This window comes from Oryza brachyantha, chromosome 8 (assembly GCF_000231095.2).
Source record: "Oryza brachyantha chromosome 8, ObraRS2, whole genome shotgun sequence".
NCBI classification, from domain to species: Eukaryota; Viridiplantae; Streptophyta; class Magnoliopsida; order Poales; family Poaceae; genus Oryza; species Oryza brachyantha.
Genome location: NC_023170.2, coordinates 7,490,079 through 7,561,896, shown reverse-complemented (window position 1 = coordinate 7,561,896; position 71,818 = coordinate 7,490,079). Strand labels below are relative to the sequence as shown.

Here is a 71,818-nt window from a genome sequence, read left to right as displayed (position 1 = left end):
ATGAGCACTGTCTGTACAACATCATCAGGATTCCAAGTCCTCGTGAGCATGTTTTCAAAAGTAATCCGAGCTTCTTTTCTTCTGTGTAATTGGCAAAAGGTACATATTAGTTCTTTATAACCATCAAGGCGGATTTCACAACCTTGAGCAGACATATGCTTAAATACACCCATTGCAAGGTCAACGTTCCGGGCTCTCAAAAGTGAACATACTAAGGAATTATATGCCTCCTGGTCTGGACATAAGCCCTGACTAATCATGCTTCCCAACAGCTCATTTGCCTCAAACCATCTACCAGCAGCACTAAATTTTGAAACCAGTGCATTGTGCAACTGAACAGATAAGTCAGAATCCAGTTCTGCTAACTTAGCAGACAAGACTGAAACAGCCTCTTGGTCTGTTGTTTGATAATCAAAACTGCAGGTTGGGACTACATCTGGCAATGCAGCAAGTTTCTGGTCAGCTAATAGGTACTCATTTTTCAAACCTTTAACCAAAACACCATATGTCCACATAGTTGGTTGGCACCCAGCCTTTATCATTTTCCCCAGAAAATCAAAGGCACGCTCAACTTTCCCTGACATGATATAAACTTCAATCATCTTAACATAGGCAATTTCATCTGGAATGAGCCCTTGCCCCTCCAGTTTTCCAAACAAATTCAAAGCTTCCTCTACCATGCCTTCTTGACCTAGAGCATGGATAAGAGAACTGTAGGTAAGAAGATTAGGCAAACAGCCCTGCTCAATCATCTTATTGAACATTTCAAGAGCCAAAGATGTGGAACCATTTTTGCAATGTCCGTCAATCATTGCAGTGTAAGTGACTACATTTGGAAATATTTCTTCTTTAATCATCACTTTACATAGTTCCTCTGCACCAGAAAAATTATTCTGCTTAGTTAGAGCATGAATAAGAACATTGTATGTCTGAACATTTGGTCTGCAACCACTTCTCTTCATCTGCTCCAACATCGTTGTTGCAGTGTCCAGTTTCTCATCCTTGCAGTATCCATCTATCAGTGCAGTATAGGTAACTTCATTTGGGCATAAGCCACGATCCACCATTTCATTGAACAATCCAAAAGCCAACTCCATTTTGCTTATCTTGCAAAAGCCACATATCAGTTCAGTGTAAGACCACTTGTCAGGTTCACACCCACTATCCCTCATAAGCTCTAGAATCCTAAGAGCACTTGTAGTATTTCCTGAGTCACAATATCCTTTGATGATGGTGTTGTATGTTACAACATTAGCTGAATGTCCTGCCTGCACCATACTGTTCAGCATCAACATTGCCTTCTCAGCATCACCGGTAATGCAATAGCCCTTGATCATTTCATTGTATGTCACGGTGTTTGGTGAACAACCATTTCTGTCCATCAAATTGAAAACAACAGATGCAAATTCGATTCTACTGTTCTCAACCAGAATATTTATCAAAGCATTATATGTCACTGTATTTGGGAGCACACCATCTCTAACCATCCTATGGAATAGTCCAATGGCCACCTTCAATATCCCTGACACACAAAGACCACTGATAAGTGCAGTGTATGTATACACATTTGGTTCACATCCCTTATTTTTCATATCAACGAACAGCCTCCAGGAATCTTCATAGCACCCCATGTCACATAATGCAGTAATAGGGCCAGTACAAGTGTGCGCTGTCGGATGAACACCACGCAATGTCATCTCCCTAATCAAATCAAATGCCTCATTAACCCTCCCACTCTCACATAACCCATTCACTAATGTTGAGTACGTTACTGTGTTTGGCTCACAACCCTCGTTAGCCATCTGATTGAAAACATGCAATGCTGAATCCAAATCATGTTTCCTACAATGACCTAGGATCATTGACGTGTAGGTGAATGCGTCAGGTCTCATCCCGGATTCGAACACCTTCTTCACGATTGCCTCTGCGTCTGCTACATTGCCATCCTTGCACAATGCATTGATTACAGCATTGTAGATAATTAAGTTTGGCTGTACAAGCTCGCCCAGCATCCGGTGGTACCTGTCTATGACGGCACCAGTCATCCCAAGCCTGCTCAGCTGGATCAACAGGGCGCTATACGCGAAGAGACCCATCCTGAGTCCGCTTTGGCTGAGCATATCCAAGAAACTCATCGTCCGCGTCATCGTCTCCTTGCTGCGGGACGACTTGATCAAGTGGATGCACGCACGCCCGGCGGCGGCATACCGGCGCGAGTCCACAAGGCGCCTGGCGAGCGCGGCGAACGTGCCCGGCCGGTACGTGTGCGAGCGCTCCCGCGACAGGAAGAGGAGGAGGTCGAGGCCCCGTGAGGGGACCGGGTGCGATTCCGCCACGGACGCGGCCTGCGCGGGCGTGAGGGAGGCGAGCGAGGCGCTCCGGCGCCAGTCCGGCCGCGCCAGCCCCAGGTGTGCGCTCCTGATCGGGGCTTCGTCACCCGGATCCAGCTTCCTCCGCCCGCTAACGCCCCCAGGGTCCCCGGGCGGTGGCGGCCGCTCAGATCCTCCCAGCCGTCGAGACGAAGAGGAGGAGAAGAAGGCGGAGACGAGGAGGGTGAGCGGCCTCAGGCGGGCGGCCCGCGGGAGGGGGCGGAGTCGAGGAGCCGGTGGCGGCGGGGGATGCGGCGCCATGGGGGAGTGGGTGGAGGGGGGGCGCCGGAGGGGAACGGCGGAGAATAGGCCGCGCGGCGCCGCCTCTATTAGGAAAGGTCGGTCGGAGAGACGGCGGCGCCGAGGCGCCCGGCTGGCGCGGATCCTCTCTGGCTTGCCACTTGCAGTCGGTCACGGGGCAGTATCGACGGTTCGTTGTCATCCAACGGTCACATTTCCATCGTTCTCCTCCCTCGCGTTTTCTCCCCTCCTCACCTCTCCTCGTTGACCAGAGAGCTCGGGTAGATTGATGGACATGAGGCTATAGCGAGTGCTTGGCACTAGGGAATCACAGGAAATTCGAACCTATATTAATGTGTAAATTGTTGGAATAAATTGATTAAGATTATTTTATGCTAAATAATTTCATTGACTCATTGTCAATGTTAAATTACTGTGAAAGTTCTGTTGATCGAGATGGAAAACAAATTCACACACTCTCACGTCCGAGAACCAAAGGAAGGGGTTCCGGTGACACGAGGTCCTAAGGACCCAAGGACTCGGAGACCCGGTGTGCCCTGAGGTCGAGGCCCGAGGACCCGAGGACCTAAGGACCCGGGGACCCGATGTGCCCTGAGGTCGAGACCTGAGGACCCCAAGGACCTAGGAAACCGAGGCCGGCTTTCCGAACCCGATCCGAGGTCAGGGTCTCAGGACCCGGGACCCGAGGTTGGAGCCTGGGAGTCGGATCGACTGAGAACCTGTTGGGTCCCTAAGGTCGCAGGGCCCAAGGTTTCGAGTTTGAGCCGTGCCCAGGAAATCCGAGGGCGTGTGTGCATTGTCTGGATAAAGTTGGAATTGATTCCACATAATGGCTGGGCATGTTAAGAACACATCCATATGGTCATTAAGGAATTAACGGTCAGTGAGTCAATGCCCACTAACTCCTCATAAAACTTCTCTCCCTCAATTACAAATAAATTAGAGCCCTCACAGGAGGATAGATTTGTTCTTGTGTTGCTTTTATTCTTCCCCGGTTCCACGAAAACTTGGGCGCACGAGTGAGTGGAACGACATACGTGCATGGATAGGCGGGCGATTGTGACGACCTGTGACGTCATTATAGAAAATGGCATCACTAGTCCGTGGATTACTCTTCGCCAAAGTCGTGCTTGGGTGAATACTAATCCAACATCATTAGAGATAGCAGCAAAAAATAGTTAAAGGTTCTACGTATAATACGATACCAAGTCATGATACCAAGTCATGCAAGGCTAAGGCCTTCAACATGGTTACAAGTTAATCCATTATTACAACTTACTAAGGGCGCGTTCGGCAGGCCCTCTAGTTAACTTATCTCCCTCGTTTTCTGCACACACGATTCCCAAACTGCTAAACGGTGTACTTTTTGCAAAAATTTTCTATAGGAAAGTTGTTTTTAAAAAATCATATTAATCTATTTTATATTTTTTTAATAATTAATAATTAATTAATCATATATTAATCTATTACTACGTTTTCCGTGCTAGGGCATAAGTTAACTTATACCCCACAGCCGAACGCGGCCTAAGCAGGCTAACAGTACTTGGATACATTACTTTATATTATAGCCAACCCAGCTTCACTAATAGAGATATTGGATTTTGGTGCTACTAAGCATACATCTACTCATCCCAATCCCCATACACCACATCATAATTATAGACATCTTCTTCTTGATTCTCATCATACTCAAAATCATGTTGGTGCTCCAACCCATCAATGTTATGCTCAGCTGAAATTGTCTCTATACCAGGGGATTAATAGCAAGGGTGAGTATAAGTACTCAGCACGCATTAATAGGAAAATGCAGTATGTGATATTTTCCTACCATTTAACATCATCATGCCTCAAAATATAACATTTTCATAGATATAATTATTGTGAAAAATGTTCATAATTGATTTATAAATCTACTATGCACTCATATAATGAGAAAGAACCTAAACAAAAAGGCTTCCGTAGTCTCTAATCCAAGAGACAGGCATGAATCATGATTTATTATAGCACCGCGCAGGCTTGTACCACTTTACCTATATTTACTCCAAATACTACAATTTATGTATTTGCAATACTTAGAGTAAGCACATTCTCTTATTTTTGTACATTGCACTCCATTCCACCACGCTACTATATGCGCATCAATGCACTCCATTGGCATTGTCTTGGGATTTGTTCATCGCCCAAGCTATTACTACATACCTATGTGGAGTGTAATGACTTGATAAGATACTAAGCTTCGCCCGCTTTTCAACGAGTATATGGTTGATATGATTATACGGCCCAATAACACGAGCGAGAGTTGTTTAAATCCTTATATTATAGCCATATGTAAAGGGTCCCGCTTCCAGTAAATCTCATCCATGAGCACCCTCTACTATCCCATAATTATTATTCAATCAGTTGCTCCATCAACTGATATATCCGATATGTATATCATCATCCATAATTAGTTGCTTATTTTATTTAGAGAACTTATTTTATGCAGGGTAGCAGAAGTGCAAAGGAATTTATAGTTTAGTCAAATAATTCAAATCATCATGATCAAGGGTTAGCTTGCCTAAAATCTCATAGTTGAGATCGAAACTAAGTGGCGTTCATGTGCGACTTGTCTCTGCCTCTATTTCCTTTCCTGTGTTTCGTCATATACGTGGTATAAGCATTTTAACTCTAAGAACTAGAATCAAGTTATAAAAATAAAATAAAATGTTCACAATTAAGTAATATTTTTATGACACTAAACTTGCATTTGCTAATTATTAGCAAATTAATCAATTGAGTTACAGAGTATTATGAGAAAGTGATTGTCTAACTAATGTGCCTACTAGTGTCTTGTGTAACTATTATGTGTGCACCAAGTAATTCATCCATACTAATTCCTCTCTCCTCTCTCGTACAGACAGTGGAGACACACACCACAACTAGCTATCTCTTTGTTCCACAATGCTTCCACTACTAATGGCTTTCTCCCCCAGTGATTTCTCCTCCAACTTTGAAGTCCTAGAGAAACAGCCTAGAGAGGGATGAATAGGTGTCCTGAAAAAATTCTTCAAAATGCAGCAGTCAGTAGGGCCGGACTGTCCGGACTCAGGGGCCGGACCATCTGGTCGGGGCTCTTAGGTTGGGCCGAGAGCTCTGGCCAGACCGCCCGGCTATGAACACCGGACCGTTCGGTCAGTGAAAGGAGAGACTTTTTAGGTCCTTCTTCTTTGTGAAGTTCTTGAAAACGTGTTGTGTATGTGTGCAAAAGATGAACACAGAAAGATCACATGAACAGCGAGAAACCGAGAAGCTCACAAAGATGAACACGAGATTTTATCCTGAAGTTTGGATCTTTCGATCCCACTCTCCGTTGAAGCGCTCCTCTGAGCGGGATCTTGATCCTTTCCCTCTCTTGGCTTCCTCCCACAAGATCAGCACGGGTCTCCGGATTCACACCTAGGCACTAGCAAGCCCTTGATCGACCACCAAGGTCAAGATCAAGGTGCCTTGATTATCCCTAGGTTGTAACCCGCTCTACCCGGCAACCTTCTACGAAGAAGCACAAGAATCCGCTAGAAAGCTTACCTATTTTCTTGCGAAGGTTAGGCATGAACCTTCACAAACTTAATCTCAGCTGATCCATAACACTTGGAGGCTCGTAGATGACGCTTATCCGTCTAGGAACATGAACTCCAATAGTAACAGGCCACTGCGTCTCCACATGCATCCATCCTTCGCTCAAGATCACTCACTCACAAATACTCAAGATCACTCACTAATCCCTAATCTCACAACCTAGGCTTGATCCTCGCGTTAATCACTCTAGGAGGTGTTTGGATTAGTGGGGGAGGCTTGGTAGGGGCTAGAACTGACCTAGAACCCTAGAGTTTGAATTGGAAGCCTCACCAATGGCTAGAATCCCGAGGTGGATTATATAGGGCTATCAAACGTCGGCTAGTCGTTGGATAAAGTTACTGGGGCCGGACTGTTCGACCAACATTTAGGTTCTAGCTACTGCTAGGGGCCAGACTTGCCGATCCTGATCGGACTGTCCAGTCTATGCTCTCTGGAATTTTTACTCAACAAAGCCTCACACTCTCATGACTCACTCAAGGATGCATGTAGCGACTTAGTGACCACTCTTAATAGTATGGATTGTTCTACGACTCAAAAACAAAAAAGAAAACGTCTTTGACCGTCTTGACTCTATTTGCTTTTCGCCTTTTAGATCACTCTTGCTTCAAACATTTTTGCGCACTCCATACATGAGTCAAATTCTCTACTTCTCTGCAGTCACAAATCATTAGCATACACATGTTTTGACTAGGATTGTTATTAATCATCCAAAACACGCTTTTAGGGGCTAGATGCACTTTCAAACTTCACCTCCCCTCCCTCTCAGTCCTTCAATGCTGCGGCACTGCCAACACCAGTGACCTCGGCACCAAGAACAATAGCAGTCCTGCTTCTCCCTAAGCAATTCCCCCCACTACAACTACAGTGATGAATCCTCATGGATAAGACTTAGTGCTCCCCATGGGTTTCTAGGCTACTACATGGATTTGGGCAGCTCCTAGGTGAGTTCTTCCTCTTCTTCCCCCTTCTAATTTCTCTGCTACTACTGTCCTTATTCTCTAGCAAGATCTGAAGGTGCCATGAAAATATTCCTAGAGGATGGCCTGATTTATGTGATTTATATGGTTGTGGTGGAAAGGGAAAATTACCTGCTCTCTTATTTTTGATGTATACTTGCTGAATCCAACTAGCTTGCAGTCCTAGGATTTTCCCCCTCTCTCCCACTTAGCCAAACTGATGGTGTCGCTCTACGTCACCATCTTGATGTGGATTTGCTACTGATTTTGGGAATGGTTGGGGTAAGATGAATGGAGATGGAGATGGCTGGTTTCTTCGATCTGCAATCGTGGTGGAGAGTACTATTGTATCTACCACACTCAAACAAACTCTCACTTTTATTTACTAGAGTTGTTGAGCATGGTGCCCATGCTTTTTCCTGTTAAACCTACTGTATAAATGAGTATGTGTCACAATATTTTTAGGTGAGAATTATTATCTACTTTTCATTATGCAATCCTTGACCCCTCTTGACCTCAACATGTCCACATGGTAGAGCTGTAGTGACCACATGAATTATATATTTTTGTTGCCTTGACTGACTAGTATTTTAAGACAGGTTAATAGCTGATTAATTAGTTGAATGATGCTACCCAATTATTAGCTCTAAAACCGATAAAATGTCCTAGATGGCATTCGTACATCTATGAGCTAGTGATTAAATCACAAGTATGGGTCTGACATTAATACCAGCTAGTATGAACTATATATGTATGTATGCATATTTTCCTTATACTAGCATATACACTCTAAACATGTATGATCTGCATTATGGTACGCTAAAAACTGATGGTTAGTAGGTGCATGCCAAAATAATTCTAAATAGTGCCACTGGCTAAGCTATGTGTTTATTCTAAACAAATTGGGTTGCTAAAATTATAGTTGTTTTTCCTACAATTAGGTGTATAATTTCAGACTTATGATTTAATAATTTTTCTAGGGTTGTTTCAGCGATCATGTTTTTGGGGAGCGTCGGTGCAACGCGACTACTCTTGACTCCAACTACGACGGCTGCCCCGATCCCGGTGACCGCTCCATCTTCGCTGCACCACCCGACAACGACTCCGACCCCAGCTGTGGTTTCAACCCCGGTGACAGATCCATCCTCACAACGCTCGACAAAGACTCTAGTATGTCATCCAACGGCGGCAACAACGAAGGAGTCAATGGAGGAGATGGCAACGACATTGAAAAAGACACAGTCAACAATAACACTTCATCAAGTTAGAGAATAGATACGTTCTCAGGGTATAAATGTTTCTTTTCCTCTATGCTAAATATGTTTATATTAGATACTCTCAAAGTAATTAGTATATTCATGTTTAGCATAATCACAAGGTCAATAGTTTTAGATGCCATGATTAGTATTTCATTTCTCTGGATTAAAATGTGCTGATTTGTGACCATATTTCCAACAATCCAAAAACATGATAGGTCTTTTTCGGTAGTTGGCTTTGCTGCAACTTTAGAACCACGTGTTTTGATGGTTCAAATTATAAGAGAAAGCACATGCACTGTTATGGTTGATAGTCATGCGATGCTTCTTTGTCTCACTGGCAAACCGTTCGAACGATCTCTCTCACCTGAAGAGGAGGCTAAATTTGAAGCAGCGGATTGACTATTCCGTGGAGCTTTGATCAGTGTATTGGTCGACACTATAGTGGACGTGTATATGCACATGCATTCAGGGAAGGATATGTGAGATGCTCTTGAGGCTAAATTCGGAGTTTTCGATGCCGATAGTGAAATGTATGTCATGTAGCAGTTCTATGACTACAAGATGGTCGATGACTGATCTGTAGTTGAACAAGCTCATGAAATTCAGGTGTTGGCAAAAGAACTTGAGAACAATAACTGCGAGTTGCCAGACAGGTTTGTGGCGGGTGACATTATTGCCAAACTACCATCTTCTTGGTTGAATTTTGTCACTTCTCTAAAATACAAGAGACAAAAGTTCAGTGTCACTGATCTCATAGGCTCGTTGGGTGTTGAAGAAAATGTGAGGGCAGAAGACAACTGCGGCAAAAAGTTCAATGGAGGTTCTAGCGCCAACTTGATGAAGAAGAAGAAACCTCATGCACCCCACAACAAGAAAGTCAAACTTGACGTCAAACCCAATGCAACAACCACCTTTAAGAAGAAAGACATGTGAAAGGCTAAAGGCGACTATGTGTGCGGTAAGCCTAGGCACTGGACCAAGAATTGTCTTGATTGCAAGGACAAAAAGGCAGCAAACATGATTATGAGCAATGATGGGGAACATCGGGGTACGTTAATTATTTACCTATAATTCTTTCTGCTTTTCATTCACTTGATTGGTGGATTGATACAAGTGCTAATATTCATATGTGTGCTAATATTTCCTTATTTTCTTCTTATCAGGTTGAAAGAGGTTCCTCCTTGTTGATGGAAAACATTTCACTTGCAGCCGTTCATGGTGTTGGTACAGTCAATCTGAAGTTTGCTTCGCGAAAGACCGTGCAACTAAAGAACGTGTAACATGTCCCTTCAATAAAAACATCTAGTTAGCGGCTCTTTATTATGTAGAGATGGTTTTAGACTTGTGTTTGAGTCCAATAAATATGTTGTGTCCAAATGTGGATCTTTCATTGAAAAAGGTTATGACACTGGAGGATTATTTCAATTTTTCTCTTGATGACATCTGTAATAAATTTGTGAACCATATAAGCAATGATGATGAATCCAATTTGTGACATTCATGACTTTATCATGTGAGTTTTGGTTGTATGATGCACTTAGCCAATATGAGTTTAATTTTGAGATCCACTTTAGTCAAAGGTTCTAAGTGTCATATTTGCGTTCAATCAAAACAACCTTGCAAGCCTCACAAGGCATCAAAGACGAGAAATTTGGCACCTATAGAACTAGTTCACTCTGATCTGTGCGAAATGATCGGTGTATTGACTAAAGGGGGGAGAAATACTTTATGACACTCATAGATGATTGTACTAGATTTTGCTATATTTACTTGTTGAAAACAAAAGATGAAGCATTGGATTACTGTAAGATCTATAAAGCTGAGGTAGAAAATAAACTTGGAAGAAAAATCAAATGATTGTGGTCTGATCGGGGTGGAGAGTACATTTCTAATGAATTTACTTTATTCTGCGAAGAGTTTGGAATTATTCATGTGAAGACACCTCACTATTCACCTCAGTCAAATGGGGTAGCTAAAAGAAAGAATCACACTCTAACTGAGTTGATAAATGTCATGTTAGACACTACGGGACTTTCCAAGGAATGGTGGGGTGAGACAATATTGACTGTGTGTCATGTCCTGAATAGAATTCCTACTAAGAATAAAGAAATGACATCATTCGAGGAATGGGAAAAGAAGAGGTTAAATCTCTCCTATTTGTGCACATGGGGATGTTTGACTAAGGAAAATGTACCTTTAGTAAAAAAGCGCAAACTTGAACAAAAAACCGTAGATTGTGTACACAATATTTATGACATCTTATATAACACAGAAAAAGACATATCCCTGATTACATTGAAGAAAGTGATACTAAATGTGCTTGGTGTTTGTCATGTATATTTTTACACATGGAAATGGATATAAGTATTCAATTCTCATGAAGATTCTCACTTTTGGTCAAGTCTCATGAAGGTCAAAGAAAAATGTTTCAATTTTGGAAATTTTCAAGTGAATGATGGGACACAAGTAAGATTTTGGGGGATCCGGATCAGCTGCAGTCAATACTATGATTGCAACTTATGCAGTTGGTGCCATCACCCTTCGATGGCGATCTGACGAATAAATTTGTGCATGCACTATCCAAAAAACTGTAGCAAAAATATTGTAGCGTATTTACTGTTACCAAAATTATTGTAGTGACACCTGTGGGTCCTTGATCATCCAGATGGACGACTAATTAAAATTGCATGCAGTTGTTCGGTGCAGTCGTAGTACTGACTGCACCAGATCTCAACTAGATTTTGGGAGGATAAATGCGTTGGAAATCGTTCTTTCAAAGATCAATATCCTACTTTATATAATATTGTTCCCAGGAAAGGAGCTTCTGTAGCAACTGTTATGAGTTCTGTTCCATTAAATATTTCGTTTATAAGATCTTTAGTCGTACATAATTTAGCCAATTGGTATAACTTAGTTGCTAAAATTGTGCATATTCGTCTGAATGATAAACGGATATGTTTAAATGGGATCTCCATCAAAATAGACAATTTTCTGTCCATTCTATGTATTTAGCACTTATTAATAATGGTATTAGAGATACAAATAAGCATATTTGGAATTTAAAGTTGCCCCTAAAGATTAAGATCATTTTGCGTTATCTTTATAAGGGGTGGTCTTAACAAAGGATAATTTAGCAAGACGGAACTGGGAAGGTGATAAAAAGTGTTGTTATTGTTATAATGAAGAAACTATACAACATCTTTTTTTCGATTGTCATTTTGCTAAATTCCTCTGAAGAGTCGTTAACGTATCTTTTGGGGTTAATATACAAACGAGTTTTGCTCATATGAGTGGAGGATGGTTGAATGGAGTTCAATCAAAGATTGCAAAAACAATTCAAGTAGGGACATCTGCTTTATGTTGCGATCTATGGTTGAGTAGAAATGATATGGTTTTTGATAAATCTTCATCTAAAACATATATGCAGGTATTATTCAGGGCAACATATTGGTGCTGGTTTTAGGCGCAACTACAAAAGTTTGACGAGATGTCACGCCCAGAAATTCCTCACACGAATTTCTGAACTTAATTGTGTATTAAATCCCTGTCCAGGACCAACCAGGGTACACAAAAAGACAATGTTGATTACATAACCATCGTTCTTAGAAACAACTGAAAATTATACTTATTCTAGCGGAAATACAGCGGAAAGAAAAACAAAGGGGTAGACTAGCTCCAGCGGGTACGGCTCCAGTCCACAGGCAACACTTCGACGGCGGAACAGCTCACTCCTGAGAGGCACCTTCATCGGACTCTGCTTCTAGGTCTGGGTTGGGAAAGTTAAGCAAGGCTGAGTACAAACTACCGTACTCAACAAGTAACACGGATAAGGGGAAAAAAATAAATGATGCAACGGGATTGCAAGGACAGGCTAGGGTTAGTTGCGATAAAGCAGCAGTTTAAATAAATAACAGAGATTAAAAGAATAAAGGTAATTTAAATACAGTAAAGCATAAATAAATAAACAGTTGTAAAATACCACAACACTGTCCAACGTTACACCACGTTGCAACAGGCCCAACCACTACTCAACGTTACACCACGTTGCAGTAGTCCCGAGTGATAACCAATTTACTCAAGTTATTAGAGGTTCACTAATCACAGTGAAGCTGGGAGCTCGCCCGTAACCGTGGGCACGGCTATTCGAATAGTTTATACTCTGATCAGAGGTGTACTACTGTACCCACAAGACACGACTCCACTACACTTGAACGTGCGCCGACATACCACCACGGCATACCGGAAAGGAGACCGTGATAGGACCCGTTACACAACCCTCCCTATTTAATCGTACCACACTTCAGGTTTCACCCCCTACTTTACACCATGTCGGGCAGTCCCCTCTTGTGCCTTGGTAGATCCGGAAGCAGGAGAAGCTTTCGTTACACCACGATTGCCCGTCCATACTCCATCACGCCTACCCTTGCCTGGGTACGTCAAATAGTTCGAAGTCATGCTCCAAATCCCACCTTACCCATTTCGGCATGTGGTTAGCACTTAATGACTTCCAGGGTTTCCCGTGAACCGGTCCTTAATCGCCATGGGTGCGACTCTCAAAACCATGCACCCACAGCCCACCATTATCAATATTTTAGTTGACATTAACCCGAACCGGGTAGTGAATCATTATCTCAGCTATTCAGGACTAAGCATGATTAAATGTGATCCCATGAGCTATTTGTTCTAAGCATGGCTAAGCATTAACCTAGGCCTGACTCTAATCAAGTTACCCCTGGTCCAGCAATAAATAAAGTTGGATAAACAACGGCATAATAATAAGGTTTACCCGAAAATAACATAAAGTAAGTACTTTAATTAAAACAATGCATATTTGAAATAAATAAGTGAGGAATTTGCAATAATGGGTTCAATATGTTCAAGGATGAGTGTCACTTGCCTTGCTCTGGCCCTTGGGGAACTTCGGCGACGACGAGAGCCTGGGAGAGGTTGGCGACACCGAGGCGGAGGCGATGACGCGGCTAGGCGGCGACGACCGGCGACTGGTAGCGAGATTGCGCGGCGGCGGCGAACGGCGGCAGCGCGGCGGCGACTCGAGCGACGACGGAAAGCGAGCGACGGCGCGCGGCGGCTCGGGATTTATAGGGTGGCGGCACCGGCTAGGGCGGGCGGAGGTTGGAGACTGAGTCGGCGACGACACGGTCTCGGCGGCGACGGTTGCGGCGGCGGCGGTTGCGGCGCGGCGGCGGACTCGGACTCGGCCGACGCGGCGCGGGCGCGGGCGGGCGAAACGGTCACTGACAGGTGGACCCCACCTGTCAGTGGCGCGAGAGAGGAGGGAGGCGGCGCAGACTCGCGGCGCGGGCGCGGGAGCTGGGCCGGAGCAGCGGCCCAGGCGGGGGTGCGCGCGGGCGGAGGAGGCTGGCGCGGCTGGGCCGGCCGAGCGGGAAGATGGGCCGGCTCGGCTGGGCCGGCCCGGGAAGAAAAAGAAAAGGAAAAAGAAAAGGAAAAAGAAAGAGGGAGGAAAATTGGACTTCGGCCCAATTTGAGAAGGAAGGGAAAAAGAAAAGAAAAAGGAGGGAAAAAGGAAAACCCCACTTTTGCCGAGTTTTAAATTAATTTGTTTGGCCAAATTTTATACTTCTGCAATTTGAATTTAAGTTCTGTTAGTCGATTTGCGAGCCTCGATTTAATTGAATTAATTCCTTTTAGAGGGATTTTTCCTGAGTTAATTAAGCCAATTGTTATTTACGGATTTCTTTTTACGATTTTAGGCTTAGGACGAAACTCCGGGTGTGACACGAGACCAAGGACTTGATCTACGATTCATGCTAGAAGCTTGAATCTGCGGTCATGCAAATCTTTGTGAATTTTGGCTGCAGATTTAGCAGTAGGATTTCTTGTTGGTTTGTTATTCTCTGGTTTGTTTATGTTTAGAGTCTATTGTCTAGAGACTTCGTCAATCTTGTGTTGCTCTTATGTGTGAACCTCGGGCTGTAATAAGTGGCTGTAGCTTGTTTTGAAGTCAAAGCTGGATTATCCATTATCTAAAAAAACTATAAAAGTATTCAATGAAGAGTACTCTCTGTTCCGTCTTCTTATTTTTGTTTGGCATTGCATTATTTTGCTCAATGCTAATAATAGTTTAAATGATTAAATTGGTGTTCTTCTCCAAGCTATGTTATGTTCACTAAGTTGCAATCAAATTAATTACTAACGACACATTTCTACATTATGTTGGCAATATATTTGAAAACTCAATTGAACTTACTAGTTTAACAGCCAATATTAGGTGAATTTGTGGATTGCTGAAATAAGTTTCGAGCATATGCCTTTTCCTGACCATCCTTGCACAGACGATCCAACAACTCATATATATAAACAGTCTAGCGTGAGAACACTCCAGCATCAAATAATAGAACGGACATACGAGTTGTTGGATCATTGTTGAAATATCTAATGTTATCTTGGAAATGTTTAGTGACAGGATCTACGTTTGTTTAGAGTATCTCCAATAGATGACTAAAAACTTATCTCCAATAATCTTGGATTGGGGTCATCCCAAAATAAATTGGCCTTAAAAATAACTCCTAACTCCAACAATCCCCTAAAATTGGATTCTAAAAATTTGTTGGTTGGCCACTTAGAAAATATTAGCCTGGGGCAATTGTTCTTCTCTGGTTCTCATGGCGATGTGGCAATTGTTCTTCTCTAGTTCCTATGACATTGTTTTAAGTAATTGTTCAAAGTCTCAAATAAGTAAAATCACATATGGGAAGTATTTCACATGGTAGTAACTAGTAGCATATAGTTGTCACAAAGAAATGTTTTTTGTCAAAGGTATGCATATCATCGCAATGACACGGTTGGTCATTTGATTTTTGGTGAGAATACCAACAGTCCAACACAACTATTGTGAGATTAGGAACCCCACTAAAAGGCCAAAATTTAGTTCAAGAAATACCTGATTTTAGGAATGCTAAAAACTTGGGAGCTTTTTTGGGCAATTGTTGGAGGAACCTTTTAGCCTTCAATGTCAATAGTTGATTTTTGGGACTTATATTGGTCTATTGTTGGAGATGCTTTAAGAGCCCCATGAGTTTGGGGTGTATTATTTACTACAATTCTAATCTTGCCACCCTGGCGACAAAAAACCCTTAGTAATGGAACTAATGAAGACATGACTGACTTGAACATGACCAAACGTATGTTACATATCGATAAAGTAAAAGTGCATATTTTCTATATTTGATTTCTGTTTTATATATTTGAACAAAGAACATTGTACCATGAATTAAGAAACTTATTTAATTATTATTATTCATTGTGCTGTGATTGAAATTTTTACCAAATATATTTTAATTACAACGTAATATTTTGCATATTTGCATAGAATTTTTGAATAATATGAATGGTCAAACGTGTAACAAAAAATCAATATTATCATCTATTAAATATGGAGGGAGTAGAAAAAAATTTAAAAAAGGAAAAAGGTGAGATAAAAGAGAGCCTTGCAGTGTGCTGTGCTATCTTGTTTTGTTTTGAGTGATTTGGTGAGAGAAAGAAGCATCCTAATTATCACAAGACTTTAAAAGTTGGGCCAATTGCATATATGCCACTGACTTGAAGCGATATTGTAGATTTGCCATTACAAAACATGTAATTGCATATTTGACATCCAAAACAATTAAAAGCACAAGATACCTGCTGTCGACGATTGGTGTCAGCAATAAACTTATAGGGTGGCTACCGAGCCCGGAATTCGATGGTTAATGAAGAGGGAAATGATTTACCCAGGTTCAGGTTCTCGACGTGGCGAGATAATACCTTAATCCTGCTTGGTAATCGTATTGCGTAGATGAATCTCCGTTGCCCTCAAGGGAGCACCGTGTACCCCTTATATAGTGGGGGAAGGGTTACAGATATGATAGAGTCCTAATCTAGTAAGACTAAGATCTATCCTAATTCGGTTATGGCTTGGGTCCGAAGTACACGGCATGCAATCCGATATGTACCAGACTCCTAGCCAACACCGTACAGATATATTCTCTTTCCTATTCGGTACCCCATTGACCATACATATTTGTATAGTCTCCGGATACGCCCGGTATAGGTATCCCACAGCAGCCCCCGGAGTCGTCCATAGCAGCGCAAGTCATCTGTGCAGATCGTTGATCATCCGGTGTTCCCCGGCGCTATATGCTTGACACTGTCCGAGTGCTTTTCAGGCGCTCCCCAAGTACTTCCTGAGTGATCCCATGTACTCTATGATTGTAGAGGCTGTGGAGGGCTCCGAATGAAAAAAGACATATGCACCTAATAGGTATAGCCCCCGACTCTATGCTTAAATGCATAACAATTAAACATAGAGTCATCTATGGACTGTTACCCAGAAAGTTCTCTCGAAGTTTTCGAGCCTTCCGACTCGAACTGCACTGTGCCAAGTGCTTCCGGACCCGAGTAGGTTGGAGGTAATTTTTGTGCCGCGTTTCCTGAGACATATAGCTTTCAGCTATGTTCTGCCCGTGGGATAGGCTGTGCCAACTGGCTGAACCGTTACAGCCAAGTAGTTAGTATCGAGTATATTCGGATTTACTCAAAGTTTAGGCACAGACTAAGGAGCGCAGTTAAGTGCCATGGGCGATATCGACTGACACCTGCCCGAGTGCGGCCATGAGCCCATAACATAGGCGTACCATCGATTCCCGATTTGAAGGAAATTACAAATTTCATATTACCGTTATGAAACTCGTAACATTCCTTAAAAACAGCATGGTATCCATTATGCCAGCACCAAAAATTTCGGTCCGCTCTGCCCTCAGGGGAACATAATAATACTTAGCCCAGTAACGGGATTTTCTAGCCGTTAGGCCTAGCAGCAGCCCATTAAAGCCTCCCGTTACCCTATCCGTTCATCTTCTTCTCCGTGGCGCTAACCACTGTAGCCCCAATTCGCTTCGGCGATCCCGCGTTCTCCGAACCCTAGCCCCCGCGCCTAGAGCTCCAACCTCTCCTCCGCTCACCGTCCCCACGCCTCCCCTCCAACCTACCGAAGAAAACCCCCAATGGCTTCCCCAGCGGATTCAGGGAAAATGCTGCCGCTGCACGCCTGGCAGTCCTCCATTATCTCCGACCAGAACCTCTCCGACCTGTCCGGAGCCGGCTTGAACCAGAGCAAGGAAGTAGTCGGGTTCTGCGGCGCTTACGGTGAGGAATTTCCTACCCCCGACTCACGGGAAGTGGTAGTATTTGAGCCTTTCTTTGAGCGGGGTTTTGGGCTGCCGGTGTCTTCCTTTTTCTGGAGCCTGTTGGATTTTTATGGAATCGAACTCCATCACTTGAACCCCAATTCCATTCTTCAAATCATGGTGTTCCTATACACCTGCGAAACCTTTCTTGGAATCCCCCCTCACTTCAACCTCTTTCGCCATCTATTCGTCATTAAGCCCAAACCCAACTGGAATCATCCATCGGTGGTGGGCGGCGTCAGTGTTCAGCTCCGTGAGGGGAGCAAGAAAGCTTGGCTTTCTCTGCCCATGAAGACTTCCCTTAAGGGCTGGCATGCGGCGTGGTTTTATTGCTCCAACCTTGCCGACTCTCTTCCTCCCTTTGTTGGCCATGCTCCTTTTGCTCGGGAGGCTTGGTCATCACTCCCAACGACCGAAGAGATGCCGCAGGTGAACTCGTTGCTCAACCTGGTTGAGAACTTGAAGTCCGCCGACCTAACCGGCGTCTGGGTGACCCGGCACTTCATTCGGCGCCGGATCCAGCCTCTAAAGGACCAGGTCCGATTCGCCTTTGATTATACCGGGAGCGACGACCCGACTCAGGAGTCGACGGAGGTGCTACGGTAGGAAGCCATCCAGGCTAGGGCTCGACAGCTGTTTGCCCCAAACACTAACATCCTAGCTATCCCCGCCGGCTTCCCATCACCGTTCCACGCTGGGAATGCTCCCCTTCGGTGAGTCCTTTATCTCTTCTGGGTGTTTTGCTTCCAGCTTGTTGGTTGTTTTCTCCGACTTGTTGTGTTTTGACTTATGTTCCCTTCTGCAGGACCGCCACCACTTCCTGTCCTACCCCCCGAGTCGGGCCTCGCCCGTGCTTAAGAGGGGAGCGGAAGCTTCGGCTGATGAGCCAGCCACCAAGCGACTGGCGTTTGATCTTGACGCGGAGCCCGCTGGGCCGTCGGAGGACAAGGATGCCCTGGCCTCGACACGCTCTTCGAGCCTGCCTCCCTTGAGGCGCCTGAGGAGACCCGCCTTCAAGACGAGACCGAGGTAACACAACTCAACTTCCATGTCGTGATCCAATTAGGTTTTTTATGCTTGCTGAAATCATATCACTCGGCTTTTTCAGGAAATCGAGTGACATTGATCCAGCCACACCGGTCGGCTTCGGGGACATTCAGCCCCCGGGTCCGCTAGCTGCCATTATTCTAGCTGCCCTAAGCTCGACCCCTGCTTCAGTGGCTAACCCTGTCACGGGGCTAGCCACCGAAGCAACTCTGGTGATCGCCCGGCCACCGCCGCAACGCCGACCGTGGAGCGGGACATAGCCGTAGTACTATAATCCACGGGCACCGCGGAGCCGAGTGCTGCGATGTCCGTTCTTCTGGGTGTGGTGGTGACCTTGGCTGCGCTCCCACTGAGGGCCCAAGAGAGCTGCACCGAGCGGGTCAAGATTGATCTATCGTACGACTCCAAGGACATCGCCAAGATCGAGCGGTACATCGAGAAGTCGGTGAAGCTCATGAAGGTACGCTCTTGAGCCGTCATCCTATGTGCGTGACCCCGTTAATCTCCTGTCATATCGCTCAAGGGATCGAGGTGCGATCCAAGGTGAAGTCGGAAGCGCTTCTCTCATTGGACATGCAGCTTGGGAAGATGGACGCCCTACGCCAGGATCGTGACGAGATCTTGGAACATGCCAAAGCTTTGGAGAGCCACCTGTAAGGTGAGATAGCTGACCTTCGCGTGGAGCAAGTGTCGAGCACCGCCTGGATCAAAGGTGCGACGTTTTGACTTTGATTATTGCTTTCACTTTGCAATTAATCATGGTCTCCTTTTGCCAGATCAAGATGCAGCCTTGGGGGAGTTGAAGAAGGCGAATGTTGGGCTGCAAACCAAGTGCGCCAAGCTACTGGCGGTGAAGACTGAGCTTGAAGCTGAGCGCTCCCAGCTGTCGGCCTCGAAGGCTGTGCTGGAAGCCAAATGCGCTTGGCTCAAGAAGGCTAAGGATACTACCGTCGCCGAGCTCGTGGGTAAGTTCTTCCTTACCCCGTCCTTCGTTCCTCCCTTCGGGGCTTTTCCTGACTTGTATGCTACCAACAGAGGCACAGTCTCGGCCGAAGTCCGTGGTGGAGGCCACCGAGGCTAGGGCTTAGGAAGCTGAGCTGGCTCGGGACCGGCTCGTCACGGTAGCCCTCAACGTGCTTGGGGCAACGCCTCTGCTGGCGCAAGGTTTCTCCTCGATCAGCATAGATGGAGTGGTCCAGCAGCTGGAGACGATGCCTATGGCCCACAGCGCCGAGTTGTGGGAGACGGCGAAGCTGGCGTCCGGCCATGCTCTCGTCGTGATGAAGTCGTTGTATCCTCGAGTGGAAGTTAACACCATCTGCGACGGGTTTGCTGCCAACTGCGATGAGGAGACGGCCATGAAATACGTCAACGAGGCGCAGAAGGCCGTCTAGTCGGTCGCAGACGACCTTGGCCAGTAAAGAAGTAGGAGAACTTGCAGCAGTTTGCCATATTTAGGCTAGACAATTGTAATGTGATTTTATTTAATCTATTTGCTTTCGAGTCTTTTGCTGTGGTGTGTTTCGTCATCATGTGAAGGGTTATCCTCTCGGCGTGTGCCTGTCCCAGCAGCCCCCGAGCGGACTTGGCCAGCACGGAGCTTAGCGTAGTGTTACCCGGTTTTGTGGGGAGCGAGGTGTGACCGAGCGGACGTGCCACCGCATCCAGACTTCGATTAACCGACAGTTAGAGAGCTCTTTGGCAGTAGATTTTATTAAAAAGAACCCAGAGGTAAAGTACATTGTAGTCCCCGACTGGTCTCCCGGGTGGGGACCACTCGGCGAGGGCAGTCAAGGGTAAAAAGAAAAATTACAAGAAATCGACTATGTGTGGAAGGGACGTAGCTGTTCGATGTTCCATGAATTCTCTAGCAGCCTTCCGTCTTCCATCCTTAGCCGGTAAGAGCCGGGTCGAGTGACCTCGGCTATGACGTAAGGCCCTTCCTAGATTGGGGAGAGCTTGTGTCGATCCTTGGTGGTCTGTACATTGCGTAAGACTAGGTCGCTGACTAGGAGTGCCCGCCGCGAACATTCCTATTGTGGTATTGGCGAAGTCCTTGCAGGTAACGTGCTGAGTGGATGGTTGCGATATCCCTGGCTTCTTCTAGCCTGTTGAGGTCGTCTTCCCTGGCCATGTCCACCGTGGAGTCGTTGTAGTTGCGTATGCGAAAGGATTCGTGGTCGATTTCGGTGGGTAGGACTGCTTCTGCTCCCTACACGAGGAAGAAGGGCAACTGTCCTGTAGCGCGACTGACGGATGAGCAGAGTGCCCAGAGTACTGGTGGCAGCTCTTGCACCCATCGTCCGGCGTAGGGATGTAGTCGGTCGAAGACTCTGGTTTTGATTCCTTGAAGGATCATGCCGTTAGCTCTCTCGACCTGCCTGTTGCTCTTCGGGTGTGCTACGGAGGCGTAGAAAATCTTGATCCCACGCTCCTCGCAAAAATCCTCAAAGACTCTAGAGACGAACTATCTACCATTGTCCGTAATGATACGGTTCGAAATGCCGAAGCGGTAGATAATGTTCTGTATGAAGTCCCTTGCGTGCGCCGAGTCGATTGTGGCGACTGGTTTCGCTTCTATCCACTTGGTGAATTTGTGGATGGCGACAAACAGGTGGGTGAACCCTCCTGGTACTCGCTTAAAGGGCCCAACAATGTCGAGTCCCCAGACGACAAACGACAAGGAGATCGGGATAGTTTGCAGTTCCTGTGCCAGCACGTGTCTGCCTTACGAAGAATTGACATCCTTTGCACTTTCTAACCAATTCCTACGTGTCTGTGATGGCGGTTGGCCAGAAGAAGCCTTGCCTATACGCCTTTCCGACTAGCGTCTTGGCTGAGGCGTGGTTGCCGCAGAGGCCCGAGTGGATCGACTAGAGGATTTGTTTCCCTCGTTAGGGAGAACACAACGCATAAGAATGCCCGACGTGCTTCGTCGCAGGAGTTCTCTGTCTTAGTCGTCATTGATGGCAGCGACCGTGCGGTCGTTGGAGTTCGGTGGTTCGCCATTGTTTCCTTCATCTTCTGCTTCACTCGGGGTTGGCTTGGGTTCACCCTTCTTCTCGATTGTTGGCTTTGTGAGGTGTTCGACGAATATGTCGGTTGGCACCTGCAGTCGCTCTGAGCCGAGGTTGGCTAATTCGTCGATGGCTTCGTTGTTGTGCCGCAGAACGTGGACCAGCTCAAGTCCCTCGAGCTTATTTTTGAGCTTGCGCACCTACTGTCCGTAGGCTTGCATGTTTTCGTTAGCACAGGTCCACTCGTTCATGACCTGGTTGACTACTAGCTGGGAATCCCCATGAACGAGCAACTGCCTAATCCCAAGGGATATAGCCAACCACAGCCCGTGAAGGAGTGCTTCGTACTCGACTATGTTAGGCGAGCCCAGGAAGTGGATCTGGAGTACGTGCTTGAATTTTTTGCCATTGGGTGATATAAGCACCACTCCAGCCCAAGCCCTCGACATGCGTTAGGAACCGTCGAAGTACATTGTCCAGTGGGGCAGCTCTTCTAGCGTGGTTTCCAGTTGTACGTCGGTCCACTCAGCCACAAAGTTGCCGAGTGCCTGTGACTTTATCGCGGTGCAGGGCTTGAAGGTGATGTCGTATGGCATCATCTCTAGTGCCCACTTTGCGATGAGGCCATGCACTTCCTTGTTTTGTATGATATCACCGAGTGGATAGGAAGTAACGATTGAATAGTTTTACTCAGCAGAGGTGTACAACTTTACCCACAAGACATGGCTCCCAAGCATGTTACCATGCCCCAACGTATCACCACGATACCTCAGTACGGAAACCATGATAAGACCTTTCACCTAACCCTCCCTAGACAATCGCACCCCACTTCAGGTTTCGCCCCCTCCTTTACACCAAGTCGGGCAGCCACCTCTTGTACCTAGGTGAATCCAGAAGTAGCATAGGACCATCGTTACACCACGATTCCCATCCATACTCTATCACGCCCACCCTTTTGCCTGCGTACGACGAATAGGGACAAGCTAGACTCCAAGTCTCACCGTTGCCCACTCTGGTTTGTGGTTAGTATGTGTAAGACTTCCAGGGATTCCCGAGAACCGATCCTTAATTGCTATGGGCACGACTCTCAAAACCATGCACCCACAGCCCACCATAAGCAATATTTTAGTTGTATTTAATCCACAACGGGAGATTAATAATGATCACAACCATTAAAGGTCTATCAAGTCTAGTAGTAATTAAACGAGAATTCGTGAGCTAGTTGAACTAAGCATGGCTAAGCCTTGACTAACCCTAATTCTAGTCAAATTAACTCTAGGATGACAATAATAATGAGTGGGAATCAACGGGTATAAATAAGGGTAATTGCCCAATAGATAAATAAAATAAATAGATTAAAACAATGCCTGTTTGATTGTAAAGCGGGGAATTTTATAATCATCGGATCAATATGATCAAAGAAGCGTGCTACTTGCCTTGCTTAGACCCACGAGGAACTTCGGCGACGACTTCGAGAACGAACGGCGCTTCGACGGGATCAAAACCTACAACAAACAAGGCAAAACATACTATAAAACTACTGAAACAGAGATAGAAACTATTTTTAATGGATTCTTGGCATTTTTCTGGATTTAATGAAACTTGAATGGACTAAAACGGAGACTAGATGAATTAGTTATGAATTCTAGAAGATTAACTATGTTTTTAAACTAAACAGAAAGCGCAATTAATCGGAGACAATGACGTCAACGAGGAGGGAGGAAAGCTGACAGCCGGGACCCACTGGTCAGTGGCATGACGGAGGGAAAGGGAGTATGACAAGGGGGGCCCACTATTTATAGACTCGGAGAGAGAGGAGAGGTGATAATGGCTGGCGTGTGGGGCCCGCGGGGAGAGAGGGAGCTGATGGGTGGGGCCGACATATCGGCAGGAGGTGGAGAGAGTGACGGGTGGGGTCCACCCGTTAGAGGAGAGAGAGGGCTGACGGGCGAGGCACGTCAGTCAGAGGGAGAGAGCAGAGAGGGAGGGGAGATGGCGTCGGCCAAGCGGGCGGCGGCGCGAGGCGAGCGAAGGCAACGGACGGCGGTGACCGGTGAGTGGCGATGGCGCACGATCGCGAACAAAGGGCGGCACAGTGACGGTGGCGCACGGCGAGGTGTGGCGCCGGACCGAGGGCAGCAAAGCGCGGCGGTGAGGTGAAGGTTGTGGCGGGTGGAGGGGCGGTGACGACGACTGGAGCGCGCACGAGCGCGGCGGCGGTGTCGGCTTGGCAGTGGCACCCGGAGGGAAAGAAATAGGGGGAAAAAAGGACGGCGGCGACTCACCGGCGACGAGAATGGCGGCGGCAAGTCGGTGTGGAGGAGGCGGAGGTGGCGACGGGGTTGCGCGGCTTGGAGCAACAGCGAGCGGCGGGATCGGGAGGCGGTGGCACGGGGTGATGAGCGACGGCGTTCGGCCACGGCGATCGGCAGTGGCAGGGGAGGAAGAAGAAGAGGGGAGAAGGCAGCGCTCACCGACGGTGGAGGACGGCGACGACGGCCAACGCGGAGGCGAGCACTGACGGCGGTGCAACAACGTGGCGCAGCAAGGCGAGATGGGCAGGGGCAGCGAGGGGCGGCGACGAAGCACGACAGCGGGGCGTGGACCGAGAGAGGCGAGAGCGGGGTGGCAAGGGCAGGAGAAGATCGACGGTGGCCGGGGAAGATCGGCGGCGCAACGGCGACGTCCGGGAAGCGGCGGAGGATGTTGGCCGACGGCGAGCGACGGGGCGCACTCGCGGTGGCATGAAGAAACAGAGGAAGGGAGGAGAGCGGGCTCACCGGGAATAAGGAAGGAGGGGAAGCGGCGACGCGATCCCCGGTGGAGCGGCGACGCGGCACGACACACCAGTGAGGTCCAGCGCGAGGGAGTGGCGAAGGGGGAGCGAGCAGTGGCCAGGGGAATTAAGTAGGAGTTGGAGGAGGCGGCGCTTGCAGGAAGGGCGGGGAGACGGTTGGCGGCGGGCGTGGGAAAGGGACGGCGCCAGGAGAAGCGGGGGGTGGTTACGTCAGGCAACGGATTCAGCAGCAGCCGGCGCGGGGAAAATGGCGTCATCCGTTGCACCGGCACGGGCGACAAGATTACAGGAGGTGGCGCGCATGGTGCGGGCGAGCGGGCACAACGCAGTGCTCGCGGTGGCAGGGCAAGCACGGGCGAACGCAAGCGGAGGCCGAACGAAGGGCGACGATGTGCGATACAGCGGCTCGGCGGCCGGGCGACGGTGAGTGGGCGATGCGGCGAGCGAGCGCGGACTCGGCGACACGGCACGGCAACGTGAGTGTGAAAGGCGAGTGTGCGACGGTGACGCGGCAGGCAAGTGTTGGCACGAGGGCGCGGCAGCGCACGGGCACGAGGGCGCGGCGGCGCGCGACGGCGAGGCGAGGCTCGGCACGATGCGGTGCTGGCTCAGCGCGTTGACGCGACATGAGCGCGGCGATAGGCGCGACAAGGTGAGGCGGCGACAAGGCGCACCGAGTGCACGGCAAGGCGCAGGACGGCTAGGAACACATCGCAGCACGGCGCCAGCGACGAGGGCGGCTAGTGGCTCGGCGCGGCATCACGACGCGAGGGAGAGGCGGGCGTCGGAGGATGAAGACGCCTCCGACAGGTAGGCCCCACCTGTCAGCGGCCGAGGGAGAGGGGGAGGTGAGTCGGACCTCGGGCGCGGGTGTTGGGCTGCAGCCTGTTTGGCCCAGGCGGGAAAAGGAAAGGGCAAGCCGGGTCGGGAGAGGAGTTGGGCTGCGGCCTCTGGGTCGGCCCGGTGCGGGGGAGAGAGGGGAAGGAAGAGAGGGGAAAGGGAGCCTGGCGAGCGGGCCCGGCCGAGAGGGCAAGCAGGCCGAGGGGAGGGAGCGGACCGGCTGGCTGGGCTGGTGGCTTGCTGCCCGGGGGACAGGGAGGCAACGAGGACTTCAAGAGCGGATTGGACCGTGGCTCAAGAAATTGCGGATAGAACACGTATTCGCATGACAGCACCGAAACATGCACGAATCTGTGATTCATACGACGTATCAGAACCGAAACGCGAAGCATGAACTATTAGCGGAACAACGACATGATCTAATGACTTGATAAATCAAGATTTTAACGACTCGCTAAACAGGGATCTCACGACTTTAACGTAAAACCAATCTACGTGTACGAAATTAAATTTCATACTGTAGATCAATCTCACGCTAGCTAATTAGATTAGAAAATCTAAGCAATTAAACAGTAGATCAAAGATAGATTGATTCATATGAGCAAAACGTATGCGAACCTAAGATTGGGTGGAGAGGTCAGCAATGGACTGCTGCTGTTCCTCGCTGTTCGGCTAGGAAACCTAAACAATTAAACGGTAGATGAATTTAGATTGATTCGCAAGAATAAGATATATGCGAACCTAAAGATCGGCGACGGATTAGATCGGCTTCTGTTGTTGCGAACAGGGAGCAGCATGGCTGCTATGGCTTGCTACGCAGCTGCTGGATAGGAGGCGGCTCGAGGTGCACGGGAAAGGGAGACGGGGAAAAGAGGTGAGCCTCTAGGGGGTATTTACAGGGAAGAGCTAGAGATAAATCTAGTTATCCATCTCCTATTAAAAGAAATAGACAAAGTTTCAAAGGGATAAGAATTGAAGTCTTAATATATTGGAATTGATTTTATGAGAGAGGAAGTGGGGCTGCTCACGGCTGTGGAGGGGGGAAGGATTGTGCGGCACTGCATGGGGGCAGGGGAGGCGTGCGATCGTGGGGCAGGGTGGGAGATCGCACACGCAGGGGGAGGGGAAGAGGAGGTGCGACCAGGGAGTAGAAAAAGGGAAAAGAGAAAAAGAAAAGAAAAGAGAAAAAGGGAGAAAGAAAGAAGGGAAAAGAAAAGAAAAGGAAAGGAGGGAAAAAAAGAAATTGCCTCCAATTTTACCGATTTTTATTAAGTTTATTAGAGCAAATTTTATTCTCCGAAATTTAAATTTAAATCATGTTAATCATTTAAAATGCTTTTGGGACATTTTAGAACATTCCGAAAAGCTTCAAATTAATTGAATTAATTTATACACTTGGTTTTCTCTTGAATTTTAATTAACAAATTATTTTTAATGTATTATTTAATTAAGTTTTAGCTAGGGTAAAACTCAAGACGTGACAACGTGGTCCAGTCATCTTGACCATGAGGTAGGTGTAGTGCGGGACCGCCCATGAACTTCGCCAGCGCGGGCCTACCAATGATGGCAAGGTACGTTGTCTTGTCTTGAAGTCAGCGACTTCAAAGCAGATATTCTCCGTCCGGTAGTTATCCTTTGCTCCGAAGGTTACCGGAAGAGTGATTTGCTCGAGTGGTGTTGCCGACGGCCTGAGAATGACCCTGTGGAAGGGCGCATTACTCTGGCGTAGCTCTGACCTCGCGATCTTCATGTCATCGAGCGTCTTGGCGAAGAGGATGTTGAGGGCGCTTCCTCCGTCGATGAGCACGCGCTTCAACTTGACGTTCTTGATGACCGGGGCTAGCAACAGTGGGTACCGCCCCAGGTGAGCCACTCGGTCAGGGTGATCCGAGCGGTCGAATGTGATCGGAATTTCTGACCATTGTAGGTACTGGGGGACGTCCACCGTTGTGGTGTTTATCTCCCTTGATGCGAGCTTTTGCTTCCGCTTGGACTCGTATGCAGGCGGGCCACCAAAAATGTGGTTTAGCTCAGCTTGCGGATCCTGGAAGTCGTCGTCTTTCTTTTCGGCGGGCTTCGTCTTGCTTGGCCCGGCGGCCCCCGACTGGTCTTTGGCTAACTGCTCTGCGGAGTGACGTATGACACAAAGCAATCTTTGGCCAAGTGGGAGGACTTCAGGTGGTAGGGGCACTTACTGTTCATGACTTTGTCATAATCAGACATCTTGGGGCACTAGATCGACTGTGTCACGCCCGGAGTTTTATCCCAAGCCTAAATTCGTAAAAGAAATCCATAAATAATAATTAGCTTAATTAACTCAGGAAAAATCCCTCTAAAGGAATTAATTTAATTAAATCAAGGTTCGCAAATCGATTAACGGGATTTAAACTTCAATTGCAGACTATAAAATTTGGCCAAACAAATTAGTTTAAAATTCGGCAAAAGTAGGGCTTTCCTTTTTCCCCTCCTTTTTTTTTTCTTTTTCCCTTCCTTCTCAAATTGGGCCGAAGTCCAATTTTCCTCCTCTCTCTTTTTCTTTTTCCCCTCTTCCTTCCCGGGCTGGCAGCCGAGCCGGCCCACCTCTCCCTCCAGGCCGGCCCAGCCGAGTCGGCCTTTCCCGCCGCATGCGCCTCCCTCCGCCTGGGCCGCTGGCCGCTCGGCCTAGCTAGCCAGCCCAGCGCGACCGTGCCGCGCGAGGTCCGCGCCGCCTCCCCCGCCCACCGGCCAAGCCCGAGTCCGCCTCGCCGTCGAGCCAGACTCCGCTCGTCGCCCGCAACGACCGCCGTCTCCGGCGCCGCCGAGTCCGCCTCGTCACCGACTCGGTCTCCAACTACCTCACCGCCCTAGCCAGCGCCTCTTTTCCCTATAAATCCCCCTCTCCCGAGCGTCGCCGCCGCTTTTCCCCGTCCGACCCGAGCCACCGCCGTGCCGCATCACCTTGCCGCCGCCACCTGAACACGCGCCTCGCCGCCAGCCACCGCCGCGGGACCGCGTCATCACCTCCGCCTCGTCCTCGCCGTGCTTCCTCCGGCTTTGCCGCCATCGGTAAGCTTCCCCTCTCCTCCCTCTCTCTTTCTCGCTACCGGCGCCGCCGAGTTCTCCCCTCGCTGCCGTCGCCGGACGCCGCGGGTCGCCGGCAGTCCCTGCCAGACCTTCGCCCAGCTCCGCTATCGTCACCCTGTTGTCACGCCACCCGCGCCTTCCCGTGTGGCCGCTTCCCGCGATCGGCCACCGTCGCCGTGCCGCACACCATCGTCGCCGTGCACCACGTTTGGCCGCCGCCCCTCGCGCCGCCGACGTTCCCCCTCCCCGGCCGCCGTCGCCGCACGCCGCCCCGCCGCCGGCCGGTGCCGTCGTCGGCTGGGCCGGAGCCGACGCCCGCGTCTCCCTCTTCTTTCCCCTCACCAACCGGTGGTCCCCACTGGCCGGGTCCCTTCTCTCCCTCCCCTCTCTCACCGCCGGGTGGGCCCGGCTTGTCAGCCGCCCACCGGCCCTCCTCCCTCTCTCCTCCCGTGGGGCCCAGCTGTCAACCGCCCACTTCCCCTTTCTCTCATCAACAGGTGGTCCCCACTCGTCAGCACCTCCTCTCTCCTCCGATGACGTCAGCAGCCCCATTAATTGCGCAATAATTGATTTAGGACTTTTCTGTTTAGTTAAAAAACCAGAAAACTTCAAAAATTCAAAAGTAATTCATCTAGTGTCTGTTTAGGTCCATTCAAGTTTCAGTAAATCCAGAAAAATGCCAAGAATCCATTAAAAATAGTTTCTTTCTCTGTTTGAGTAGTTTTATAGCCTGTTTTGCTTGTTTTGCCTTGTTTGTCGTAGGTTTTGACCCCGTCGCAGCGCCGTTCGTTCCCGAAGTCGTCGTTGAAGTTCCTCGTGGGTCTAAGCAAGGCAAGTGGCACCCTTCTTTGATCATATTGAACCTATGATTATAAAATCCCCTGCTTTGACATTCAAACATGCATTGTTTTATGCAAATCTATTTATTTTATTTATCTATTGGGCAATTACCTTTATATCCGTTGATTCCCACTCTTTATTATTGACATCCCAGGGTTAATTTGACTAGAAATAGGCTTAGGCAATGCTTAGTCATGCTTAGTTCAACTAGCTCACCAATTGTTATTTAATCATTGATTACACTTGATAGACCTTTAATGGTTGTGATCATGATTAATCTCCCGATGTGGATTAATAACAACTAAAACATTGCTTATGGCGGGCTGTGGGTGCATGGTTTTGAGAGTCGTGTCCATGGCAATTAAGGACCGGTTCTCAGGAAACCCTGAAAGTCTTACACGTACTAACCACAAGCCAGAATGGGCAACGGTGAGACTCGTAATCTAGCTTGTCCCTATTCGACGTACCAAGGCAAGAGTGAGCGTGATGGAGTATGGACGGGCAATAATGGTGTAACGAAAGCCTCTGCCGCTTCCAGATTCACCAAGGCACAAGAGGGGACTGCCCGACTTGGTGTAAAGGAGGGGGTGAAACCTGAAGTGCGGTGCGATTGTCTAGGGAGGGTTAGGTGAAAGGTCTTATCATGGTTTCCGTACTGAGGTATCGTGGTGATACTTTGGGGCATGGTAACATGCTTGGGAGCTATGTCTTGTGGGTAAAGTTGTACACCTCTGCAGAGTAAAACTATTCGAATAGCCGTGCCCGCGGTTATTGGGCGAACTGACAGATTCACTAGGATTAGTTGAACCTTTTATAATTTGATTAATCTTGGAACTGGTTTGACCCTGCGCAACGTGGTGTAACGTTGACAGTGGTTTGGGTATGTCGCAACGTGGTTTAACGTTGGACAGAGGGTTGACCCTATTGCAGTGTGGTGTAACGCTGGACAGTGGTTTGGGCCTGTTGCAATGTGGTGTAACGTTGGACAGTGGATGATTATTTTAAATATTTGTTTTACTTTTATTTCAGTCTATTTTATCTACTGTTTTGCTAAATTACTACAGTTTTGTGCAATTTAACCTTAGCCTATCTTTGATACCCTATTGCATTCATTATTCTCCTTCTCTTGGGTGTTACTTGTTGAGTACGGTGGTTTGTACTCAGCCTTGCTTAATTTTTCCCCCACCAGAGCAAGTGCCAGAGTTTCAGTCAGAAGGTCGTCCGCAAGGTTGAAGTGAGGTTCAGTCCGCCGTCGAGAATGCCTGTGGTGTGGAGCCGTCATCGTCAGCTGAAACTGAAGACTAGATGGTTTAGTTTGTTTTCCTTTTCCGCTGCATTTCAATAGATAATTGTTTTTATTTGTTTTTAAATCGTGGAACTGTGTATTAATTTGTAATAGTGTGTACTCGGGCTGATGCCTGGACCGAGATTTAATACATGCTATTGTTCAGAAATTTGGTGTAAATTTCTGGGCGTGACAGACTGTCGGTCTACGACGACGACCAGCTCCTCGGGCTTGCGTTTCCCTGAGTCCAAGTCCTTCTTGTGCTCCTTCTCCTTTCCTTTGCCAGACAGCTGTCCTTTCTCATCGTGCTTGTCTCCCCGTGAGGCAGACACCGCGTCGGCGGCTACTGCGTAGGAATTAGCCATGTCGAAGAGATCTTTGATGGTAGTCGGTTCTTTCCTGGTAAATTTGGCGATGAATGGCTCACCGCGTACCCCTTTTCGAAATGCGGTGATGACCATGTCATCTTTTATGTCTAGGATGGAATTGCGGACCTCTGAGAACCGTTTGATATAGGCCCGCAGAGATTCACCCTTCCTTTGCTGGACTTGGTACAGATCGTACTCCGTCCTTGGCCTTTCGTATGTGCCCTGGAAATTGGCGATGAATCGTTCACGGAGCTCTGCCCATGAGTCAATGGATCGTTTGGGGAGCCCCGACAGCCAATGTCCGGCCGAATCATCCAGGGCAACTGGCACATAGTTGGCTATGGCTTTGGTGTCGCCTCCAGCGGCCCGGATGGCCATGGAGTATACCGTGAGCCATGCATTTGGGTCGGTGGAGCCGTCGTACTTCTTAATGCCAGTGGGCTTAAAACCAGTCGGCCAAGTCAACTGACTTAAGTTTTTGGTAAAGGCCGGGACGCCATCTGTCATGTCAGTGTTAGAGCTCTCGGGCGACCGATGCCTAGACGTCTGGCTATGACTTAGGTGGTCCCGGTCACAGCGACGGTCCTCTCGGCGGGTGTGGCGTTGATGTTTGAGCTTGCGGCGGAGGTCGGCGGAGTCATCTTGATTGAGGCGCCGCTTCTTAGCCCTGAGCTCTTGGCGTTGCCGATCTAATCGGCGAATCTCGTCATTGATGCGGCGTTGCCTTTCGATGAAGTCTCTCTTCCGCGCCGAGTCAAGAGAGTGCGGGCGCGCTCTGCTTTCGCTATGCAGCCGGGACCCAGTCGGTTGCCAGGAGACGTTCGCCCGAGACCTTGGATAGGAGATCTGGACGACTGAGCCTCCAAACGAGCGGCTAGGATACCTGTCATGCGCTGGAGGGAGTGCTGGATCGCGGCAGTAGTCACCATGGCCTTGACCTTGTTTATGGTTTCCACCACAGGTAGATTTGGTTATGGGAGTTGCTGGATGATGTCACCGAGTAGATCGGCGGCCTGTCACGCCCAGAAATTCCTCACATGAATTTCTGGACTTAATTGTGTATAAAATCCCTGTCCAAGACCAGCCAGGGTACACAAAAAGACAATGTTGATTACATAACCATCGTTCTTAGAAACAACTGAAAATAACACTTATTCTAGCGGAAATGCAGCGGAAAGAAAAGGTAGACTAGCTCCAGCGGGTACGGCTCCAGTCCAGAGGCAAAGCTTCGACGGTAGACCAGCTCACTCCTGAGAGACACCTCCATCGGACTCGACTTCTAACTCTGAAGGGGGAATTAAAGCAAGGCTGAGTACAAACCACCGTACTCAACAAGTAACACGGAAAAGAGGGTAATAAATGATGCATAGGGATCATCAAGGGCAGGCTAGGGTTAGTTGCAATAAAGCAGCAGTTAAACAAATAACAGAGATTAAAATGAATAAAGACAATTGAATACAGTAAAGGGTAAGTAAATAACAGTTGTAAAATACCACAACACTGTCCAACGTTACACCATGTTACAACATGCCTGACCACTACTCAACGTTACACCACGTTGCAGTAGTCCCGAGTGAAAACCAGTTTACTCAAGTTATTAAAGGTTCACTAATCACAGTGAAGCTGTGAGTTCGCCCGTGACCGTGCGCACGGCTATTCGAATAGATTATACTCTGATCAGAGGTGTACTACTGTACCCACAAGACACGACTCCACTACACTTGAACGTGCGCCGACATACCACCATGGCATACCGGAAAGGAGACCGTGATAGGACCCGTCACATAACCCTCCCTATTTAATCGCACCGCACTTCAGGTTTCACCCCCCTCCTTTACACCAAGTCAGGCAGTCCCCTCTTGTGCCTTGATAGATCCGGAAGCAGCAGAGGCTTTCGTTACACCACGATTGTCCGTCCATACTCCATCACGCCTACCCTTGCCTCGGTACATCAAATAGTTCGAAGCCATGCTTCAAATCCCACCTTACCCATTTCGGCATGTGGTTAGCACTTAATTACTTCCAGGGTTTCCCGTGAACCGGTCCTTAATTGCCATGGGTGTGACTCTCAAAACCATGCACCCACAGCCCACCATTATCAATATTTTAGTTGACATTAACCCGAACTGGTAATGGATCATTATTACTGCTATTCAGAACTAAGCATGATTAAAGGTGATCCCATGAGCTACTTGTTCTAAGCACGGCTAAGCATTAACCTAAGCCTAACTCAAATCAAGTTACCCTGGTCTAGCAATGAATAAAGTTGGATAATCAACGGCGTAATAATAAGGATTACCCGAAGAAAATAAATACAGTAAATACTTTAATTAAAACAATGCATATTTGAATAAAGAAAGCGGAAACTTTGCAATAATGGGTTCAAGATCAAAGATGAGTGCCACTTGCCTTGCTCTGGCCCCTGGGGTACTTCGGCGACGATCTCGAAGTAAACCGGCTCTTTGGCGGGGTCCGAATCTAAGCGACAAAGTACAAAAATAAATAAAACATGCACAAACTCTACTGAAACAGCAAAAGAAAGTATTTTTAATGGATTCTTGGCAACTTTATGAATTTAATGAAATTTAAATGGACCTAAATGGAGACTAGATGAATTACTTACGAATTTTAGAAGTTTTCTGGGTTTTTAACTAAACAGAAAAGTCCTAAATCAATTATTGCGCAATTAATGGGGCTGCTGACGTCAGCGAGGAGAGAGGAGGGGCTGACGGCTGGGGGCCACCTGTTGGTGGGAGAGAGGGGAGAGGAGAGGCTGACAGCTAGGCCCCACGGGAGGAGAGAGGGAGGAGGGGCGCGGCGGCGGCTGACGGGTGGGACCCGTCGGTCAGAGGGAGAGAGAGCAGGGGAGCGGGGAGAGCAGCTCGGCCGACGGCGGCAGCGACGGCGCGACGGCGACAACCGGCGTCCGGCGACGGCGCGCGGCACACAACCGAGGCGGCGGCGCACGCGGCACAGCCGGGCAAAGCGGCGGCGACGGACTGGCGCGGCGACGACGACCGGGCGACGAGCGCGGGCGCGGACGGGCGCGGGTGGCGGCGGCTTGACGACAGCGTCACGAAGGCGACGACGATAGCGGCGGGCGGCGGTGACGACGAGCACCACACACGTCCGGCGACGGCGTGCGGCTCGGTGGCGGTCGGCCGGGAAGGAAAAGAGAGAGGGGAGGAGGAAGGAGACGCTCACCAGCGGCGACGACCGTGCGGGTGAGTCGGTGTCACACCCGGAGTTTCGTCCTAAGCCTAAATTGTAAAAAGAAATCCGTAAATAACAATTGGCTTAATTAACTCAGGAAAAATCCCTCTAAAAGGAATTAATTCACTTAAATCGAGGCTCACAAATCGACTAACAGGATTTAAATTCAAATTGCAGAAGAATAAAATTTGGCCAAACAAATTAATTTAAAACTCGGCAAAAGTGGGGTTTTCCTTTTTCCCTCCTTTTTCCTCTCTTTTTCCCTTCCTTCTCAAATTGGGCCGAAGTCCAATTTTCCTCCCTCTCTCTTTTTCCTTTTTCTTTTTCTTTTTCTTTTTCTTTTCCTTCCCGGGCCGGCCCAGCCGAGCCGGCCCATCCTCCTCCCCGGCCGGCCCAGCCGACCGGCCTCCCTCCGCCCGCCGCGCGCGCCCCCGCCTGGGGCCGTGGTTTCGGCCCAGCTCGCCCGCTCGCCCGTCGCCCGCACCGCGAAGTCCATCGCCGCTCCCTCCCCTCTCGCGCCACTGACAGGTGGGGCCCACCTGTCAGTGACCGTTTTCCCCGCGCTCGCGCTCGCGCCGCGCCGGCCGAGTCCGAGTCGCCGCCGCGCCGCAACCGCCGCCGCCGCAACGGCCGCCGCCGAGACCGCGTCGTCGCCGACTCGGTCTCCAACCTCCGCCCGCCCTAGCCGGTCGCCGCCACCCTATAAATCCCCTCCGCCGCCGCGCCGTCGCTCGTTTTCCATCGTCGCTCAAGTCGCCGCCGCGCTGCCGCCGTTCGCCGCCGCCGCGCAATCTCGCCACCAGTCACCGGTCGTCGCCGCCTAGCCGCGTCACCACCTCCGTCTCTCTGTCGCCGACTTGTTGCCGCCCTCGCCGTCACCAGGGAGCCTCCTCGGCGCCGCGCGTTCCCTCGTCGCCCGGCCGCCGCCGCGTCTCGCCCGTCGCCGCCGCCGATCGATCTCCGCCGCCACCGCCGATCTCCCGCTCCCGCCCGCGTCGCCACCTTCGCCTCGGTCTCACCGACCCGTCCGCGCCCTCGCCGCCGCCGGTGAGCCTCCGCACCCTCCTCCCCTCTTTCTCCCCCTTTCCGGCCGACCGCCGCCGAGTCGCGCGCCGTCGCCGGACGAGGCCGAAGCCCGCCGCTCCCGCCGGCCACCGTGGTCGTCGTCGCCTCCGTGTCGCCGACGTCTGGCCGCCGTCCCTTGCGCCCGCGCGTGCCGCGCCGTCGCTGCTCGCCAGCCGCCGTCGCCGCTGGTCGGCCGGGTTGCGCCCGTGCGTCGCCGCCCCGGCCGTCGTCGCCGTCGCGCCGTCGCCGCTCGCCGGTCGTCGCCGTCGCGCCGTCGCCGTCGCGCCGCCGTCGCCGCGCGCCGCCGCCGCGTCGCCCGCCGCTCCCGCCGGTCGCCGCCGTCCGCCCGAGCCGCGCTCTGCGCCTCGCTCCTCTCTGTCCTCTCTCGCTGACGAGTGGGACCGGTCCCCGCGCCCGCCTTCTCTCTCTCCTCCCGGGCCCAGTTGTCAGCGCCTCTCTCCCTCTCTCTCTCACCGACAGGTGGTCCCCACCTGTCAGCCGTCAGCTTCCTCTCTCCTCGCTGACGTCAGCAGCCCCATTAATTGCGCAATAATTGATTTAGGACTTTTCTGTTTAGCTAAAAAACCCAGAAAACTTCTAAAATTCATAAGTAATTCATCTAGTCTCCGCTTAGGTCCATTCAAATTTCATTAAATTCGTAAAATTATCAAGAATCCATTAAAAATAGTTTCTTTTGCTGTTTTAGTAGAGTTTATGCCTGTTTTATTTATTTTTGTGCTTTGTCGCTTAGATTCGGACCCCGCCGAAGAGCCGGTTTACTTCGAGATCGTCGCCGAAGTTCCCCAAGGGCCAGAGCAAGGCAAGTGACACTCATCCTTGAACATATTGAACCCATTATTGCAAATTCCCCGCTTGTTTATTCCAAATATGCATTGTTTTAATTAAAGTACTTACTTTATGTTATTTTCGGGTAAACCTTATTATTATGCCGTTGTTTATCCAACTTTATTCATTGCTGGACCAGGGGTAACTTGATAAGAGTCAGGCCTAGGTTAATGCTTAGCCATGCTTAGAATAAATAGCTCATGGGATCACACATAATTATGCTTAGTTCTGAATAGCCGAGACATTGATTCACTACCCGGTTCGGGTTAATGTCAACTAAAATATTGATAATGGTGGGCTATGGGTGCATGGTTTTGAGAGTCGCACCCATGGCGATTAAGGACCGGTTCACGGGAAACCCTGGAAGTAATTAAGTGCTAACCACATGCCGAAATGGGTAAGGTGGGATTTGGAGCATGACTTCAAACTATTTGACGTACCCAGGCAAGGGTAGGCGTGATGGATTATGGACGGGCAATCGTGGTGTAACGAAAGCTTCTCCTGCTTCCGGATCTACCGAGGCACAAGAGGGGACTGCCCGACTTGGTGTAAGGAGGGGGTGAAACCTGAAGTGTGGTACGATTAAATAGGGAGGGTTGTGTAACGGGTCCTATCACGGTCTCCTTTCCGGTATGCCGTGGTGGTATGTCGGCGCACGTTCAAGTGTAGTGGAGTCGTGTCTTGTGGGTACAGTAGTACACCTCTGATCAGAGTATAAACTATTCGAATAGCCGTGCCCACGGTTACGGGCGAACTCCCAGCTTCACTGTGATTAGTGAACCCTAATAACTTGAGTAAAATCTGTTAGCACTCGGGACTACTGCAACGTGGTGTAACGTTGAGTAGTGGTTGGGCCTGTTGCAACGTGGTGTAACGTTGGACAGTGTTGTGGTACTTTACAACTGCTTACCTTATTTATGTTTTACTGTACTTAATTACCTTTATTCTTTCAATCTCTGTTATTTATTTAAATTGCTGCTTTGTCGCAACTAACCCGAGCCTGTCCTTGTTAATCCCTATGCATCATTTGTTTCCCCCTTGTCCGTGTTACTTGTTGAGTACGGTGGTTTGTACTCAGCCTTGCTTAACTTTCCCAACCCAGAGCTAGAAGCAGAGTCCGATGGAGGTGCCTCTCAGGAGTGAGCTGTTCCGCCGTCGAAGCGTTGCCTGTGGACTGGAGCCGTACCCGCTGGAGCTAGTCTACCCCCTTTGTTTTTTTTCTTTCCGCTGCATTACCGCTAGAATAAGTGTAATTTTCAGTTGTTTCTAAGAACGATGGTTATGTAATCAACATTGTCTTTTTGTGTACCCTGGCTGGTCCTGGACAGGGATTTAATACACAATTAAGTTCAGAAATTCATGTGAGGAATTTCTGGGCGTGACAGTCGGCGAGGTCGAGGCGGAGGTGGTGACGCGGGTAGGCGCGGTCGATCGGCGATGGCGGCGGAGATCGATCGGCGGCGGTGAGGAGTCGGGCGCGGCGGCGGCCGGGTGGCGAGAGGATGCGCGGCGCTGGGGATGCTCACCGGCGACGACAGGGGCGGCAACCAGTCGGCGACGGCGGGGCGGAGGTGGTGACGTGGCTGGACGGCGACGAAGGGCGTCCGGCAACGAGATCGAACGGCGGCGACGACGAGGCAGCGCGGCGGCAGCTCAGGCGGGTGGAGGAAAAAGTGGGCGACGGCGCGGCGGCGGTGGGGATTTATAGCGCGGGGAGGCCGGCTAGGGCGGGGCGGTGGTTGGAGACCGAGTCAGGCACAGCGAGGACTCAACGGTGGCCGTTGCGGCGGCGGCGGTTGCGACGCGGCGGCGGCGCGGGCTCGGACTCGGCCGTCGCTGGCGCGGTCGCGGTCGCTGACAGGTGGGCCCCGCCTGTCAGCGGCGCAAAGGCGGAGGGAGGCGGCGATGGACTTTGCGGGCGCGGCGCGGGCGAGCTGGGCCGAGCGGCGGCCCAGGGGGGAGGAGGCGCGCGCACGGGGAGAGGAGGCCAGTCGGCTGGGCCGGCCGAGCGGGGAGATGGGCCGGCCCGGGAAGGAGGAGAGGAAAAAGAAAAAGGAAAAAGAAAAGGAAGGGGAGGAAAATTGGACTTCGGCCCAATTTGAGAAGGAAGGGAAAAAGAGAGGAAAAAGGAGGGAAAAAGGAAAGCCCCACTTTTGCCGAGTTTTAAATTAATTTGTTTGGCCAAATTTTATACTTCTGCAATTTGAGTTTAAATCCTGTTAATTGATTTGCGAACCTCGATTTAAATAAATTAATTTCTTTTAGAGGGATTTTTCCTGAGTTAATTAAGCCAATTATTATTTACGAATTTCTTTTTACGATTTTAGGCTTAGGACAAAACTCCGGGTGTGATATGGCCGCACGGACGTTTTGCTAGGGCGTCTTGAAGACGTCATGCCCATCGACTTGGGTTTGGAGCAGGTCGCGCTGCATCTTTCGAGATTGGAGTCGCAACGCGGCATGAGATTGCGTTGCTTGTCGTTCTCTTTCCTCCCGCTCCTGGCGTTCCTTCTCTTCCTCGAGTCGGCGCTCCTCTGCTAATCGGGCCGCCTCCTCCTCTTGCCGCTTGGCTGCAGAAGAAGGCGACACCGGCTTGCTGGCAGCAAAGACCTCTCGGGGCGGCACAAAGCTTCTGGTGCTGCTCCGAGTCTCGCAAGCGTCGACCAAAGGAGTCGGCGCCGCCCCGAGATTGGTTTCGACCTTCATCGAAGTCGCGCCCTGACTTGCCTACCGATCCGAGCTAAGAGAGAGCATCTCGGTGTCGTGTGACCAGATTGAATTTTAGTCAGACCCGATGCTTCCTTGTTAGGCTCGAACTGGCAAACTTTTTCGTCGAAGTCGGGGGAGCTTGAGTCGGTATACGACAATGCGCCGAACTGGTCGATCTGAAGCTTGATGTCGCCGAACTTGAAGGTCGAGCCCGGCGGGAACTTCCTCTTCATGATGTCCGAGTTGAAGTCCATCGAACTTCGTTGAAAAGAGCTTTAGATCGAAAAAGAAAGATAGCACACCCCCTACCTGGCGTGCCAACTGTCGACGATGGGTGTTGGCAATAAACTTATAGGGTGGCCACCGAGCTCGAAATTCGATGGTTAAGATGAAAAGGGGGGCGATTTACCCAGGTTCAGGCTCTCAACGTGGTGAGATAATATCTTAATCTTGCTTGGCGATCGTATTGCGTAGATGAATCTCCGTTGCCCTAAGGGGGCACCCGGTACCCCTCATATAGTGAGGGAAGGGTTACAGATATAATAGAGTCCTAATCTAGCAAGACTAAGATCTATCCCAATTCGGTTATGGCTCGGGTCCGAAGTACACGGCATGCAATCAAGTACATACCAGACTCCTAGCCGACACCGTATAAATATATTCTCTTTTCTATTCGGTACTCCATTGACCGTACGTATTTGTATAGTCTCCGGATACCCCGATATAGGTATCCCACACCTGCCATTGGATTGACATATTACGTTAACACCGTTAGAAGGTGGTTTTCACAAAAATTAGGATAAGAATGCCCTCCCCACAAAATTGCAAGATTGCCATCATTTTGGCATAAATATTACAGCATGTGAGACAATAAAAATGTAGTCCGCTTGATAATATAATTTTGGCAAGAGAATACAGTAGTATGCACATAGTCTCATCTGACAATAGTAACAAGCTAGTTTAAGAGGTCATATGATTCATTCTCACATTTAAATCGCATGACATTAGTGCTCTACATCATATAACTCAGGTCCGTTCACTTTCAAAAAAGTTTTTTCTAAAAACATCATATCAAATTTTTGGACATCTGAATGGAGCATTAAACATTGATGAAAATAAAACTAATTGCATAGTTATGGAGAAAATCATGAGACGAATCTTTTGAGCCTAATTAGTGCATGATTAGTCATAAGATTAATTAGGCTCAAAAGATTCATCTCATAGTTTCTCGGCGGAATCTGTAATTTATTATATAATAAGACTAAGTTTAGTACTTCAAATATATGTCCGTATATCTGATGTGATGTTTTTGCAAATTTTTTTTTGCAAACTAAACCAGGCCTCAATCTGACACAAAGTGACATGACAATATGTTCCAAACCAGCCATAGCTTTCCAAAAGATAAGCACATTTAGTTCTCGCTGCTCTTGCATGCTGCTGTCTGGCCGCCGCCCCCAGCCACGGCTGCTCTCCCGTTGCCTCCAGCCACCCTTCCTCCCTCGCCGCCCTTGGTCATCGCTGCTTCCCAGCGCCACCGCACCTAGCCGCTACCCCCCGCTGCCATCGCCAGGCTACCGCTGCCCCTTGCTGCCACAGGGGATTAGGGTTCTTAGAGGGAGAGAACTGATTGCAAGGTAAAATGAAGAAGATAGATCGTGGGATGGCAGTGAGGGGATCAACACTAGCTAAGGGCAAAACGGTCTTACCACATTTTCTCTCTTTTATGAATTATTTTTATTCTTGTATTTGCACTAAATCAAACGGCAGTGGCAAATGGAAGAAATGTAGACCAAAACAGGTGGCAAATTTTCAATATTTGTTTTTTTAATGGCTATTTCAAGTTAGGGGGTGAAACCGGTGCTAAATTTGCAAATTTCCCTTAAAAGTTACACCAGGTTAACCGTGTTGAGAATTAGCTTAGCTTTTACATATTCAATGCCAGAACATACCATGTTGCAATTCTCAACAATCTTAACTCTTTAGCATTACAACAAACTCGATCAAAGGTCTAGTTTTATAATATTTGTGCCTTGAAACTGTTACTCCACTGTCCCAAAATAAGCGATCATATTACCCAAAAAATTATCCAAAAATAAGTGAATACTATGAAACTTATAAGTCAAAAAAAGTAAATATAGAAATATATGCATAATTATTGCACCTAATGGGGAGAAAGTATTAGCACAACTTTCTATCAAAGAACGACAAGAAAATAGGGACATGATGTATTTTAACTAAGTATGAGTAATAATTTGTTTAAAGTTGGTCATAGTCATGAATTTCAAGAACGAGAGAGTATATGGCAACAATTTTGTACATATAGGTAGCTTTGTGTTTTAAATAGAAATAAAGGGGACACATATTAATTGAGTTTATCAATCAATCTTTTTACTGCTAGATCAACCACTAACAATAGTGATATAGTTGTCCTTTTTCTTCAAAAAGAACAATGTTCGCATCTTATAAATCTCTGCATTTAAGGAAACAATACCTAAGTATAATCAAAGTTATTTTAAGAGCAACTTCAATAGTAATATCAATTGCTAGCTCTAAAATTGATATATCATCTTTGACCAATTAATAACCAACTAATATACAATAGTTAGCCTGTCATAAATGCTACGACATATATATCTTATACAACTCAATGGAATTCGTGTTACCTTGGTATAAATCTAACTAGAAAAAAAAATGCCCAAACCATAGTCGAAGAAATTGCGATGGAAGAAGACGTGCGATAGTAGAGTATCACATGCAATTGCGATGAATGACGAAAACATCTTCATCCATCTTTTCGCTTATGCTTATACTTAAAGTCAAATTTTAATTTTCAACCATAAATTTAGAGTTAATTTTGAGGTTTTCTACCGTAGTTTATATTTCAGTATTAGCTTTTAAATTACCAAGAATAGATATATAAAAGTTTTATTCATAGACTATTTTTTCAAATATGCTGAAAAATGTCTAACCATGCCCTTTTAGACTTTTATATAATAGTAAATAAATAAAGATAAAGATATGTCAATTCTCATAACTTCTCTAGAACTGTATATCACCATCTTATTAAACTATTAAACTCGCTCTAACGTATATATTAGTAACATAATACTGAATAATAGCGGATTGACACGCACAACCCTCGTATTTCTAATCGAGTACTATTAATCCGAGCCGTACTTTTATCACGCGTGGGCGCGATCAGGCCGCTCGTCTCTTATCTCGTTTCTTATCTAGTTGCAACTACGAATCATATTACAAGTATAAATTTAGGCGATATATATATATATATAACGCAAAGACCGGCAACCTAAAGAAAAGAAAAAGATTAGGAAAAAGAAAAAATAAAAGAGAAGGGGGAGAAACGAAACACGAACCGACGGGCGGCGGCGGCGGTTCCCGCTGGCAGCCTCTCGCACCGCCTCCTGTCTCCCCCTCCCTTGGGTGGTTTGACCTTGACGTGCCGAAGCCAATTCCAACACCGCGACGACGCGGCGCACGCCCCTCATAACGATAGCCCCCCCCCCCCCTCCTCTTCCCTCTTCCTCTCTCCCAATTCCCCTCCCCCCTTCTCCTCCGCCTGCTCGACGAGGTACAATACGCCCCCCCCCTCCCTCCCTCTGTCTGCCTGCGGGGATTCGGCGCCGGCGCCCGCGCAATTCGCCGATTCAGCGCGGATCCCTCGCGCTAATCGGCCTCGATTTGGTCGGGCCCCCTCCCGCGGGATCTTGGGTGTTTTTGTTTTTGTTTTTTCGTTTTGGGGGGTTGTTGTTTCGGGTTTGCTGCACGATTCGTCTGTGGGGGGCTTCGATCCGCTAGGGTAGGTTGCTCCTAGGGTTTCGTGGGTGATCGACTGGAGGCGGTGGCAATGGATGGGTACTTGGGGCTGGTTGGTGGATTCTTCCTAGGGTTTCTAGTGAAATTCCGTTTGTGGATGCTATTGTTACGGTTCGAGGTTGTTGCGGCTGCGGCGGAGTTGCTGGATTCTGTTTAGGTTAGAATTTTTCTTCCCCCGGGTTGCAGCGTAGTTGCTGGATTCTGTTTAGGTTAGAATTTTTTTGCCCCCTCTTCTCAGCGTGCGTGGTAGTTTGGTGTTGGATGTCTGGTATGCTCCTCGTTGTACCCAGCGTGTTTTTCTTCTTGAGATGGTGTTGACTTGTGGTTAATTCCTTATGCAGCACAGTTTGACCCCGTATGTGATTGATGGATGATGACCGTTCCGATGGATAAAGCTACTGCTTCCCCATCGCCAAGGGAGCTTGCGCAGCGGCTCTTAAAGAAGGTTTGTTCTTTTCATTGTTTCTGCATTGTCCTCGAGTTTCTGTAGTAGCATGCATGGAAAAACAATGGTATGAGCATGGAAAGATTTTAATTAACCTGCTAAAAGCACCTGTCATGGCAGCTGTTGTTGGCAAAGTTTGGCCCTATAAACTGATCGCATGTGGACTTTTGTGCTGATGATCTCCTTTCATAAAAAATAGGCTGCTTGTAATTCCCGCTGATGATCTCCTTTCATAAAAAACAGGCTGCTTGTAATTCCCAGCTCAAGTTCATCCCCCCAGTCATCTCTATGTTACAGTCAAAACTCCCCATCCCCATCCCAATACCACTTAAACCCCCATTTGCACCAAACAAACAGAATACTAAGTAACCTCCAGTCCTCCACCCCTATATTCCCGTTCTCAACAATTTTACTAAACAAACAAACCGCAATAGCATGGCCAGCTTTCTGTTTTGCTTAATTGAAAAATAAAAATATTTCAGGTGATATTTTCCTAACATTAACTGTTTGATTTGGTGGTAAACTGTCTACTCTTATTTGCCAATGCCAGCCAAACTTGTATAAGCTAGCAGTTTTATGTTCATGTGCATCATGATGTGGCATTTGCTAGAAGCAGCTTGTTGTGAAACACATTCATTATGGGGCTAATATTTATTCATATCGATAAATAGAAACAGAGCAAATGGGATGGTAGCTATACTTGTATAGGTTATATTTGAAACATGCATTTTGCAGTACATTTATATGTAACTGTGTTGATTGGAAAACTAAACTGTATTTCAAATAAGACATTTATTAAATTCTTCTTATTGAAGTCTAGTGGAAAAAGTACCAAGAACCTCTACGTAATCTAGTTGGCATACTGGAGCATGCCCTTGTTGTCCACTATGTGGATTAATGCTATCTGAATATTTTGAAGATAAGTTTATGACTGTTATCATGATGTTCATGGAACTGAATTCATTATAAACTAGATAGAAAAGGTTTTTCATGGTTGGCTTTGTGGAACAGTTGACTGCATATGGTTCATAATATAGTATATAGATATGTCAACATCTTGGCTTCTTGCGAGTTGAGACGTTATGCTTTTAGAATTATGATGTACTTGATATAAAAGCAAAAGTTTGGAATGGCCATTTCCTTAATTCCTTTTATTGTTCATTGAATGCATATGTTTGTTCCTTTTATATCCCCTCTGTAAAATTATCTCCTGGCTTTCACATGATGTTTCTTCTACTATAATTTGTTGCAAGCCATGGAACCTTATGGTAATGGGTATTAGTGAGTACTGATGATGATGTTACATGTGCAGAACGCTGAACATGAAAGTCGCCTGCGAAGGTCAACGCAGTCCAAAGTCCCGTCAGATCCTAACATATGGCTTCAGATGCGCGAGAACTATGAGAAGATAGTCCTTACTGATCATGACTTCTCTGAAAAACATGAAATAGAATATCTTCTGTGGCAGTTGCACTACAAAAGAATTGAGGAATTCCGAGGTCATATTGTTGCTGCTGGAAAGAACAATGCCAACCTTGATCGGGCCAAGAGGATCAGATCTTCTTTTAGAGGTTTCCTTTCAGAAGCAACTGGTTTCTACCATGACTTGATGCTGAAAATTCGATCTACCTATGGGCTTCCATTGGGCTACTTCTCTGAGGGTCCTGATTGCTCACCTGTTCCCGACAAAGATGAGAAGAAAATGGTTGGGGTGAAGAAAGGCCTGTTGTCATGCTATCGCTGTTTGATATATTTAGGTGATCTTACCCGCTATAAAGGTCTGTATGGGGATGCTGATTATGCAAATCGTGAATATGCCGCTGCTTCTATCTACTACAAGGAGGCAGCTTCACTATGCCCTTCTAATGGCAACCCACACCATCAGGTATGCCAGCATGTACACTTTCTTATTTCTATAGTATTTTCTTGAACATGCAGGAAACTTCTTTTGCTTGAATGACATTATACTTATTAACATATTGTTGTTCAGCTTGCCATACTAGCATCATACGCTGGTGATGAGGTAACAGCTATCTATAGGTACTTCCGTAGCTTAGCGGTGGACAGTCCTTTTTCTGCAGCGAGGGAAAACTTGATTCTTGCATTTGACAAGGTATTATGCTATCTTCATGACATCCCTTCAGCTTGTTCATTGCTTTCCAGTTTTGTGATTAGGTGAAGCTTTTATTCCATACTGTTGTTAAAATGATACGGCATGATTCTATCAAGCTTAGAAGATAGTTCATCTTATTGGATTCCATTGTTCAACATTTTCTAGAACAGATATTCCATAGCTTTACTTGTGGGTTGACTAGTACTGTCCACTTATGTTGTGGAATTCTTAATTTCTTATTCAGACTCCATAAGAATGTCTTACTGCTTATCTACTAGGGTTCATTAAAAAACATTTTTCTTTTATGATTATCCTACCGCCCCTTCTTTTGTTCGATTGCAAGGGCTTATTTAAAGCTTTGTAGCATCTGCTACACATAATAGTGTGATACAAGAATGAATAATGTTCTCATTAAACCTTGTAAACAGTATTGATGGTGGCAGTAGATACAGACCAGTGTGTTGCATGTAGTGCCTAGGGGTCTGCTGCTTTTCATAGTCTCAGTATATTTGATGTTCAATTCTGAGTCCGATCTATTCTATGCGGTGGGTCTTAAACTCTTATAGTTTCATATGCAGAATCATGAGATCTACACTCAGCTATCAGGTAACAATAAAACTCCCGCTGGTAGGAGCTTACCATCCAGATCGGTTGGTAGGGCTAGAGGAAGGGGCGAGACAAGATTTCAGCCCAAAGGTCATAGTACAGAACAAACTTCAAAGGAGCGAGAGTACAGTATTCCAGAAATACTAAAAGCTTTCTATGTTCGATTTGTTCGCCTCAATGGCATTCTTTTCACAAGGACAAGGTATTTTGTAAAACACTATTGTTGACTCATGTTAGTCTCTTTATATGTCTACTAAACTGTCTTTCATTTGTCTCCTGATAGTTTGGAAACATTTGGTGAGTTATCTGCTACAGTTATAAGCGATTTGCAAATTCTTCTATCATCTGGTCCTCACGAGGAGCTTAATTTTGGTGTTGAGGCTGCTGAAAACGCGCTGTCTGTTGTTAAGCTTGTTGCTATCCTTATATTCACAGTGCACAATGCAAACAAGGACACAGATAATCAGTCATATGCTGAAATTGTGCAACGCAGAGTTCTTCTTCAAAATGCATTTACTACTGCATTTGAATTTGTTGGATACCTTCTCAGAAGGTGTGTAGAGCTTCATGATATTGCATCCAGTATCTACCTACCAGCTATTTTGGTCTTCATTGAATGGCTGGCATGCCATCCAGATTTTGTTGCTTGTTCTGAGATGGATGAAAAGCAAGCTGATGCAAGATCTTTTTTCTGGAATCAATGTGTGTCATTTATGAACAAGCTCATTTTGACCGGTCTTGCACGTGTTGATGGTGATGATGATGAAACTTGCTTTTTTGACATGGGCACGTATGAGGAGGGTGAAACTGGGAACAGGCTTGCGTTGTGGGAAGATGTTGAGTTAAGAGGGTTTTCACCATTGGTACCTGCACAAGTTATATTGGACTTCTCCAACAAGCACGTGTTTGGAAGTGAAGGAAGTGCCAAGGAGAAGAAATCACGTGTAGAAAGGATTCTTGCAGCAGGGAAGGCATTGTTAAATTTTGTTCAAATTGATCAGCTTCGAATATATTTTGATGCATCCTCAAAAAAGTTCCTTATAGCTGCTGAACCTCCCTGTTCTGAATCTTCTATTCCTCCTGTTGGATCTTCCAATGTGCACATGACAAATCGCACAGAACAGGAACCTGAAGTCTCCAGTAAAATTGGTTCTGTTGGGGAAAATCTGGATGTGCTTGAGTCAAAGGCACAATTCTATCCTGATGGAGATGATGATGAAGAAATTGTTTTCAAGCCTCCAGTGTCTGAAAAGCTTCTGAGAGTTCCTTTGGAACAGACTAGTAATGAATTCAAACAGCCAGGGCTGATGCCTGATGGCAATTGGTCAAATAATGGTGCACCACCACCAATGACATTTCATAGCAATGGACCTGTTCCAACCCCCAATATTTATGTTCAGTCATTCCCAATCTCTTCTATTGGTTGGGCAGCCAATGCTGGGCAACAAGCAATTCCTGGCGTTGGTCCAAGGTCAACATCTGAATTTCTCGAGTCTCTGAAAGCATCTGATCGTACCTGGGTCAGCACGGGTGCACCACTAGCTGGCACTCAGGATACAGTCTCCATGCCAAGCTTTTCCAATATAATTTCAGATCAGCGTACATCTGCATCATCACTCGGTTGTTTCAGCAATCTGGATAATACTCCCATGCTCCCTGGGCAAGATCCATTCGTACTAAGTGCATTAAAGAATGTTAACATAGGTGCAAGTGGATTTCTGGATCAAAGGGTGAATGGTGGATTCAGTGGGTTACAATCTCTGGGAAGTGTGCCTCAGGTATCTGTTGAAGCTACTTTGAATAGTACAAATTCAATTATCGGCCAGTTTCCTACTGAAGTTACTATTCCTTCAGCCTTCCGTTCAGTTATGCCATCAGTAGCATCATCTGATGGCATATCAATGAAATCAATGGAAACACAGACAGGTGTATCAAAGAAGAATCCTGTCAGCCGTCCTGGAAGACATGTTGGCCCCCCACCAGGATTTAACAATGCCCCTTCAAAGCGACAGGATGATTCCAATTTAGTTGGCACTGGCCAGCATGTACAGGCCAATGATGGCACTTGGTTGGATGGCTATAGGCCATCATCAGAACATGTTAATAATCAGCGCTTTGGACATTCAAATGTTACCACTGCCAGCAGCGCGTTCACCACTCCCTTCCCTTTTCCTGGGAAACAAGCTTTTAACATGCATCCTAGAGGTAACGGTGAAAAGCAGTGGCAGGATTTCCACCTTTTTGGGCCCACAAAGCAACTCCCAGAACTTAACTTTCAGCAAGGGAATCAGCAAAATGGTCCATTGGCAGAACCATTTCCAGCACAATCTGTATGGTCTGGCAATTACCTTGTGTGACTCTAGCTTGTACCATGAAGATTACCGGTAATATTTCTTTTCTCGTTTGCCTCAATCTGATATTAACTTCTCTCGTTTTCCTCAATCTATGAAGTTCTTTACTATGGAGTTCAAATTAATTTTGTTCTCTTTTGGTTTCAGGATTTGCTGAGAGTCAGTTGGGAGTAAGTGGCGAAGATACACTTGAATTCGGCCTTGATAAGTGCAGCGCTGTCATGTCATGTTTCTTTTGGAAGTTGGTTGTCTTGGAAGCATAACAAGTGCAATCCCCTGGAACTGGTAAGTGCTCTACTTGTGTGCTACTCCATTTCTTTGGTAAGGCATATTCATTTTTTTTGCAAAAATATAAAGCAGGCAATGTATGTGAATTCAATTCTGCTGTTCTTGTTTGTCCTATTTATCAGTCTCTCTCATAAAATAATAAGAACAACTCGCTAACCATCATCTCTCCTATCTATACTCTTATAAAATGTAGTGGTGGTGATTGGTGAATCTGCCATCTCCCCACCACCAACTCCCTATTTTTCTGGAAAAGGATAAGGACAGTGTTGGATTTTCATTTGATTATTTCAACCCTTTCTATTAGATGTTCATTTTGTATTCCCCTGAAACACTAGTCTGCTATGATACCATCTACATTGATAGCATGATTTTTCTTTTCCTGTTTCTTTCTTTTAATATCTGCCTTATGCTACACTAGACAAATACCTGTTAAATTTTGAACTTAAGATTGTGCGAAATTTCGATTGAACATCAATCCCCAAATATAATTAATTCACTACAAACCAAATGGGCAAATGGCTGTAATAAATTAATAATAGTTTATGTATCTATATGGTACACTAGACAAATGCCTATTTAAGTTTTAAACTTCAAAAATGTACAAATTTTGAACTTAACATTGATTTCCAAATATAATTCATCTACAAAGCACATGCGCAAATAACTTTAACAGTAGTAAAATGTATGCATGTATCTGAAAAACTCCTAGATGTTAAACAGGGTTATGCCAATTTACCTTGTTGTATTGCTAATTTACAGGGTATGGCAGGTCTTCCAGGCTATGAAGAGGGGATTTTAGATGATCCGTTCCATTTTCTGATGAGAATATGTATGGGGAAGTCCTTTAACTGCTCAGACCCAGGGTTTGACCTAATGAGTTATCTGGATACGGCAATTACTGAGGCGCATCAGGTTTGTCCGTGGATTGGTTTCCGCGGTGGAAAACTGAAGCCTTCACGAATGAATGGATGTGTGTTTTTGGTGGTACACCTGTCGATCAGAGCTACGAATAAAGTTGGGCGATGACTACCGATCATGCGTGTGGATGTTCTTTTCAACTCTACTGTTCATGTGGTACACTGTTACTGGGCGTCCTTAAGTACACTTTGTTAAAGTATATCGGTATGCATGTTGCTATCATGTGATGTGCAATGGTAGCAACCTCGTTGGTAATTTGCGTGAGACCGATGTATTATCAGCTGTATGAGCTGATCTTTTAAGACGTATTTGACCTGTAATATGTTCAACCGAATGTCGTGCTTGTTTTAATTTCGTTCGGAGTGTTTGATTTCTTTTTGGGAGAATGTTTTTGCTTCAGAATGACACCTACAAACAATGATCAACACAAGCATTTGCTCCAGGACGTAAATTTGGTAAAGTATAATTAGTCCGGAATACGTCTGGTGAGACCAGGGCAAGTGAGGTTACCTGATTATTTGCTTAACGTTTCTAGAATTCTTCTTAGATTGCTTTGTTCTCACCTATTTATGAAGTTTTTTTAAAAATAAATATTTAATTATCCCGATAATCAGGTAGAAAATATATGACGATGATTTGGTGAATAACCTGTTTCAAACGGCTGAACAATTTTGGTAAACGGGCTTCACTTTTGAAGCGAGAGTTGTGATATGGGGCTTGTCCGGAGAGCTACAGCTTACGGGTTCGAGGATAATTTGGGTGTTATGGTTGGAAAGAATTGGTGTTAATTGTATCAAGCAGGCCAGTCACATTTGTTGGCTCATTCGTGGATACTGGCAAGATTGTGCTGCAATCCTAACAGCATCTACTAAACGGTCACATCAGCTATGTTATTTTTGCTAGATTATAATTTAGTTTTTGTGCACGCGTTTTTCAAAATTGTATTCCTTTAAAAGAAATTCTATAGATGTTGATTCTCATATTTAGATTTTCAACTCTATAGTAGTTAATTTTATTATTTATACTATAAAATAGCTATCATAAAAATCAAATAATCTTTCATCTCCGTTTAACCAAAAAAACACAACCTAAATAGTCATATGGTGATTAATGGAGATGAAACTTGCTTTATTAAGTTGGTTTTTGCCGTTGGTACCTGTACAAGTTATCTTAGACTTCTTCAATAAGCATATTTCTGGAAGTGATGGAAGCTACTAAGGAGGAGAAAAAAAAACGTGTACAGGTGGTGCTGCTAAATTTCGTTCAAATTCATCAGTTGCAAATATATTTCGACGCATCCTCAAAAAAAATTTCTTATGGGTTGAGAACCACCTTGTTATGAATCTTCTGCTGCTCATGTTTGATCTGTCAGTGCCAACACGATGAATCATATAGAACTTGAGCATGGAGCCTCCACTACAATTGGTTCAGTTGCAGAAAGTCTCGGTGAACTTTAGTCAAAAGCACAATTCTATGCAGAAGTAGATAATAATCGAAGAGATTGTTTTGGGGCCTCCACTTTCCGAAAAGCTTTTGGGAGTTCCTGTAAGGGAAGATTGTTAGAGAATTCCAAGAGCCACTGCAAGATGTCTGATTCTAGTTGGCCAAGTAACAGTGAACCTGTGACTTTTCAGAGCAATGCACCTATTCCAGCAGCTACTACTTTTGTTCAATCACATCTAGTGTCTTCTATTGGTTGGGCAGCAAATGTCGAGCAGGTGAATCCTTGTATAGGTCCAAGGTCCATTGCTCACTTTTTTTCGGCCAGTAAGGGATAAGCAGTGTTGCACCAGTTCTTGGTCCTCAGGTACAGTCCATGTTAACACAAGTCATATGTTAATGTTACTGATCAGCATAGGTCTGCATGAACACAGCGACATGAATAGGCAAGATTAATTCTTACCGAGCGCCATTGAAGAATGTTAACATAAGTCCAAATTGATTTCTAGATCGAAGGATTGCAATTCATTGAAGATGCAGAACATGCTTTGAGCAATCCATAGATATTATTTATTATTTACTGCCTTCTGTTTTGGGTTCTCATGTCTTGTTAGTATATCAATGTGACATTCTTTGGAATTGAAATATATTCTGTTGTTATTTTGGTTTCAGGAATTCTTGAGAATCTGCTGGGATTAAGTGACAAAGATTTGACACTTGAATTTGACCTTGATAAGTGCAACCCTTTAATGTACAATTTTTATTTAGGATGATGGTTGCCTTTGGAATTTGCTTAGTTTTAATGCTCTGCTAGTTTGGTACACTTCATATTGACACATTTCTTTCGAATGGGGTTTTGACAGGTTTTCATCTCGTACCACCATTTCCTTTATCCCATTAGATTAAGTTTTTTTAGTTTATCAACAATGAAAAATTGAGAGTAAAATAGTTGAAATCAAACAGAATCTTAACCCTAACTCAATTATCTTTGTGAATCCCTGTGGTTTAATCACTTCTTTTTTATAAGCACGAATGTTTGATTCCATATTCCTTATGTTAATTTCTACTCTATGGCACGTAATTTTTTCCATGCAATTCCATCTTACACACATGGTTTTCTACTTACAAAGTTAATTAAAAATTTGCACAATAGACTAGCTGTAGTTTCTGAACTGACTGGTAGAAACTGTTTACATGCCGAACTATTCGATATTCTCTTGGATGTATTGCCGCTACTTGCTAGCAGATGTCCATGATAAGTGGCTTTCTAACAGGGAGATTAGTGGTCTCCAAGAGTATCTCTAACAGCTCATCTAAATTTGATCATTCATATCTTCATTTTATTTAGATAGTCATCTAAACTAATTTTATCCTTTATATCTCTTTGTACTCCATCAGATCATCTATATATGACATCCTCTATATATCTTTGGAGGATGGAGAGAGATCATCTAAATATGAAGGTTCTTTCTCTAATATGGATGACATCTAAAAATAGATAATATGATAGCCGTTCTGTTGGAGCTCAATTTGTAGTCTTCATCCTCTATTTTTAGGATAGAGAATATGATAGATGATCTGTTGGGATGCTCTAACCCCTACTACTGGCTTTAGGTTTATAGAGACCTTCTAAGCTCTCACTAAATTCTATGCTATAGGTCTAATACAAAAAGATGTTAAAGTTCCTTCTAAAGATTAAGAAGAGATATTCAGTCCTGACTATTATATTTTTCTAGATCCGTCCCTTCCATGATAGAGTAGTTTGCTTAAACAGGTTACCATTACTTAATTCTGCAGTTGTTTATTGCAGTTTTCTAATTTTGAGATACTATTACGTGGGTCAAAATTAGAATGCACTAGAATTCTCTCTGTCCCAACTTAAGTAACTACTTTGACCAACTTTAGATAAATTAGTATTCATGTAAAATAACTTTTACACATTAATGGATTAATTCTTGCTTTTGGTCCTACTTCTTGGTGGGAGTTTTATATACAGTTACCTAGATAACTTGTGTCTTGTATATAACCTAGAAAACAACCATAGATAAAACTATGCATTAAGAGGTAAGTGTTTTATTCTAGTTTTAAATATTTTTAAATAACATATCATTTTAGATAACTGTGTCTATAAAACTTACGTTAGGAATGACTTAACGATGATGGTCCTTTCTTCAATTACCCTGTGCATGTGGTGTAGTCGTTAAGTGAACTTTCAAGTACAGATCGGAATGCACGTGGTTAGCATGTGACGTTCTCACGTTGGTTTGTGTTTTACAAACTTGTCATAGATCCAACGACTGATAACTTAGGGGCAAGCCGAGACTAATTGCGGATTTGGTTTCGTTTGTTTTTTACTTTACAGATTTAGCCCTGGTTTTTAAAATTAAAACTCCCATTTAGTCCTACTCCGTTAAGTGTCTTTACCCTTACACATTTGATCCTGTTTTTGTTAGTATTATTTGCATATTTGGCCTTGTTTTTATATATGTGTACTTTAAGAAATATTTGTAATATTTAACTTGTATTTAACAGATTTGAGTCAATTTTGATTATATTTGACTAAAGTTTGATAAATTTAACTAAGATTTAAAATACATTCGATTAAAATTTGAACAAATTTTTAAAAATTTGTGATAAACAAAAATTGACATAGTTTAATTAATTACCTAGTTATCAAGAAGATAATTAAAATGTTATGGTTAATTCTTGAAGCGTATATAATGTGCAGAACGTGCTTCTTTTTTATTCTTGGCCGGCCATCCCTCAGCAGGATTGGTTTCTTCCTGGGGATTAAAAAAATCCATCGCCAGGGACGAAATTAATTACCAGCGTGATCACGGTATTATCAAGAACACCTCCTCAGCTTAATTACTCCTAATTAGCACTGGAGTGATTAATTACTGGCTGGCTGGACTGAATGGGATTAGTAGTGCTACATGAATATGAAGCACTCCATTGCGACCGATGGGTTGTCCAGCGACTCCTTCCCGTCGCCGTCGGCGGCAGCGGAGGCGGAGGCGAGGAATGCGGAGGAGGCCCGCGCGATTGCATGGTGGTAGTCGACGACGCCAGCGAGTGCTGCTGTGGGGGAGTGTCGTGCGCGCGACGCGGCGAGGCGCGGCCGCACGGCCTCGGGGCCGGGGGACGGGTGGCTTCCGCTGCGGGCACGATGCGGCACCGGTGGCGGCGGTGGCGCGGCGCTGGTCCGGTGGTCGTTTCACGGCAGGTGACGGGGACCTCCAGCCGGTGGCGGTGGCGGCGAGGGAGACGCGCGGCCTCCTTCAGGGCGACCGGCGCCTGGAACCGCAGGACCAAGGTCGCGCCTACCGCGACCGAGCTCGCCGGACACGACAGCCCTCTTCCTCGCTGGCTTCTCCGGGGGCCGCTCGGGTCCCGTAGCCGTGGTCGCCACCGACGACTCGGACGCCGCCTGCGACTTCTCACTGGTGGCACGCTCCGCCCCGACGCAGCCCAACCTGCCGCCGCGTGCTGGCCTACTCGCCGCCCGCCCCGCTCCCTCGCGCTGGCCGCCGCTCGCCCTGTCCGCCGCAGGCTGGCCGGCGTCGCGCGCTGGCCTGCTTGCCGGCCGCCCCACTCCCTCGCGCTGGCCGCCGCGCACCTTGTCCGCTGCAGGCCAGCGCTGACCTGCTCGCCTGCCGCCCCGCTCCCTCGCCTTGCCTGCCCGCCGCGTGCCTGCTCGCTCGCCCTTGCCGCCGGAGCGCCGCCGCCGTTCTAACCAGAAGGGAGGGGAGCAGATAGGGTTAAAGAGCAGAGAGGGGTATTGTTGTCATTTGACGTGATGTTTTCTTTTTTCTCTTTTTTTTTTATTTACACTGCTCACGATAAACTAACGGTAAGGCCAAACGAAAGCTTCGATTTTAAAAACCGGGGCTAAATCTGTAAAATGAAAAAAATCAGACTACATCCGTAATTGGCCTCTAAAGTAGGACTAGTTATACAATTGCCCCATTCACTTATTATGATGTGTATGGTTGTAACCTGAATGCCTGCTTGTTTGCAGACACTTGATCTTCTGTCTGTGGCTGTGTATTTAGTGTGGTCCAGAGTATTCTTCGTAATCAGGGTGCTGATTATCAACTTGAATTGAGTTTAGTCAGTTTCAGTTGAAGTTGAAGTTGAACAAAGTTCTTTTCCAGTTATATAATTAAAAACAAGTATTATAGTGATTCCAGTATATGTTTCAACACTTATCTGGTCATTTTTTTCCCGGTCAAATTGGCTGTCGCACTATGATTGTATCTAATTAGCTGGCAGCTAATTGTATTTGGGTGGACCAATATGCAGCCAACACAAGGCCAAGTAGACAATATGTTTTCCGGTGAGGAATCACTTTAAGGTCATAACTCATTAGTAACAAACATCACTGGATCATATTGTTTCTTTGACAGTTTGACTTACATAATAACGTTGCAATATTTTGGCCTGACATAAAAAAAAACATTCTGATCTGCACCCACGAAACAGCGAGAAAACAACAATCCAAAACATTTGAGTTTTTTAACCTTCTTGAAAAAATATTAAAAGGTACCATATTTTTCATCGTAAAAAATTAGTATATCGAGTTACCATGTATCTTGAGTTACTATAATTTTACACTAAAATTTTTAATAGCTCAACATACTTTTCAAAAATGATAAAAAAGATCAAAACATTTTGATTTGCCATATGCCCCAGCGATACATGAAAGGACATGTAGTCTAGTGGTTGCAGTGACATAAGTAGCACATAAGGTTTTAGCTTCAAATTCCCATAGAAGCATGAGTTTTAGATTAGGTTATTTGAGGTGCTAAGTTTTCAAATTAAAATAATAATAATAAAATGGCTACATATATCTATTCGGATATAGAGGCCGGGTAAAAATACCCTTCTCTGAAAAAAAAAATGCACCAGCGAGATACTAACAGCTTTAATGTCAGTTCTTTTAGCGATTCTGTTTTACCAACACAAGTACACAACTAGGTTGTTAATTCAACATCGGAACATAACATCAGTATATAAATAGAGAACGAATTTGGCCTTCAACATGGCATTCATAATTAATGCAAATTTGGCCTTTAATTTCTCTTGAAAAAACATTTGATGAAAAATAAAATTATAGTATTATAAGAGTATTTCCCGAAGGAAGCCTTCGCATATAATTTCCATACATCCAACCCAAACATTGAAAAACGTATAGATATTCAAACACGTCCAAAATGGCGTGTGAGCGCTGCTATATTCACAGCAGAAAAAACATAAAACGTATGCAACATTCTAAGACGAATGCATCATACGTCTCACTGAACACAACCAACCATAAACTTCTCTGTTTATGATTGGGTCATTAATCATGTTAAAGATTATTTCGATGTGTATACAAAGTTTAATACTTGAAGATGTAAGAGGTGTTAGGATAATACTATCTCCGTTTGAAAATATAAATATTTCTAGTTTATTTAGTGCAAACTAAAGAGATGCTAAAAGAATTCCTTTATTTCAGTAGTTAAATATTGAATTGATTAGATTCCTTTATAAGCACCTGGTTCGCTTTCGAATCATCATGAGAACCAGCGCACAAATTTATGTTATGATAAAAATTTAAATCTTATAAATGATTATATTTTAAAACGAAAGGAGTAGTATAGTATAAATGTATCTTAAGCTCTCTTAAACTAGGGAGACGACATATTCAAACTGCAAGATGACTTTAATATAAGTGAGGATATGATCTTATGAGGATATCACTCCATCGGATATACACAATAATCCTCCATTGGTCATTTGATGTGTACGAGGTGGCCGATCTTTCGGTGAGTTATGATAACTATGATTTGAGAGAAACGTTAATGATCCGACTACAACTGTACAGGACGTTGTGTTGCGCCTTAGCGATCGATACACCTCTCTTTGGATTGTTAATCTTGCCGGTGCAAATCAACCTAATTCCTGCAAGCAAATCGAAGAAACGATCAAGAACAAGATAAAAGCAATCTGATATTGCAAATAGGAATTGAACGCAAATGATAAGTTGGGGTTCTGAAGAACAAGTATTCGAGTGCGCCAATACACACGTGTACAAGCAAGTAGCAAAGGCTAAACTTTAATCTAACAAAACCCGAGAAACCCTAAAGGGGTACCTAGCTATTTATAGGAGTGGCAGGACGACCAAGGGTGCCCTAGGGTCGTGTTCTACCATATTAGGACGCACTCAACTTGGGCCCCTTTTGGGCTGAGGTCCCAAACAAAGTTCAAGCCCAAAGGCCCATGACAGGTGACAACACCATGTTTTATCATTTGCGGATGACTTGAATGGAATTTGACGATGAGGCTAGATCCGTTGGAAAGAGAACTCCAAGATCTTTCCATGAAGTACTTAGACCCAAAACGGAGCTCGTATGCAAATTTAGCGGCCGTTTGAAATCAACAATGTCGCGGGTGACCGAATTGGATTCCAGCATGTGAGCATCTTTCTCTTGATATGAGCAATGGTTGTATCAGTGTTAGACTTGATCGCATCATTATTTAAGGTCCATGATAATTGAATTTACATGTGAGCTCGTTTCTAAGTTCTTCTTTATATAATTTTAAAAATAGATTGCTATATAATAATTATATTATGATTAAAAACAATGTTGAGGACAAGGAGACCATAATATGCTATTCCCTTCCGATCTAAAATATTTTATTTCGTTAGGATAAATATTTAACCAATATTATTCTATTATTATTATTATTTATATAACATAATTGTATAGTAATAAGAAATCACTTTGCAATACAGATCTAATGACGTCTATTTTATGTTATGAAAATTATATTCTAATGGAATAATTTTTGATCAAACTCTTATCCTAATCAAATAAAATACGCTATATATTTTGAAATGGAGAAAATATAATATGCTAAATCAAGAAAGAATAGCGGTAATCTCTTTGGCAGTAGGCTACAACATATCATAGTTATCAAATATCGTGTCTTGATGTCACTAGCAGAGTAGCAGTTTTTGTTCTTTTGGCTGGATTATTTCTCAGCTTTTGCGCGTACACTTTTCAAACTATTAAATATTATATTTTTTTATAAATGTATCTATATATAAGTTGATTATCTCATATTTTTAAATTAGATTTTAAACTTTATAGTATTTAATTCTATCACTTATACCATGAAATAACTATCACCAAAATCAGATAATTCTTTATCTTTCATCGTCTAACAAAAGAACGCTTTCATCGTCTAACAAAAGAACGCAAAGAACGTAGAGTTGAGTAACAAATCATCTTCCTCAGCAACCAGAGCAACCAGAAAGGATGACATGGGCACTGCAATTTTGAAATTTTGATCTTTTTAAAAACTTATTTTACAAATAGACTTTCGCCGTCGTTTAATAGAACAGGCGCCAATATCGCATCCAGCAATCTGTGGAGTTTCGATCTGGAGTGAAGAAATCAAAGCCCCTGATCTGTAAACTAGGGCAAGCACGACTGCACAAGCCTAGGCTCCCATGGATTAGAGTTAACTGACATATTCTTCAGTGCACTACATATATATAGTAGTAATACCTAGGAGGCTGGGACCTAGTTAAGCAGTATCACAAGCTGGAACGGAAGATAACTTCCTAGTTCTGTGCCTAAAATCTAAGCTAACTGCAGCAAAAACCTACTTCAGACATTTTACCCTATTCTGTCGTCTATGGCCATATTCATATCACAAGCAGACGACATATTCAAAACAACTGCTGTTTCTTCCTCTATGGCCTCTTTGCTGGGAAAACACTTCCTCCTTTGTCTGACGAGCCTTTTGCCTCTGTTGCTGATTGTGTTGAATCCCTTATCTACCCTTAAATCCGCGCCCATCTTACAACTGCTTCTTCACCATTGTTGTCATCGTCGCTGTTACTCACTTCGATGGTTTATTTTGTATCTGGCATTCTGGCTGGGACCTCATGGGTTGCCTTTCCTGATTGCTTCCTTCCCCTTTTGGCAGGTTTAGCCTCTTCCTCGTCGTCGTCCACCTCACGAGCAGCTTTATTTGATCTACCCTTTTCTCTGCTTATTTTCGCGCTGCTTGCTGTCGCATCCATCCCATCCAGCTTCTGCAACTCTGGCACATATGCTGAAGTCTGAGAAAACAAGTGAGAATGGGATCAGCAATTCAGCACTACACATGAATGTGAGCTTTCCAAAATGGGTAAAATACTTACCCTACCACCAACCGTAATGAAGTCAACTTTCTTTCCTGAAAGCAAGAAAAAATCAATCTTCAATATTGCTAGACATCATGAATACATTATATTTCACCAGAGAAGATGCTCAGACCCTCCACAAAGGCCTTGCCGGGTTTCTTCTCCCTGGAGTGAAATATCCAGTTTTCTGGATACTGACTGCTATCAGCACCAACTTCTATGGACTTCTCAATCACCTAGAGCCATAGCCACACAATGCAAGATTATCATAGAGAAAAAGATCTAGGCGACAAGAGAGGAAAAAAAATGTAAGCACCAGTAATGACATTGCATTCTCTTTTAAGAATGATTAATTATTCAACAAGTAAACCAGATTCCTATTGGACTCAATATGTTTAAACATTTCTAATATTCGGTTATATTTTCAATCTGTATGCTAACAGGATATAGTACTAAGCTCAAGCCAGACACAAATAGAACTGTGAATATCCTGTATTACTCAAATATCTATATCTGATTCGTATATGAAACACACCAATCATTTTTTTACATATGATTGAATTGATAAAGAAATAAAAAATGCACCCAAGCTCCACAAATCCAAGCCATGGTTTTTCCACAGGCTAAACAGACTAACCTCTTTAATGCACTGATGGAGGGCCTTACATTTTTCCTTGGAAATTTTCGATGCTGCTTGCATTGGATGAATCCGTGCCTACACACCAACAGGGCACAAGGTGAAACATGCTTATGTTTTCATCAAAAGAATAGCACCAAAAAAATAGCCTAGGTACAAAACAATTTAGATGCCCAAAGAAGGTTATGTCTGAAACAAGGCCCCATCTTTGCTGGGTAAAAGGAAACACAGTGCTTTTTATGGGAGGGATCAACTCCTAATCACTTAAAAACAAAGCTAAATCCCACTTGTTAGGTTTTGCACTATGTCTCACATATGACCTATGTCCTAGACGGCTAGACCTTGATGGCCTGGTGCTGTTTGGCAGGAGAAGAGAATGTGTGAGGGGCATGGGGTATAAACGAGAGAACGATACATGTGAAAATAGATTATTCTATGGCTAAACTCAATTAAACCTGCCCATCTTACATGATGTGACAAGCACAGATAAGAATATCTATCCAGCCAGACAAGAGACAACTAATCAATCTTAACTAATTTTTAGCTGACAAATTAAATACTACACATACAATTCATGCACAGCTACTGCACCATTACAGGCACAACCAAGCCGTTTGTCATGCACTCATGCGCCAATTGGGCCTGCTACTGTGGTCTCCTACAATACATCTTTCCCCACATGACAACTTATGCAGCTAAACTATTTTTGTTATGCTGAATACAAGGACACTACCGCATAGTACACAAGTGCAAATGTTAAAAATTTTGTGCATCTGGGAAGTTTTTGGTCAGCAAATAGACACAAATTTTGTAATGTGTTTGTACAGTGAGACTCTTTTGTGGTGTAAAGCGGTAAAGCCAACTCTATGGAAACTGACCTGATAAAGCACTTCATCTGCAATCCAGTTGCCAATTCCGGATATAAAGCTCTGTAATTCAGAAGTCTTAGAAGATAGCAGAATAAAAAATGTGGTATTGTGCCGCTACTGTGGCATTTAGACTACATTGGGGTATAAAACTATAATCTCTTAATGAACTAATCAAACATACTCCCCCTGTTCCATACTAAGATTTTTTGGCCCAATCTAGATTTATTTATGGATCAATGAATATGTTATATATATATATATATATGTGTGTGTGTATATGTAGATTCATTAGTGTCACGCCCTGAGTTTTACCCTAGCCAAGAAATAATTAAATAATGCATTAAAAATAATTTATTAATTAAAGTTCAGGAGAAAACTCAGTGTAATAAATTAATTTAGTTAATTGGAAGCTTTTCGGATATTCTAAAATGTCCCGAAAGCATTTTAAATGATTAACAGGATTTATATTTGAACTGCAGTCAATAAAATTTGGTCTAATAAACTTAATAAAAATCGGCAAAATTGGAGGCAATTTCTTTTTTTTTCCCTCCTTCCTTTTTCTTTTCTTTTTCCCTTCTCCCTTTTTCCTTTTTCCCTTTTCTTTTTCTCTTTTCCTTTTTCCTCCCCCTTGGCCGAACTCGTCATCCTCCCTGTACGATCCTCTCCCCCTCCTCTCCAAGCCATGCAGCCTCATCTCTATCTCCACCAAAAAATCAATTCCAATTAATTCTAAATCTTATCCCCTTGAAACATTATCTATTCCTTGTTAATAGGAGATGGGTAACAAGATCTATCTCTAGCTTCCCCCTATAAATACCCCCTACACCCTTGCCACTTTTCCCCGTCTCCCTCTCCCGTGCATCTCCAGTCGCCCCTTCCGCCTCCGCTACAGCTGTGCCGCCCCTTTCCCAGCAGCTGCGCAGCAAGCCGCTAGCAGCCCTGCTGCATCCTTGTTCGCAGCACGTCGCCGGCTGGTCTCTCTCCACCAAATTTCAGGTTCGCATATATTTTATTCTTGCGAATCAATCTAAATTAATCTACCATTTAATTGTTCAGGTTTTCTAGCCTAACAGCGGGGAACAACCACAATCCGTCGCTGATCTCTCCACCAAACCTCAGGTTTGCATACGTTTTATTTATGCAAATCAATCTATCGTTAATCTACCGTGTAATTGCTTAGGTTTTCCAATCTATTAGCTAGCGTGAGATTGATCTACGGTGCGGAATCCAATTTCGTAAATGTAGATTGGTTTAACGTTAAAGTCATCTAATTCTAGTTTAGCGAGTCGTTAAATCTCAATTTAACGGGTCGTTAACTCCTGCAGTTGTTCCGCTAACAGTTCACGGGTTCACGTATCGGATCTAATTTGTCGTACGGATCTCTAATTCGTGCATGATTTGGTTCTGTCGTGTGAATGCGTGTACTGTCTGCAATTTCCCGAGTCGTGTCCCAACCGGCGCTCAAAGTCTGCATCGCCTCCCTCGGCCCACTCCTCCTCCCTCTCCTCCTGGCCAGCAGGCCACCGGCCTAGCCAGCCGGCCCGCTCAGCTCGCCTCAGCCTCTCTCCCATCCGCCTCTCCTCTCTCCCGTGCGTGGGCCGAGCCACGGCCCATAGCCACCTCGCGCGCGCCAAGTCCAGGCCGCCTCCCCTCTCCTCCCGGGACGCTGACAGGTGGCCCCCACCAGTCAGCCCCATCTTCCACCTCCAGTCGGCGCCTGCGCCCGTGCGCGTCGCGCCCGCGACTGCATCGCCGCGCCGCCATCTTTGCCGGTCTCCACCTTTGCGCCTTCGCCCGCCGGTCAACGGCCATCGTCGGTCATCCGCCGCCCCCCCGTCGTCGTGGTCCACCCAGTGAACTCTCCCCTTCCTCAATCTCTCCCTCGGCGCCCGCCGTCGCGTCGCTCCGCGCCGCCCGACGTCGTGTCGCCGCGCCTAGCCGCCACGCCGTCCGCGTTGCGCCGCTCCACCTGCGAACGCTTCCGCTCTGCCTCACCGCGACGCATCCCCACCGTGCCACGCGGTGCGTGCGCCTCGCGCCCGTACTTGGTCGCCGCTCGCCGTCATCACCGCGTCACCTCGCGGCGCCGTCCGCGTTGCGCCACTCCTCTGTCGCACGCCACCGCTCTCCGCCGTCTCGCCGTGGCTCCCGTCGCGTCCCACCTCGCCTTGTCGCCGCCGTCGGCCGGCATCACCACCTCCCCGCGCCAGCTGAGTCCGACTCCGCCGTGCCCATGTTCCGACGCCGCTCTCGCTCACCGCCGGCCGTCACCGCGTGTGCCACCGTCTCGCCGATGCGCTCCCGCCTTCACCACCGCCGGTGAGCAACTCCTCTCCCCTCTCGCCCTCTCTATCCCCGCGCCGCCGCCGCCGGGTCGCCGCCCGACGTCCCCGTCGCCACGCCATCGTGGTGCCGTTCCTGCCTTCCCTCGCGATCTCCTCTCGTTCTCGCATGCCGCCGTCGTCCCCGAGCCGTCGCTGCGCCATTGCCTCGCCGCCGCCAGTCGAGCTCGCGCCTCACCTCCGGTCGCCGTCGCGGAGCCGCGTCATCACCCATCCCCGTTCGGCGCCGACTTGCTGCCGCCCTTCGCGCCGCCAGTGAGCATCCCTTTCCCCTTTCCCTCCTTTTCTTCCCCTTCGGCGCACCGTCGTCGCACTGCCGCCACTCCCCGCCATCGACGTCACCTCCGCGACGCTGCCCCGAGACGCCGCCGGCCGCGCCTGGGAGCGTTCGTGTTGATGGTCGACCTCGCCGCCGCGGCTCGCCTTGGTTGCTCAACGTCGCGCAGCTCGGCCGATGCCGCCGCCACCCGATTCCGTCGCCGAGCCGCCGCTCCGAGCCGCACGCCACCTCCGCCTCGTCCACGCCGACCCGTTGCCGCCGTTCTCATCACCGGTGAGCCTCTCCCTTTCTCTCTTCCTCCCTCTTTTTACTTCGGCCGCTGTCGTCGACGGATGTGTCGCCGTCGCGCGCGCGCCGTTTGCCGCCGCCGACGCACCCTCTCGGGGCCGTCTTCATCGCCTCGCCATCGCCGCCGCGGAACCGCCGTCCTTCGCCGCCCTCCGCGTTGGATGCCGCCGCCCTCCTCTGCCTGCACCCCTCACCGCCACGGCACAAGCCGAGTACCCACGATGCGTCGCCCGTTGTCGCGTCGCCCTCGCGCTCGCGCCGCTGCGCTGCGTCCGTCCAACCTCCTCTACTTGCCACCGCGCCGGCACCATCGTGCTGCGCCGCTGCCACGCCTCGCCGTGCACCGCCGCCCCGCTCCATCACGCCGGCGCAACCACCACTCTGCTTTCCCCGGTCGCCGCCAAATCCGTTGCCCAGAGTAACCACCGCCCTGCTTCTCCCGGCCGCCAGCCGCCGCCTCGCGCCGCCGCGCTCTCCGGATTTCCCGCACCGAATCCGCCGCTGACTCCATCTCCCGCGCCCGCAACGGCCGCCGTCCGCCGCGCCCGCGTGTGCAACGTGGTCTCTAACCGCCGCCTCCGCCCTAGCCGGCCGCCCCTATAAAATTCGCCTCCCTGCCCACCGCCGCCATTTCTTTCCCTTCTCCGCCCGAGCCGCCGTTGTGCCTAGCCACCTCGCCGCCGCGCCCAATCTCGCCACCTGTGCACCGCCATCCACGCCGCCGGTCGTCACCACCCGTCCCGCCACGACGCCGACTCACCGACGTCGCCGCCGGTAAGCCGTCGTCGTCCCCCTTCCCTCTCTTTTTCCCTCCGCACGATGTCGCTGAGGTCGCCGCCGCCGCCACGCGTGTGCGTGCCCCAGACGTCACCGTCGCCCCTCCGCCCATCGTTACCCTCGCCTCGCCGTCACCGACGCAACCTTGCCGACGCCGGAGCGCCGTCGCCCTCCCATCGCGCCGTCGTCGCCGTCGGGCGCCGTTGCCGCCGTCGGCCATGCGCCTCCTCTCTACCTCGGCCGCCGCCTCACCTCGTCGATCCTTAGCGCCGCCGCTCGCCGCGCCGTTTGTCGTCGCCGCCGCCCGCTGCCGTTGCACCGACGTCGCCGGTCGCTGCTCGCGCCGCCGCCCCGCCGCCTGCCGCCTGTCGCGCCTGCGCTCTCCCCTCCCTCCTCTGCTCTCTTCCTCTGTCCAGCGGGCCCGGCCAGTCGATCTCTCTCCCCTCGTGGGCCCCCTTGTCAGCCCCTCTTCTCCTCTTGTCTCACTGCCAGTGGGTCCCGGCTGTCAGCCTCCCTCTCTTCTCAGTGCTGACGTCATGCCTCCGATTAATTGCGCAATAAGTCAATAAGGTTTTTCTGTTTAGTTTAAAAACACAGATAAACTTCTAAAATTCATAAGTAATTCATCTAGTCTCCGTTTAGGTCCATTCAAGTTTCATTAAATCCAGAAAAATGCCAAGAATCCATTAAAAATAGTTTCTTTCTCTGTTTCAGTAGTTTTTTAGCCTGTTTTGTCTGTTTTGCCTTGTTTGTCGTAGGTTTTGACCCCGTCGCAGCGCCGTTCGTTCTCGAAGTCGTCGCCGAAGTTTCTCGTGGGTCTAAGCAAGGCAAGTGGCACCCTTCATTGATCATATTGAACCTATGTTTATAAAATCCCCCGCTTTTACATTCAAACATGCATTGTTTTATGCAAATCTATTTATTGTATTTATCTATTGGGCAATTACTTATATATCCGTTGATTCCCATTTATTATTGTCATCCCAGGGTTAATTTGACTAGAATTAGGGTTAGTCAATGCTTAGCCATGCTTAGTTCAACTAGCTCACCAATTATTATTTAATTATTGTTGCACTTTGGTACACCTTCAATGGTTGTTATCATTATTCATTTCCCGAGGTGGATTAATACAACTAAAATATTGCTTATGGTGGGCTGTGGGTGCATGGTTTTGAGAGTCGTGCCCATGGCAATTAAGGACCGGTTCTCAGGAAACCCTGAAAGTCTTACACGTGCTAACCACAAGCCAGAATGGGCAACGGTGAGACTCGTAGTCTAGCTTGTCCCTATTCGACGTACCCAGGCAAGGGTAGGCGTGATGGAGTATGGACGGGCAATCGTGGTGTAACGAAAGCTTCTCCTGCTTCCGGATCTACCAAGGCACAAGAGGGGACTGCCCGACTTGGTGTAAAGGAGGGGGTGAAACCTGAAGTGTGGTGCGATTGTCTAGGGAGGGCTGGGTGAAAGGTCTTATCATGGTTTCCGTACTGAGGTATCGTGGTGATACGTTGGGGCATGGTAACATGCTTGGCAGCCATGTCTTGTGGGTAAAGTTGTACACCTCTGCAGAGTAAAACTATTCGAATAGCCGTGCCCGCGGTTATTGGGCGAACCGACAGACTCACTGGAATTAGTTGAACCCCTTTAATAATTTTGTTAATCTTGGAACTGGTTTGACCCTGCGCAATGTGGTGTAACGTTGGCAGTGGTTTGAGTCTGTCGCAACGTGGTTTAACGTTGGACAGAGGGTTGACCCTGTCGCTACGTGGTGTAACGTTCGACAGCGGTCTGGGCCTGTTGCAACGTGGTGTAACGTTGGACATTGGATGATTATTTTAAATGTTTACTTTACTTTTATTTCAGTCTATTCTATTTACTGTTTTGCTAAATTACTGCAGCTTTTGTGCAAGTTAACCTTAGCCTATCCTTGATACCCTGTTGTATTCATTATTCTCCCCCTCTTGGGTGTTACTTGTTGAGTACAGTGGTTTGTACTCAGCCTTGCTTAATTTTTCCCCCACCAGAGCAAGTGCCAGAGCCGGTGTCAGAAGAAGGTTGTTCCGAAGGTTGAAGTAAGGTTCAGTCCGCCGTCGAGAGTGCCTGTGGTGTGGAGCCGTCTTCGCTAGCTGAAGCTGAAGATTAGATGGTTTAGTTTATTTTCCTTTTCCGCTGCATTTCGATAGATAATTGTTTTTATTTGTTTTTAAGACGTGGAACTGTGTATTAATTTGTCATAGTGTATACTCGGGCTGATGCCTGTACCGAGATTTAATACATGCTATTGTTCAGAAATTTGGTGTAAATTTCTGGGCGTGACAATTAGCATCCATATGAACCTAGAGAGGGACAAAACATCTTATAATACGAAACAAAGGTAATACCAATTAGTGACTTTCAGGTTCATGAAACTTATCAAATCTGCACGACAAGTGACAAAGATAAGCCATATATTTAAGTTGATTCCCACAACATAATGGAAAGTTCTGCCATTTTTTAATTGGAGGTGCACAACTGTTACACTGCTTAAGATCTTTGATTGGAGAACAAAGCATTGCAATCGGTACCTGATCAAGCAAAAGGGCTTTTATTGGAGTATTCTTTCTACTCAGTGATTGTACATAATCATTAAGCTGGAGTGGTTCAAATAAGGCATCTGGTCCAAGCTCAGAAATTGGTGGGACGGCTTCTGGCTATTACATACAGGAAAATTCTAAAATGAATTATTGCAGCATAATGAAGCCATAAACTTTCAAATCAAATAATGACTAGATAGTTACATCGTCAAGAAAGCGAATTTTTGCAAAACGCCTCTTATCAGTGAAGGAAAATTCCAAGCCATCATCCATCTGTGATATTGACAGATAAAAAAGAATCAGATGTAAGTTACTCAGCTTGTTAGTTCGCATCTGCCTCATGACCCAATTGAAAGTTCCATGATGGGTTAGAGCATTTCCAAACAGAAAGTAATTTTTTTTTTACAATATGGAGAGAGAAAAACCTACCACAAAAAGTATGAATTCCATTATAATATACTTGCTCCGTCCCAAAATAACTGGCCCTTTAGGATTATTTGGTGACATTAAGGTTTTGAAGAAAAGACTATAGTGACCCTTATTAAATGAGGTGTGGTTAAGATGGGGAGAAATTTGAATAAGAGATTATTGATAGGACAAGTGGCACTTATTTTGGATGGAGGAAGTATTTACTAGAATCCTTCAATAAACTTAAGTGCTTCCTTTTAAGCATTATGCATAACATGGATATTTCAAACACCAATAAACCTTTAAGAACAAGATACAAGACAACATATTCCTACATGAACAGCCCCTATATCATACTCTCAGTGTACCTTAGGTGCTAGTAACTAGATGGGTGGCTTGCCAGCATCTAATGCCTAACTTCTGCACTTCTATTAATGGTATAGATTTCAATAGTTTGACTGCACACTTCTCACAGTGACCTATATCTAGAAGCAGATAGTATATGCAACCACATGCAACAATGTTGTTATACTTAAGTTGGAAAATATTTTCATAATGTGATGATTTAGCTTGTAAAATTTACTGCTAGTATATTACTATAAAATTAATGCAGTCAAAGTCTTGGATTGAAGACTGTGAAAACACAACATGAAATTATATTAGATATGGAAAGGGTATTTCAAATTCATCAGTGAATTGATACATGCATTAAAACAAAGGGTTATGGAAGATTAGAATATTAGAATCCATACTTCAACAAGCAGCTTTGAGTACTTTGAAGGCCATTCTTCAGTTGGGCTCACCGCAGACCTATATCAAATGCCACAAGAAAAATATGCTAAATATTTTAGTCAAATATAATATAACTATTACAACCAATTTTATGGTCACATATAACAGACAGAACATCAAAGAATATATATAGACCTGATCACCTATTGAAATTCTTTAATGGTGGTTGAATATAGGTGAACGCATAAAGGACTGGATTTAACTAGCTTGCCACTCAAATGTTCTCTTTTTGTTCATGAGACGCATATTGCTTTAATAAAGTCCCAAATAACTTGTATCATGAAATAACATCCACCTGTACAATCCAAGGAAGGTATATTCACATTATGTTTGGGGACAGTTTTCTCCAGTATTAATGATAAATGGAAAAGATATATTGAAAAGTTGACCATCTACCTACTTAAATTACTTGTCATCATAACTTTTCATATAATTTTTTATGACATTTCTAGAAAATTTACTCCAGAAGCCATAACAGAATATAATCAGCAGAGGGTGCAATTAACATTGTAATCACCACCAGGCATCAAGAACATTAAGTGGCAGGAAATGAAACAATGTTAATTGGTAATCATGGTTTTTGAGGCATCGCTTTGGCATCCCTAAAGCAGTAAGGCGCTGGCAGTCTCCAAGTGTCTGCTTGCCCAACAAGATTGTGCTAAGGCGATGCTAGAGACAGAAAAAAACACAGTGATTACGCAAGGGCGCGCAAAAAAGGGGGACAATAAAGGTTCTTTTTTTCTTTTTTGGGTGTGGCACTACCGCAACAAATGACTAGAGTAAATGATAGAAGAGAGGGGCAGAAAGCTTGGCGGCAACCCTATCCACTGCAGCGATCCCTTCTCCTTAGCAACGAACATGCGCCCTGGCAGCAACAAAGCAGGCATTCTGTCCTGTTTCTTCTCCTCAGCAACGAACATTTGCACCTTCCTCTGTTCCTCTGCTATGCTTCTTCCTCTGTTCCATTCTGCCCCTTATCTGCTCTTCCCTGGCTATTTGGTCTCTGTTCTAGCAATCTATTTCTTCTTCTGCTCTGTTCTGCCGATGTGGTCTCTATTCTGACGATTTATTTCTTCTTCTACTGCTCTTCAATGGTAATCTAGTTTGTTTCCCCTCTATTCTTCCTCTCCCCTACATCCCCTTTTGAGTACACATCTACTCTTAAATGATCTTCCTCCCTAGGCCCCCTTTGTCTGTATTTATAGCACTAGCAAATTGCCTGTGCGTTGCAATGGGATTTTATATTTTAAAAATATCATTATGTGAGAGTAGTTAACACATGTAATCCTTGGTTATTGTTTCTTAAAAAAACAGAATACAAATAAAAGGAGGCAAATCAGACATTTTTCTGCGCGCAACCAACAGGCCACGACCTTTTTCTTCCCCCCTCGCGCGCTTACCCCCACCCAGACCGCAACCTGGGCCTAGGCTGGGATTCGTCCTCCATGCGCGCTCGCATGTGGGCCGTATTCGGCCCATTCATTTGCAGCCGTCCGATTGCAGGGCAGCCGATCCGACGGTCGGCTGGCGAGATCGGGGTGGAAAAACCCCGACCTAGCCACCGCCACCGACCGGAACCCTAACCCTAGCCCAGGTTTGGCTCCCTCCTCTCTCCTCCTTCCACCGACGACTGCGGCCGGCCCGCGCTGCATGGCGGCGCCGTCGCGCGGCTCCTCTCTGGCAAACACGTCCTCTCGAGGAGAGCGTGCCGCCGTCGAGTGGCCTCGTGATGGCGTCCTAGTCGGCACGCCCCCGTTCGCCCTTTCCTCCCTCTCCCTCTCGACGCCGGCCGGTGGCGCTCAGCCCACACGGCGACGGCGACAGCGACCCGGAGGCGACGGCATCCTCGCCGCTCCCTCTCCAACGGCACGCAGTCCTCCCTCCGACTCTTTTCTAGGCCCACACGGGGCCCACGCGTCATTCACTGCCACCACCACTAGAGTCTTTTAAGAATGGTATAGATGTATGTTTTTAAAATGCAGATTTGATTTGCTACGTATTAGATTATTATGTTTGCCACCTTATTAGATTACGTGTGTTTAAAGCCATCACCTTGCCTTACACCTTATCTAAGGTGGTAAGGCAGGCTGGGTTATGTCGCTTTGCCGCCTTAACAACTGTGTCGATAATATCTCCTAATGATGCAGAATGCCCTTAAAGAGTCAATATGTGATATTCTATGATGGATAAAGCTACGTTATTGACTTGTTTCACAATTATACGCTACTAACCTTTTGTATTTGCTCAGTTCCACACCCTTGATGTAAATTGCTCCAGCCATTCCTGTAACAGAAACTAACAATTGGATGCTGTTTGTATACTTACAACTGAAAATGGTTAATGCATCAAATGGCCGCTGAACCAGCGTCCTCAAATTGGTCCTTCAACTATCAAAATGTTGAAAGTAGGCCTCTAAGCTTCAAATCTGTTTCATTTTAATCTCAATGATGGCACACCAAGTTTGTGTCATTACTCCTTTATTGAAGCAAACGTGTCAAAGAAGACTGAATCGTCGTTAGGCAAAAACTGCAATCAAGATTCTGGTGGAATTTTCACTAGGCAAAAACTACAATCAAGATCCCAGTACAAATTTTATATCAATGGAGTGCCTTTACTGAACTTTACCTACTGACAAGTGACACCATGCTTACAGTATTTGTTCAGTTTCATTTTTATTGTACTGACACAAAGGACTCGCACGGAGCAGTGGCAACGCAACATGAAAGTCCCCAAGAACAGCATGACGCGAGGATCCAAAACGGCACCCAAAGAAAAAAAAAATGCAAATCCAGGAAAAACCCTAAACCTCCCTGGAAGTCCTACTGTTAAGAACGCGAAACAAAAAAGAAAGTGAAAAAAAAAAGGGCAGCCCGGAAAGGAAGGGAAATATTTGACGAGAGAAGGTGTGGAGACGGACCGAACTGGAAAGAAGGGAAGGGCGGAGAATCAAGCGCGAGCCACAGATTCTTGCCCTTGCGCCGAGCGGCGGCGATGGTCCTCCCGACAAGCGCCGCCTCCAGCCGCGGTGGGGCGACGCCGTCGATGACCTTGGTGTCATCGGCGGCCGAGCACCGCACGATCCTCTTCCCGACGCAGTGCTCCTCCAGCGCCCGTCGCGCCACCTCCACCTCCGGCAGCTCCGGCATCTCTCTCTCTCTCTCTCTTTCTCTCTCTTCTGAGTTCTGAGTCCTTTCCTCTTTTTTCGCTATATAGGGTGAATGCAGAGGCCCCGTCTTGGTACCAAAAATTTTCACCAAAAAATATTGCGTCAAATCTTTCTACACTTAAAATAGAGTATTAAATATAAATAAAAAAACTAATTACATAGTCACGTGAGAAATCATGAGACAAATCTTTTGAGCCTAATTAGTACATAATTAGCCATAAGTGCTACAGTAACCTGTGCTAATGTTGGATTAATTAGGCTTAAAAGATTCGTCTCGCGGTTTTCATGCCAGCCGTGAAATTGGTTTTTTAATTCTTGTCCGAAAACCTCTTCCAACAGCCGGTCAAACGTCTAATGCGACATATAAAAATTTTCATTTCACCAACTAAACACCTCTTAGCTTATTTTTGCACTGGTTGGATCTCCGCATTTCCGCAGTCCGCTGGTGATAGGGGCTGTTTAGTTCCTAAAAATTTTCACCCAAAAACATCCCATCGAATCTTTGGACACCTAAATAGAGTATTAAACATGATAAAATGAAAAACTAATTGCACAGTTATGTGAGAAATCCTGAGACGAATCTTTTGAGCCTAACTAGTACGTGATTAGCCATAAGTACTACAGTAACCAACATACGCTAATGACGTGTTAATTAGGCTCAAAAGATTCGTCTCGCAGTTTACAGGCCAGCCGTGAAATTCGTTTTTTTATTCGTGTCTGAAAACCCCTTCCGACATCCGGTCAAACGTCTGA

The 71,818-nt window shown here is 46.3% G+C and overlaps 3 protein-coding genes and 1 pseudogene across 7 annotated transcripts in view; 1 reads left to right on the top strand and 3 right to left on the bottom strand.

Moving 5' to 3' along the window:
- LOC102722324 (pentatricopeptide repeat-containing protein At5g65560-like) overlaps window positions 1–2,868 on the bottom strand; it is a 7,804-nt gene extending 4,936 nt beyond the window's left edge. For both annotated transcript variants that reach the window (XM_040526822.1, XM_040526823.1), the window contains exon 1: window positions 1–2,868. This exon is cut by the window's left edge and continues 307 nt beyond it. In XM_040526822.1, the coding sequence (XP_040382756.1) occupies window positions 1–2,630 (2,630 nt within the window). In that variant the 5' untranslated portion in view covers window positions 2,631–2,868.
- A 39,429-nt stretch (window positions 2,869–42,297) lies between these two features.
- Window positions 42,298–49,697, top strand: LOC102718668 (protein SMG7). Of its 4 annotated transcripts, none has more exons than XM_040526599.1 (8): window positions 42,298–42,345; window positions 42,932–43,035; window positions 44,348–44,920; window positions 45,026–45,148; window positions 45,727–45,956; window positions 46,038–48,138; window positions 48,253–48,390; window positions 49,153–49,697. In XM_040526599.1, exons 2-6 carry the CDS (start codon window positions 42,961–42,963, stop codon window positions 48,109–48,111), a joined length of 3,075 nt encoding a protein of 1,024 aa, XP_040382533.1. In that variant the 5' UTR covers window positions 42,298–42,345; window positions 42,932–42,960; the 3' UTR covers window positions 48,112–48,138; window positions 48,253–48,390; window positions 49,153–49,697. The 4 variants fall into 4 exon arrangements, with proteins under 4 accessions (XP_040382533.1, XP_040382532.1, XP_040382530.1 ...); XM_040526598.1 differs by having other exon boundaries at window positions 45,715–45,956; window positions 49,163–49,697; XM_040526596.1 differs by having other exon boundaries at window positions 45,715–45,956.
- A 3,826-nt stretch (window positions 49,698–53,523) lies between these two features.
- On the bottom strand, window positions 53,524–57,957 carry LOC121055151 (serine/arginine repetitive matrix protein 1-like). Its single transcript, XM_040526757.1, is given in 5 exon segments — window positions 53,524–53,757; window positions 53,760–53,889; window positions 53,892–53,992; window positions 53,995–54,483; window positions 57,930–57,957. Coding segments are annotated over 5 exon segments (822 nt in total). The 3' UTR covers window positions 53,524–53,683.
- Window positions 57,958–58,077: 120 nt separating this feature from the next.
- On the bottom strand, window positions 58,078–71,097 carry LOC102718381 (annotated as a pseudogene).
- Between the last annotated feature and the right edge of the window lie 721 nt (window positions 71,098–71,818).

Coding starts and splice junctions, on each gene's coding strand:
- LOC102718668 (XM_040526598.1), top strand. CDS start 42,961: ATGATGACCGTTCCGATGGATAAAGCTACTGCTTCCCCATCGCCAAGG. Junction 44,921..45,025: donor ATGGCAACCCACACCATCAG/GTATGCCAGCAT, acceptor ATTGTTGTTCAG/CTTGCCATACTAGCATCATA. Junction 45,957..46,037: donor ATTCTTTTCACAAGGACAAG/GTATTTTGTAAA, acceptor GTCTCCTGATAG/TTTGGAAACATTTGGTGAGT.